Source organism: Equus quagga, chromosome 1, assembly GCF_021613505.1.
Source record: "Equus quagga isolate Etosha38 chromosome 1, UCLA_HA_Equagga_1.0, whole genome shotgun sequence".
NCBI classification, from domain to species: Eukaryota; Metazoa; Chordata; class Mammalia; order Perissodactyla; family Equidae; genus Equus; species Equus quagga.
The window spans coordinates 68,358,357-68,430,445 of NC_060267.1; the positions used below are offsets into that span (position 1 = coordinate 68,358,357).

At 36.0% G+C, this 72,089-nt stretch overlaps 3 protein-coding genes across 3 annotated transcripts; 1 reads left to right on the forward strand and 2 right to left on the reverse strand.

The window, feature by feature from the left end:
* The first annotated feature begins 12,058 nt into the window (after window positions 1-12,058).
* LOC124234882 (olfactory receptor 13F1) lies at window positions 12,059-13,018 on the forward strand. Its single transcript, XM_046652405.1, has one exon. The coding sequence runs from the start codon at window positions 12,059-12,061 to the stop codon at window positions 13,016-13,018; it is 960 nt and encodes a 319-aa protein (XP_046508361.1).
* A 19,809-nt stretch (window positions 13,019-32,827) lies between these two features.
* Window positions 32,828-33,873, reverse strand: LOC124249966 (olfactory receptor 13C4-like). The gene is given in 2 exon segments (XM_046681613.1): window positions 32,828-33,789; window positions 33,792-33,873. Coding segments are annotated over 2 exon segments (1,044 nt in total).
* A 17,899-nt stretch (window positions 33,874-51,772) lies between these two features.
* Window positions 51,773-52,810, reverse strand: LOC124249353 (olfactory receptor 13C3). Its single transcript, XM_046680260.1, has one exon. The coding sequence runs from the start codon at window positions 52,724-52,726 to the stop codon at window positions 51,773-51,775; it is 954 nt and encodes a 317-aa protein (XP_046536216.1). The 5' UTR covers window positions 52,727-52,810.
* Between the last annotated feature and the right edge of the window lie 19,279 nt (window positions 52,811-72,089).

Sequence of the window (72,089 nt, forward strand, 5' to 3'; positions counted from 1 at the left end):
TATTCATCAGGTCACTTCCCTCATAGTTGAACTATGCACATAGATCCTCCTGAGATCACTGAAAGGGACCATCCAGCCCCCTGGTGCCCTTTATCAATACATCTATCATGTGGTCCCCAAGAACTTCTAGAATGTGTCAAAATAAGATATTAGTTAAGCACCTTCAAGGCCACATTATGACCTCAGCAGAGAGCTCATTTTCCTCTTTTCCTAATTTTCTCAAATTATGTTCAACTATGGTGTTCTCTCCAACTCCCTGAATCAAGTTACACTGTCAAGTAAACACCAGATGACCTTATAACCCAAATAATATATAGCCCAGTCTATCTTAATATCTTAGGACTCAAACTCCTCCCATCCATTTTCATTGTCAGAGCTTTCATTTTAGTTTTATTTCTAATCCCTTTTCCTCAATCTCACCAAAGTGACTTTTTAAAAAATTCAAACCATATTCATATTTGTTTTCTCCCGGTAAAAAAAAAATCCTTCTTCAGTACCTAAAATGTGATCTATAAAGGTCCTCAATTGGTATAGACCACCTCATGTGACAATTCCAGCTTTATCACCCTCTACACCCCCTTTCATGTTTAATGATCAGATCACACTGATCTACTTATCTTTCCTTGAATGTAAAATGACATTTTACAACTCCAAGTTTACAAGCTATTCTCCTTGCCTGGAAGGCTTTTCTTTCACATGCTCATTTGACTGCCCTTAATAATCTTCCAAATTCAACTCTGGTATCAGGAAGGTAACCAGGTAAGTCCCTTGTAACCCATTCCCAGACCACAGCAAAGATTACTCACTCACTCCCATGCCTCACAAATAATTCTATCCTTATCCTATACCTCCCTAATTAGACTGAGAAGACGCTAAGGGAAGGATTTATACCTTTGTCATCTTCTGATCACCAGCACCTAACACAGTAATTGAAAATTGGTAGGTGTTAATTAAAAGATTTATTCAAGATCAGAATAGAGGAATAGAAACATGGTGTCTGTTTACTCGCTTTCTTGTTTCAGGGAGTTTGGAGATGGGAGTATCAAAAATGTTGATTTTACAATACCTGGGTTGTCTCAGTTAGAGGAGTCCATCAGTGTAATAGCTCCTGTGCCCAAGCATTGGCAATGATGAAGAGAGATTGGAACCTTTGTGCGCTGTTGATCAGAATGGAAAATGATGCAACCGTTATGGAAAACATTATGGAGATTCCTCAAAAAATTAACAGTAGACCTGCCATACGATCCAGTGATTCCACTTCTGAGTATATATATAAAATAACTCAAAGCAATATTTCAAAGAGATATCTGGACACTCATCTTTAATGAAGTATTATTCACAATAGCTAACAGGAGGAAGAAACACAAATGATCATCAACAACTGAAAGGATAAAGGAAATGTATGTACATATTTATACATACATACATTATATATATATATATACACACACATATATGTATCTACCATAACAGAACATTAAAAAAGAAGGAAATCCTGCCACATGCCACAATATGAATGAAACTCAAGGACATTACTCTAAGTGAAATAAGCCAGTCACAAAAGAACAAATGCTGTATGATTTCCACTGATATGAAATAGTCAAAATCATGGACACAGGAAATAGAAAGTTGCCAATGGGTGGCGATTAGTGTATAGCGGGTATAGAGTTTTATTTTGTCAAGATGAAAAGTTCTAGAGACCTGCTGCATAATAATGTGAATATACATAACACAACTGAACTGTACACTTAAAAATGGTTATGATGGTAAATTTAACTATTTTTTTCATAATTAAAAAACCCCTCCATTTAGAGACAAGAAAAAAAGGGGCTGAATGTGGGAATATGTCCAAGGCAAAACAGCAGGATAAAGTCAGTTAAAAGACTGAATGTTCTCCAAGGATCAAGAACAAGGCAAGAATGCCCACTATTACCACTTCTGTATAACATTGGATTGTATGTCCTAGGCAGTGCAACAAAAGAAGAGAAATAAATAAAAGACATTATAATGGGAAAGAAAGAAGGAAGCTGTCTTTACTCATAAACAGGTGGTGTAGGCAAACAACTACAAAAAAGCCCAAGGAATCCACAAAATAATTAATAAAATAATAAGAGAATTTACCAAGCTATCAGGATGTGTCAGATCACACAAAGCAATTGCATTTCTATTTACCAGCAGCAAATGCTTGGAAAATATATTTTTAAACACCATCTGTAATAGATTAAAATTTTAAAATAACTGAGAGAAAACAGAAGATGTGCAATGCTTTTATACTGAAAGCTAAAAAGCATTGTAGAGTGAAATTAAAGGAGATCTATCACAGAGATACCTTGTCATGGATTGGAAGACTCAATATTATTAAGATATCAATTTTTCCAAAATTGATTTACAGATTAATGCCAACCCATTTAAAATACAGGCAGAGATTTTGGAGAAACTGATAAGATGATTCTAAAACTGATAAGGAAATGGAAAGGACCTAGAATAGCCAAAACAATCTTGAAAAAGAATAAAGTTGGAGCATTTACACTACCTCATTATTAAACTTATTATAAACCATAATAATCAAGTCACTGTGGTACTGACATAAAGACATAAATCAACGGAACAGAATAAAAGTGTACAGAAAGAAATCCATACATATATGATCGATTGATTTTCTACAGAGATATTAAGGTAATTCAATGAGGAAAGGATAGTTTTTCCAATAAATAATGCTGGAACAACTATATATCAATATCTCACATCATATACAACAATCGATTTGAAGTAGATCGTAGACCTAAACAAAAACATTCAGTCTATAAACCTTGTGGCGCTCACAGAAAGTCATTTTTAGCCTCGGGAAGGCAAAGATTTATTAGATAAGATTGAAAAATATCAACATCTATAAGAGAAAAATTCAAATTTTATAATTTTCAAAACTAAAAACGTCAGCACTTCTTTTATTATATTTGATGTTAGCCAAAGTTTCCCACAGATGTCCTTTATCATGCTTTGGAAGTATCCTTCATTTTTGTTGTTGTTGTTAGGTGCTATTTTTTCCCCAGCTTTTTATAGGTATAATTGACAAATAAAAATTTATATATTTACAGAACTATGTGATGTTTTGAAATGGGTTTACATTGTAAAATGATTATCACAATCAAGCTAATTAACATGTCTATCCATCACCTCATATAGTTATCATCTTTTTGTGTGTACAAAATATAGTATTATTAACTATACTTACCATTCTGTACATTAGATCTCCAGAATTATTCATTCTGCATAACTGAAACTTTGTACCATTTAACCAACATCTCCCCATTTCCTCTACTCTTGAGCCCCTGGCACCATTCTACTCTATGATTCTATGAGTTCAACTTTTTCAGATTCCACGTATAAGTGAGATCAAGTAGCATTTGTCTGTCTGTGCCTGGCCTATTTTACTTAGTATAATGTCCTTGAGATTCATGCTTATTGTAGCATGTGACAGAATTTCCTTCTCTTTTAAGGTTGAATAATACTCCATTGTGTGAATACATCACATTTTCATTATCCATTCATCCATCGATAGACACTTAGGTTGATTCAATATCTTGGCTATTCCAAATGATGCTACAATGAACATGAGAGTGAGATATCTCTTTGAGATACTTATTTCATTTCCTTTAGTTCTGTACCCAGAAGTGGGATTGCTGGATCATATGGTAGTACTATTTTTAATTAGTTTCTTTTTTGAGGAAGATTAGCCCTGAGCTAACATCTGCTGCCAATCCTCCTCTTTTTGCTGAGGAAGACTGGCCCTGAGCTAACATCTGTGCCTATCTTCCTCTACTTTATATGTGGTATGCCTACTACACCATGGCTTGCCAAGAGGTACCATGTCCACATCCAGGATCTGAACCGGCAAACCCCAGGCCACTGAAGCCGAAGTGAAAACTTAAGTGCTGTGCCACGGGGCCGGCCCCCTATTTTTAGTTTTGTGAGGAACCTCCATACTATTTTCCATAATGACTGTACTGATTTATATTCCCACCAACAGTATACAAGGGTGCATTTTTTCCACATCCTCACCAATACTTATCTTTTGTCTTTTTGATAATAGCCATTTTAACAGATGTGAGGTAATATCTCCATGTAGTTTTGATACACAAAATGACGTTGAGCATTCTCATATACCTATTGGTTATTTGTATGTCTTCTTTGGAAAAATGTCTAAGTTTCTTTGCCCATTTTTAATTGGGTATTTGTTTCTTGCTATTGAGTTCTTTGAGTTCCTCATATATTTTGGTATTAACCCCTTATTATTTTTATGGTTTACACATATTTTCTCACATTCTGTAGGTTGACTCTTCGCTCTGTGGATTGTTTCTTTGCTATTCAGAAACGTTTTAATTTGATGCAATGACGTTTTCCTTTTTTTTCTTTTTTTTTTTTTATAGGAAGATTAGCCCTGAGCTAACTGATGCAAATCCTCCTCTTTTCGCTGAGGAAGACTGGCCCTGAGCTAACATCCATGCCCATCTTCCTCTACTTTATATGTGGGAAGCCTACCACAGCATGGCGTGCCAAGTGGTGCCATGTCCACACCCGGAATCCGAACTGGTGAACCCCGGGCCGCCAAAGCTGAACGTACACACTTAACCACTTCGCCACCAGGCTGGTCCCTCAGATGACATTTTCTTATGTCTAGCAAAGCCTAAAGACTCCACCAAAAAACTGTTACAACTAATAAACAAATTCAGTCAAGTTGCAGGGCACAAAAATCAACATACAAAAATCAGTTGCACTTCTACACGCTAAGAATGAATTATTGGAAAGAGATATTAAGAAAACAATCTTATTTACAATAGTGTAAATAATTTTACGCTATTGTGTAAATATACAATTTTACTTCTTCCTTTGAAATTTGGATTCCTTTTACTTCACTTCACTTGTCTTTCCCCATGAGGTGGATGTCTCTCTATATGCTGCACTGCTTGAGCTTAGGGGATGGGTGACATGGGTCATGCGAAACTGTTGTTCTTACCCTCTTCAATGTGTCTTTTCTTACTTCTCTGCTGGGTCTCAGTGGAAATCCAGTATTTATTTATTTATTTTATTTATTTTTTAATTGACATTCATAATAGTTTACATCATTGTGAAATTTCAGTTGTACATTATTTCTTGTCTGTCATGACATAGGTGCTCCTCTTCACCCTGTACCCAACCTCCACCCCCTTTCCCCTGGTAACCACGGAACTATTTTCTTTGTCCATGTGTTTGTTTATATTCCACATATAAATGAAATCATATGGTGTTTGTCTTTCTCAGTCTGGCTTATTTCACTAGCATGGTACCTTCCAGCTTCATCCATGTTGTTGCAAATGGGATGATTTTGTCTTTTTTAATGGCTGAGTAGTATTCCATTGTATATATATACACCATACCTTCTTTTTTTAAAGTTTTTATTTTATTGCAGTAACATAGGATTATAACATTATATAGCTTTTCAGATGTACATTGTAATATATTTCAAATTCTGTGTAGATTACATCATGTTCACCACCCAAAAACTAATTATAGTCCATCACCACAATGTGAGCCTAATCACTCCTTTTGCCCTCCCCTCTGCTCCCTCCCCCTATGGTAACCACCAATCCAATCTCAATGCTATGTGTTTTTTTGTCATTGTTTTTATCTTCTACTTATGAGTGAAATCATATGGTATTTGACTTTCTCTCTCTGACTTATTTCACTCAGCAAAATACTCTCAAGGTCCATCCATATTGTCACAAATGGCCAGATTTCATCATTTCTTATGGCTGAGTAGTAGTCCATTGTGTATATATACCACAACTTCTTTATCCATTTGTCCCTTGATGGGCACCTAGGTTGCTTCCAAGTCTTGGCTATTGTGTATAATGCCTCAATGAACATAGGGGTGCATGTATCTTTATGCCTTTGTGTTTGCAAGTTCATTGGATAAATACCCAGCAGTGGGATAGATGGATCATATGGTAGATCTATTCTTAATTTTCTGAGGATACTTTGTACTGCTTTCTATAGTGGCTGCACCAGTGTGCGCTCCCACCAGCAGTGAACAAGGGTTCCCTTCTCTCCACACCCTCTCCAACATTTGTTGTTTCCTGCCTTGTTAATTATAGCCATTCTGACCAGAGTGAGGTGATAGCTCATTGTAGTTTTGATTTGCATTTCCCTGATAGCTAATGATGTTGAGCATCTTTTCATGTGCCTGTTGGCCATCCCTACATCCTCTTTGGAGAAATCTCTGTTCAGATCTTTTGCCCACTTTTTAATTGGATTGTTGGTTTTTTTTGTTGTTGAGCTGTATGAGTGCTTTGTATATTTTGGATATTAACCCTTTTCTGATATATGGTTTGCAAATATCTTCTCCCAATCGTTAGGGTGTCTTTTCGTTTTCTTGATGGCTTCCTTTGCTGTGCAGATTTTTAGTTTGATGTAGTCCTATTTGTTCATTTCTTTCGTCTCCCTTGCCTGGTGAGACATGGTACTTGAAAATATGCTGCTCAGACCGATGTCAAAGAGTGTACTGCCTATATTTTCTCCTTCTAGAATTTTCATGGTTTTGGGTCTTATATTCAAGTCTTTAATCCACTTTGTGTTTATTTTTGTGCATGGTATAAGATAATGGTCTACTTTCATTCTTTTGCTGGGTCTCAAAAGGCGTTACTATAAGGTTGGACACTTTTATTGCTTAAAGGATGCATCCACATTGAAAAGGAACACAAAAGTAACTAGGAAACTCTCTTCTTTCAAACATTCAGTATTTCCCACAGTATAATTCCTTTCTCATTCCCTAAAGATAGATCCAATGCCACCACACTAGGCCTTCAGTAATTTGAAATAGCCATCAGCAAAAAGTGAAAATTGCTTAGCATCACATACAAAGTCATCTCTAGCCATCTATATTTATGAACTCATTTCAAGCTAGCTTTTCTCTTACTTCTTCTGTGTTACTGGACTTTTCTGAACAAACCTTTTGTTTTTTCACTTCTCGGCTTCTTTGTATGTCATTCCTTCTGTCTAGAAGTTTGTTCCTTTCTCCTCGTGATGATCATCAACACTGAACAATGGACACCTCCCTTAACAAACTGTTACCTACCTAGTCACACTTTCTTCTCTAATACCATCATGCTTTGCACTATCTCTATAACTTCTCTTCTCCAATGGAATTGCAGTTATGTGTCTTCAGGCTTGCTCCTGCTAATAACTAGTCATTTTTTTGAAGGCAAGGACAGTGTTAAGTCAGTAAAGTTCTTATGACATTATGTATTTATTTATTAAGCTGAACTATATAAAACAGCTGATATTTAACCATTTTTGACCTACAAAAATGACAATACCTATATTATTTATACTCTACTTCATTCTAAAAATACTTTTCAAAATCCTGTCAAAAATACACTGAGACAGAGATAGTATGCTCATCAAGTAGCCAATTGAAACATTACATTTCCTGACTCCCTCGCTATTGGGTGGGGCCTTGCAGCCAGGTCTGTTCAAAGAAGCAACAAAAAGATGCTTCTCGGCAGCCCAGGGTTTGCCGGTTTGGATCCCGGGTGCAGACCTATGCACTGCTTGGCAAGCCATGCTGTGGTAGGTGTCCCACATGTAAAGTAGAGGAAGACAGGCATGGATGTTAGCTCAGGGCCAGTCTTCCTCAGCAAAAAGAGGAGGATTGGCAGCAGATGTTAGTTTAGGGCTAATCTTCCTCAAAAATAAAAAACCTCCAGATAAGATAAATTTGTCTATTTTCCCTTTAGTTACGTTAAGTTTTGCTTCAAGGATTTGAAGCTATGTTATTAGCTGAATGTACATTTTTTATTTCATGTCTTCTTGATGATTTGACCTTTTTATCATTATCTCTAGTAATACTCTAATTTTTGAAGTTAATTTGCCTGTTATTAATATAGCCAGTACAACTTTCATTTAGTTTTTGATTTTTATAGCTTTCTCCATCCTTTTACTTTCAACCTATCTTTATCTTTGTACAAAGTGTATTTTTTAAAACAACATAAAGTTAGGTTTCCTTTTTTTATTCAGTCTGACACCCTCTGTCTTTCAATTGGAATTTTTAGTCTATTTATATTTAACGTAATGATTAATATGTTTTTGTTGAAATCCATCATGTTACTATTTGGTTTCTATTTGTCCCTTCTATTTTTCTTTTATTTCTGTATTTATTTGATTGATGATGTTTTTGATTATTAGTATTTTTATTCCATTGTATCTCCTCTATTAGCTTTTAAGCTAAATTTATTTTTAGTTTTTATAACGGTTGCTCTTGTGGTTTCAGTATGGTTCCTCAACTTTTTTCATGCTACATCGAATTAATAATAAATCACCTAATGTAAATTGTAAAAACCTTATGGCAGAAAATTTCCATTTGCCCAAGAATGAAGGACTTAAAGCAACTGAACTTTGATCCATTCACTCCCTTTACGAGGGGGAATCTCTCAGGGGAAAGAGAAGAAATAACAGGTTACCCAGTATAGGCTCCTTATCAACTGGATCTCTAAGTGGGAATTAACGATGTTTGCTGGGATGAAGTGGCTTTGTCTGCTCAATGCCTTTTTCAGAGTGTCCCTGGATAAAGAATCACTTATAGTAAATAAATCCTTCTGGCATTACAGATTCTTGTATAACACATGGCTCCCTGAAGAATATTTCATATGCTACACAATGTGCTAGGGTAAAAAATTAGATGCTTCTTAACCTAAATGCTCAGTGTGAGGTAACTGCAAATCTCACTTAAGACCACATCCATTATTCTTGGGCCAGTGTGCCTGTCTGAAGCATGGAGAAACAATCTAGGTTTCAATGTTAATCTAGAAGTATTCACCAAGCCCCTCTCTTTGGTGGGACTTGAATGCCAAACTCTGTCTCCGCTGCCATGAGCTTCTTGTTAAAATCTCTGCTCAACCCTTTCAGTCTCCTAATTGTCACTTTTCCCTGGGTTCCAAGAAGTCTCAATTTCTTCATGCCCAACTCAGTGGTCAGTCAGGATTTGATGGGAGATTTTACATATAGCTTAATTTCCTTCTTTGAGGTTTCCTCTTTTCCAGGATTTCTTCCTAAATTTTCAGCTGTTCTGGAAGCCCCAAATGCTAATCTCTGACTTCTTAGATCAATAAGACTGCTATTTTCTGCATGAGTACCATCTGCTACACAGACTGGGGAATGACATCAAGGGAAAAACAATATAAATGTGGCTCTCACCCAGTATGGTTCATTTCTTTCAGAAGTTGAATCCCTTCCTGTTCTGCCTGCTCTGTGCCACTCTCCAGAGCCTTCAAACAGTTGCTTTTTATACTTGATTCAGGATTTACCATTGTTAGCAGTAGGAAGGTTCATCTGATCCAAACCACTCTGCCACAAGATGCTCCACCGTTAATAGAAGTTGGAAGTCTGAGATATACTTTTTAGAAGAAGCTGACAGATTTCCTTTTGTACTGGATATGGGATAAGAAAGGAAAAAAGGAAGCAAGGGTGACTTCTAGTTTTTTGGTTTAGTATGTGAGTAAATGCTAGTATTATTGATGGAGGTGGGGAAGACTAGAGACTCATAAGCATCAGGAAAATTGCCAAGATTTTGCTATTTCTTTTTCAGACACAAAATTCCATGGAGGTTCGGACTATCTCTTCTTTTCAGTGTGCTTTGAGGAATCTCCAAAGCAGAAGTGTGGTCTGGTGCTTTATTCATTGTGGGGAGACAGGTCTGCAACATTCCTCAGTCTTGGTCGCTGCCTCCGTGAGTCTTTGTGAGGGTAGCATTAATGTAGAGTCCTCTTCTGACTTTTCCCCCTAGGCACAATTAGCTTGGCCCGGATAATTTACTTCCAGCTTCACAAGCCTTGGTCTTTAATAATTGAACAGGTGACTTGAGAATGTACTGGATAAAATATTCAGAGGGAAGTGGGACTCTGGGGCCAGATAGTCACTCTCTTTTCTTTCTTTTGTTTCAACCATTAGTATTAAGGTTGCAGTGAATCTTGTCTAAATGAGGAAAGAAAAGAAAGGTTATTGCTGTAGTCAAATAAGGAGGGAAACAGTGAGAAGGAGAAATAATGACAAAAAGGAAGAAAATTCAAGAAGCAAGCAGAAAACCATAGAAGGGAGAAAAATCTATTATTTATAAGTTCCTACTATATATATCAGGCGATTACTATGTTAATTGCTTTACATAAAATATCCCTATTCCTCACAACAACTCTGATAAGGAAATATTGTCATTGCCCTTTTATAAATAAGCTGAATCTCAATGGGCACCATCAACTTGCTCTAGATGACAAAACTGAAGTGGTGAAGTGGAAAGTGTTTGTAGTACTCAATCTTAGCCTTTCCTGTGCACCAAGCTTTCCTATAGTTAAATATGCGGATCATATTCATCATCCCAGGGCCTCAGAGGATATACCATATGGGAACAAAGTAAATGAAAGACCCCAAGGCTGAATTCCGATTTCAATAAACTAAACAGTGAGGAAGAGATTTCTGGTGGTGTTTTTAAAAAACTTAGTAATAGTTCAAATGTATAACCTTCTCTGAGAATAAGGACACATTTGAGGTGATATAAGTAATTCAGTAATAATCATGATTACAATCTGTTACTGAAAAACGAGGCATCTAATCACAATTGTACAGTGATGAAATCACCAGTATGTTTTCTCCACACCACCATACACCATTCACCACTAGTCCCTCACTTGGAAAACTGTGAACAGAGATTATGAAGGGTCACTCAAATAAATAGAGCACTCAGTGGATATCTGAAGGGTCAAGATGCCTTTAAATGGTGAAGCTAACTTCTCAAAAGGGGTCTACCTTGAAGGAAGTGTTCCTTAAAACAAATATCCCTTCATGTTCCATGAAGAACATTTACTCTTGTAAGTCGTATCTTCAAGCCATAATGAGCAATAGAACAGTTACTTAAGCTCTCCTTACCCCATCTTTGGCTGGTTCCACATCAAGTATAACTTCATGTTATGCATGTTATGAGACCCTCCTTCAATTGAAAGGAGAAACTCAAGATTATTCATTCCCCTTAACTTTGTTTAAATTAGCCAGCTTGACTGATTTCATAACACAAACAGAAGTTCCCCTTCCCAAAGACAGCATAGTCAGAAACATGTTTATTTATTGTTTGAATAACGCTGCAATTAGAACAGACCAGCTACTGGTTATAATTGGATCTATGGGACGTTGTCCCTGGAGTTTCAGAATTTGTAATGCTGCACAAATAAATTTCTAACTTTAATTTGCTGCATGAATCAGAAACATTTCACAAGCAACAAATAACTTAAATTGCCTTACAGTGCAAATGGATGGTCTTTTAAAAAATGTTTCTGGAGCACAGATGTCAGGGCAACTCTGGCTATATGAAAAAATTATCTGCTGTATTTCTCTCACCATGAGAATATCTGTCACCATCGTCTTGGATTTGAGACAGAAACTCTGAGCTTGTATCTAAATGTGCAAAGTTTCCAGTTAACTAATCTGTGCCTGAAGAAATCTATATCTTTTGGTACTCACTGAATCTTCCAAATTATTTTTGGACAGAGTGGCAGAAGAAACTGTGAACTTGGAAAGCAAAACAGTTCCTAAGTAAGAAGATTGTTACTAAACTAGGGGAAGAAAATCGTTCCAATGGTTCAGAGGTAAATGAGTGACTGTCATAGATTAGTCATAAATGTGGCTTTGGAAAATGAAAGAACACATAAGATTGTTTCTTTCCTCTATCTGTTATGCTGTTTATGAAATAAACCTTCCCTCCTCCCCAGCATTGCCGAAAAAGGTCTTGCAGCAAAAATAGCAGCTTGAAGATTTTTTACCCGTTGACTATGTGCTTGAAATTTTCACATTAATGACAAATTTCCTCAAGCATACATTATTAATATTATCACCAAGCTGGAGAAGCATTTAAGCACAGACCACAAGTTTATATGAAGAAAAAAGTAACAGAAAATATGCACAGAGGATATTTTATGTTTCATATATAATATGTGATGTTAATCCTTCTATGCATATATACAAATGAACATGACATAACAAAATGTTCCAGGCAAATTTGACATCTGTAACAATTTTTTTGTTCCTGGGATTTTCCCACTATCCCAAAGTGGACGTCACTGTATTTGTGCTGTGCTTGCTGATGTACTTGACCACCTTGCTGGGTAATATGATTCTGATCTCCATCACCATCCTGGATTCCCGCCTACACACACCCATGTACTTCTTCCTTAGCAACCTCTCCTTTCTGGACATCTGGTACACCTCTTCTGCTCTCGCTCCAATGCTGGCCAACTTTGTTTCAGGGAAAAACACCATCTCATTCTCAGGATGTGCCGCTCAGATGTACTTCTCTCTTGCCATGGGCTCCAGTGAGTGTGTGCTCCTGTCCATGATGGCATATGACCGGTATGTGGCCATCTGCAACCCCCTGAGATACCCCATCATCATGAACAAGAGGGTCTGTGCGCAGATTGCAGCTGTCTCCTGGGTGACAGGCTGCCTCACTGCCTTCGTGGAAACAGTGTCTGTGCTGCAGCTGCCTCTGTGTGGAAATAGCATCATCGATCATTTTGCTTGTGAAATTCTGGCTGTCTTGAAACTAGCTTGTGTGGACACCTCCAAGGTGAAGTTAATCATGCTGGTGATCACCATACTTCTTCTCCCTATGCCAATGCTCCTCATTTGTATCTCTTATGCGCTCATTCTCTCCAACATCCTGAGAATCAGCTCAGCAGATGGTCAAAGCAAAGCCTTTTCAACTTGTGCAGCCCACCTGACTGTGGTAGTTTTATTCTATGGGATGGCTCTTTGTGTATACTTGAAGCCCTCAGGTGTAGATTCAAAAGAAATAGATAAATTTATGACTTTGGTATATGCTGGATTAACCCCCATGTTGAATCCTATCATCTACAGTCTACGAAACAAAGACGTGAAAGCAGCTGTGAAAAAATTGCTGATTAGAAATCCTTTCGGTACTGCTTTAATTTCTGTCCTCAAATAATATTGGAGCAAGCATACTCATCTGGATAATCTCCAACACTATCCAGAAAGCTGAAAAATAGTTGGTTTAAATCAAACCCTGGAAAATACTCATTTTTCAACAGGAGTTCAACATTAAGCCTGATATCTTGATTTTCTTTGTAAATAAAACTTTTTTATTAATGAACCACTTAGGCAGAATGAATTCTATTTCCAGAAAAGTACTTGGCATTTATTCAATATTAACATCAAATTAAAATTAGACAATTGCTTGTTGCTTCATATTTCACTTGCTATATCACATAAGTGTTCAACTCTAGCATCACCATGATAATAACTGATATACCAAGAGTGTAAAATTTAAAACCTTGTAAATTTTGAAATAATTTATCCTTATATGATTCAAAATTATGTCTGAATTAATGGATAAATAAGTATTTTTACATGAATGTGGATATAATTCAAGGTATAAATATATTATAATTTATAAAACCAAGACACAATCAATTTTATAACTTTTCCTAATTTCTAAATGTTAAAATATGAAAAATACGGTTTTAGATTTGATAAACTATACAATAAATGATTTTGATTATTTGGGATATGTATATGGAGGATGAATAAATACCATTTCTGTGCAAAGATATCATGACAAGGATTTGAACAATTGTAATCCTGAATATGAAGCAAAGTAAAGGAACAGCATTCAGGAAGTCTTGAAGTATCTATGATTATAAGGTCAGAATACTCTCATATCGAACTTTGAACGTCTCAGTGAATTCATCAAAACACACACACCAGGTTGCTATTTTTGTTACAGCATAATGAATTGATCAACTATGACTGAGAAAAAGAGATTCTTACCCCATAGAGAATACACTGCAAAAGAAATGATTTATTAATGTATACACATATTGTGGGAAAAGATTCAAGGATATATTTAACATATGTGAGAAAAATTAAATTATAATTTCACAAATAATTGGATTTTGATGAGTCTTTCTTTGTCTTCTCCACCCTCACTGGAGCTGGGGAATAATGAAGCCAATGTGTACCCATTACTTCCTCTTTATGAGAGAGGTATTCTTGGATATATATGGATGATGGCTTTATTCCATGGAGAAGGTGATTGTTGCTGGCATATATATAATCTGTCTGATCCTTAAGTTTAGGGGAGATGAGACAATTGTCAATAACTATCACAGAAGGTCCCAGCCTGAACATGACAGAGCTTGCAAGGAATGATTCAGCTGAAGGCAAATGGATTGATAAAGGAACCATGTAGGCAGAAAGGATTCAGTGAGCAGGAAATGAGCTGGTGTTCTTAATTCAAATACCCTTAGTATGCATGAGAAAACTTTTTTCTTTCTTTATTAGATGCCCAGTTCCATCAATACAGAATCTCTCCAAAGATAGGGACTGGGAATTTGTATCATGAATAAAAGCAACACAGTTATTCTGATTTTCGTCTTTATTTAAACGTTTCACTACCAGACAACAACGACCACTTTGTGACGGTGTTATTTGAAGAAGAAAAGGTAATGTTAAACCTGTTACCCACCCCATCACGGCAGTAATTTACAACAAACACTGATTCCAGGTAATGACAAATATTGACCCTATACATATCCATCTTATTTGTTTATATGGGTGAAAAGAAAATCTGTAAATAAGATGTTGAAATTAAAGTTTCACACCTCATCAGCTCCAGTGGGTGTGATATTTTATTCAATGACTTTGTCTATCAATATTTTAAGGGATGTGCATGAGCTAGTTGCTGCCCGTGGAGCAGGCCAACCAGCCAACCAGAGGCAAAACTCAATAAAATGGGCTTACCCCACCTGCATGGATCACTATACACCTAGGGAGGGTCCTCAGATTTCAGATGTTTCTGTAAGAATCATCTTGTATAAACGACTAGATCCAGGATGGAGCTACCTTCTGCAAGATCCAAATGTGTTTTGTTTGTGGTCTCCCAAGGATTGAATTGTACATGTAATCCTGAATTGTACTTTGATTACTTCTTCATTATTCTACATTCTGTGAAGAGCAGCCTCCATTGTTACAACATTCTTTATCAAGAGAGGAAACAGTTCATTAGAATGCAGCTTACAAAACTGCATCATATTCCAGTCCTGCTTCTCTGAGGTAAATCTCGTTCACAATTTGTAATATTCATATTCAGTGTCCTTGGATGTTTCAGTCACACAGGAGATTAATTTCAATGGATGAGTTACTTCAACTCCTTGTGGAAAATTTACTATTTTGTCTCTCAGAGAGTTAAATATGCTTGGTCTATTTTTTAACAAAATTATCACTACATCTACATCTCCTATCAATAAAAGCCAATCACAGCAGAATGATCCTAGAAGCTTGAGTTGGAAAAGCTGAGTTTGAGAGCCTAAAATGGCATCTATAACTCTCTTCTTTAAGATGTAAATCTTCCTCATATGTCATAGTATTGTTACAAGTTTCAAAAAAATCATCTGCATATTGCGTCAACATCTGTCTGTGGAGGATGATTTTAGAGTTGGGAAGACTTTGGAAAACTATGGTAGTAATTCTGAGAAAAGACATTAGCCCAGGTCAGAGTGATAGTTGTGGAGATGGTGAGAAAAGTCAAATTCTGGGTACACTGATAAGGTAGAGCCAACAGGATTTCCTTAAGGATTAGATATGGGTGATAAAGGAAGAGAGGCACCAAAGATGACTTCAAGGTTTTGGGACTGCAAAGAGGGCAGGTTAGAGTTATAACTCACTGAAATAGGAAAGGCTGTATAGTTGAAATGAATCTGTGGGAGAATATCAGACATTCATTTTAGACATGTAAGGTTCAAATTGTCTATTAAATATGACAACTCTACAGAAGAATAGACAAGTCTTATGTTTATAGAAGAAGTCTGGGCTATGGATATAAATTCAGGAATCGTCAGCATATAAATGGTATTTAAAATCAGGAGACTGGATAAAATGATGAAGGTAGTGAGTATAGACAACAAAAGAAAAGAGGTTGAGCCCTGGGGCTTCATATCAGCAATACTCTGTACTGCAGATCTTTATCTGTCACCATGAAGGGGTGGCAGATGATAGTGTGGCCTTTCCATTCTGTATGCCTAATTACAGATCTGGGCACACAACTGTCCACATAGTTGCCATTCTGTATCTAATTATCATTGTAGTAGCTATGTATTTATTCACACACATTTAAAACACACATTGTAATCGTTCCTCTATTCAAGATTGTTTCTAATCACTGCCTGCTATCACTAATGCTGAAATGAGCACCTGCCTATGTTTTATTTTCTCTTCTTTTTGATCATATCTCAGAATAAATTCCCAGGAGCAGATTTACTTCATCAAAGGCAATGAACAATTTTATGGCTCTCAATAGAAAAGTTTTATAGTTCTTGATACATATCCCCAAAGTACTTTCAAAGGAGGTTACACCAATTTACTTTACGCTACAGTTCTATTAAAATAGGTAATATAACTAAATGAACCTGCAACACTCATTCAACCCAAACCAAATTGTCTAAAACTATTTTTTTCACAATATATTCTATCTACAACTGTTTTGTTTCACTTCTACCATTTAATGTGTATCTTCATTGTTCTTATTAAATGATATCTTGAGTAATGGTCTTAGTAGGCATTCAGATGCAGTGGGGAATTTGAAATGAATTGGGCTCACCTCTAGGACACGAAAATATGTATATAATAAGAAATAGAATAATAGCAAGAACGGTGGTAAATCAAATGTCTGGACTTGAAAGTCACCCTTTGGCTACTTCACAGAGCTGTGTATTGGCATCTATCCATATGGAGTATGTCAGCAGTAGTATTTGAGAAGCTGAGGCCATGGAAGTAGAATGATTCTGGTTAATGATGAAATAATGAGGATTGGCCATGAAAGTCCATTTCTAATATGGATCCAGGGAAAGGTCATCAGAGTTAATAAGACTAAGGCCTATAAACCAATGACAACAAAGGAAGAATATCTAGGTAGATCCCAAACAGCGTGTCTCTGAGCACTCCTGGATTGGATATCTCTACCACCTTAGTTAGTAAGATTGTTAGTGTGCAATATACAGAAAATTGTCTCTTGTGAGTTCAGTTCATCTTTTTTTTATTGTCAACATTAAGTTCTGAGATCCTACAAGGAAAAAATTTCCCTTTTGATCTTAGTGAAAACAAATTTTATCGGCCCTGCAAAACTTATGTTTGAGCTTGTCTGCGTCTCTTAATTTACGTGAAGGATGTTCAGGAAAAGATTGTGACACACTTTCTGAAAATGTGAAAGAATTTGTCATACATGTTTGTTTTCAAACTTTACCCTACTAATTTACTGTTAACTTGATTTTTAAACATTTTTATCTTATTGTACAGTCTGTATTCATGTTATGTACCTTATTTCTTTTATGAATGATATATTTGCATACATTTAAAAATAAAATTAAAACTACTGTTAGTTTCTCTTTTGTCCTCTTTTAGATAGATTTAGATTAGATAGTTCTCATTTGTTGTTTTGTTTTTATTGCTAAGGAGAGCTTGGACCCAAGGATTAAGACTGTCATAAGCTTGTTTCCCAGGAAACAGACTCTGAGAAGGAGATTTGCCACTGGAGTTTTACTGGAGCATATCCTCTGAAACAACACCTGTAAGAAGGTGGGAGAAGAGGACTGTGCAGAAGGGAAGTTAACTGCAATCCAGTATCATCAGCAGCCTCAGCCAATCTCATAGTGATCTCTAAAACTGAAACAGTCCTTTAGAGAAATCCCAAATTGAGGCTAAGGTATAGGGCTTTCATACCCTTATGGAACAGTCATTGGATGTAGTCTCCTTCCAGGAAGGAGTAAAAACCTTGGACAAGGCAGCTTTCTCCAGCAGAGGGAAGTCTCCAAAGAGAGACACAGCTGTAGATCATCAGCTGCCAAAACTCCAAGCAGGTGGGGGAATGAGTGTCTCAAGGATTGAAGGTGAATCTGGGTGATATACCACAACATCCGTTACAAAGAACATTTAGCACAGTGTAGATGAGCACTTTAATTTGGTTCATGATAGGATGGGGAAAAGGTGGAAAGAAGAGAGAAAAGACAAGATCAGAAGAAAGATCTGCTCAATACTTACAAGTGAATCTTGTAAAATCAAAAAACAAATAAATTGAAAAATTAGGTGGCCTCTGGGCCTGGTCCCTTCACACCCTTTTAAGAGAACCTAAGATTTAGTCTGATAAGAAAATCTCCCAAGGTTAATAACCCATAATTAAGGTATAGTCTATGGGCTAATTGGGGAAGAAAGAAAAAAAGTGAAGAGGAGACAAAACTCATATTGTGCAGTATTTTCATTCTATTTTGCCAGGTTCCATGCTTGGTAATTAATAGCTATTATTTCATTGAAGTCTATCAATAAATCTAAGAAGCAGGTATTGTCATTCTCGTTTTATGGAGAAAAAAGCTAAAGTTCATAGATTAAGTAAATAGCAAAGTACATAGAACTTGTGATGAGTGGATCTAGGATCCATACCAAGGTCTACTTGATTCCAAAGTACTTTTCTTTTCCTAGTAAGTGTTTCTTAGTCAAGGAGTACCCTGGTCAAAGTTCGATTGCCTCATACCTAAGAGAGGAATCCAATAAGTGAGGGGAAGAAAAAAATTACAATGTCCTGTCTGGGTTCCTGTTACTGCACTGTCTAATCACGCAGGCAGAATTCAGAGGACTTTATAGAAGAAAGTCATCCTTGAGAGGAGAAGTGAACCTAGAAGGCTTTGCAGTTATGATTAGACTTGTGTTGAACTTCCTCCTATCTACACTCTTAGCATCAGGTTTTTCCAGAATGCTCACCTATGCCCAAGATCCAAACATAATCCCCTGAGGCTCAGTTCCCTGCAGACATGAGCTAGTTCAGATCCCTCCCACCCTCACCTTTGAATCTTCTATCCACAGTCAGGTAAAGGTAGCATACCTGACTTTTCCCAGAGCTGAGTTGGAGAGGAGGGTACGCAAGCAAGGAGTCTGACATGGGAACACAGGATCTAACAGGTCAGCACCACCTGAATGCCATCTTATTGCGCATGCCTGTGACTAAATGCCAATAGGAGACGTGACACGTGAGCAAAACTTGAGAAATACTTAGTGGTCACTGGTGCAAAATAATGCTAATGAAATGCTTATTTTTGGAGTGGTTAGGTCCATCAAAATCATATCTCAAATTTAAAACATTATGAAGAGTATCCAAAAGAAGATAAAATAATCTGATCAACCCTGGTGCCCTTGCTCTCATTAGTAATCACATCTCGTACAAATATATTTTTCTAGGTGGATATCTAATCATGGGACAATGAACTATCATTAATGTAATTTCTGTAATTGTAAGCCAACAAATTTAAAGTGTTACATAGCAGGACTTTCTTTGAAGATATAATCAAAACTATGGTGATTGTGAACCCATGTAATTATGCCAAATAAAATCAGAAACAGAAGAGGAGAAATTATAATGGATACCACAGAAATACAAAGAATTATAAGAGAATATGAAACAAGAGAAAGAAGAGAATATGAAAAGCTATATGCCAACAATTGGATAACCTAGAAGAAATGGATAAATTCTTAGGATCATACAAACTCCCAAAACTGAATCAAGAATAAATGGAGACTCTGAATAGACCAATCACAAGGAGATAAAAACAGTAATCAAAAACTGCCACAATAACAAAAGTCCAGGACCAGATGGCTTCTCTGGTGAATTCGATCGAACATTTAAAGAAGACTTAATACATCTCCTTCTCAAACTCTCCCAAAACATTGAAGAGGACGGGACACTTCCTAACTCATTTTACAAGGCCAACATTAGCGTGATACCAAAACTAGACAAGGACAACACAAAAAAGGAAAATTATAGGCCAATATCACTGATGAACATAGATGCAAAATCCCAAGAAAATATTAGCAAATCAAATAAAATGATACATAAAAGGATCATACACCACAATCAAGTGCGATTTATTTCAGGGATGCAAAGATGGCTCAACATCTGCAAGTCCATCAATGTGATACAACACATTAACACATGAAGAATAAAAATCATATGATCATCTCAATAGACGCAGAGAAAGCATTTCACAACATTCAGTATCCATTTATGATAAAACTCTCAATAAAATGAGTATAGAAGGAAAGTACCTCAACACAATAAAGACTGCAGACAACAAACCCACAGCTAACATCATATTCAATGATGAAAAACTGAAAGCTATCCTCCTAAAAATAGGAACAAGGGAAGAAATCCATTCTTGCCACTCTTATTCAACATAGTATGGGAAGTCCTAGCCAGAGCAATCAGGCAATAAAAAGAAATAAAAGGGATCCAAATTGAAAAGGAAGAAGAAAAACTGTCACCCTTTGCAGATGACATGATTTTATATATAGAAAACCCTAAAGAATCCACCAAAAAACTTAGAAATTATAAACAAATACAGTAAAGTTGCAGGGTACAACATCAACATATATACAAAAATCAGTTGATTTTCAATACACTAACAACAGACTAGCAGGAAGAGAAATTAAGAATACAATCCCATTTACAATCACAACAAAAAGAAAAGAATATGTAGGAATAAATTTAACCAAGGAGGTGAAAGTCCTGTACACTGAAAACTATACGACACTGTTGAAAGAAATTGAAGAAGAAGCCACAAAGAAATGAAAGATATTCCATGCTCATGGATTGGAAGAATTAATATAGTTTAATTGCCCCTATTATCTAAAGCAATCTATAGATTCAATGCAATTCCTATCAAAATCTCCATGACATTTTTCACAGAAAAAGAACAAAAAATCCTAACACTTATATGAAACAACAAAAGACCTGAAATAGGCAAAGCAATCTTGAGAAAAAAGAACAAAGCCAGAGGTATCATCCTTCCTGACTTCAAAGTATGCTACGAAGCTATAATAATCAAAATAGCACAGTACTGGTAGAAAAACAGACACACAGATCAATGGAACAGAATTGAGAGGCCAGAAATAAACCCACACATTTATGGACAGCTAACTTTTGACAAAGCAGCCAAGAACACACAATGGAAAAACGAAACTCTCTTCAATAAGTGGTGTTGGGAAAACTGGACAGCCACTTCAAAACAATGGAAGTAGCCATATCTTACACCATACACAAAAATCAACTCAAAATGGATTAAAGACTTGAATGTAAGACCTGAACCATAAAACTCCTAGAGAAAACATAGGCAGTATGCTCTCTGACATTGGTCTTAGCAAGATATTTTCGCATGTCTCCTCAGGCAAGGGAAACAAAAGAAAAATAAACAAATGGAACTACATCAAGCTAAAAAGCCTCTGCACAGCAAAGGAAACCATCAACAAAACAAAAGGCAACCTACTAATAGGGAGGAAGACTTTTGCAAATCATATATCTGACAAGGGGTTAATATCTAAAATATATAAAGAACTCATACAACTCAACGACAAAAAAAAAAAACCTGATTAAAAAATGTGCAGAGGATCTGAACAGATATTTTTCAAACAAAATATACAGATGGCTAACAGACACACGAAAATATATTCAACATCACTAATTATTAGGGAAATGCAAGTCAAAACCACGATGAGATATCACCTCATGCCTATCAGAATGGCTATTTTTAAAAAGATAAGAAATAACAAGTGTTGGAGAGAATGTGGAGAATACGGAACCCTCATACACTGCTAATGGGAATTAAATTGGTGCAGCCATTATGGAAATGCCTCAAAAAAATAAAAATAGAGGGGCTGGCCCCGTGGCCGAGTGGTTAAGTGCGCGCGCCCCGCTGCAGGCGGCCCAGTGTTTCGTCAGTTCGAATCCTGGGCGCGGACATGGCACTGCTCGTCAGACCACGCTGAGGCAGCGTCCCACATGCCACAACTAGAGGAACCCACAACGAAGAATATACAACTATGTACCGGGGGGCTTTGGGGAGAAAAAGGAAAAAATAAAATCTTAAAAAAAAAAAATAAAAAAATAAAAATAAAAATAAAAATAAAAAATAAAAATAAAAATAGAACTACCATATGATCCAGCTATTCCACTTCTGGGTATTTATCCAAAATAATGAAAACACTTATTCAAACAGATATATGCACCCTATGTTTTGCAGCATTATTTACAACAGCCAAGACTTGAAAACAAAATAAGTGCCCATCAATGAACGAATGAATAAAGAAGATGTTATATATATATATATATATACACACACACACACACACACAATGGAATACTACTCAACCACAAAAAAGATGAAATCTTGCCATTTTGGACAACATGGATGGACCTTGAAGGTATGATGCCCAAATGAAAGAAACCAGACAGAGAGACAAATGCAATATGATTTCATCCATTTATGGAAAAAAAATCCACATAGATATGGAGAACAGATTGGTGGTTAACAGTGTGGAACAGTGTGGAAGGGGTGTGGGGTTGGTGAAAAGTATAAAGGGGGACATTTGTAGGGTGACAAATGGCAACTAGACTTTTGTGGTAAATGCAATGTATGTATGTAGAAATATAACTGTGTATACCTGAAATTTATGTAATGTTATAAGCCAATGTTACCTCAATAAAAGTGAGAGAGAGAAAAGGGGGCAACTAGTGGCAAATTTAAGATTGACTTGAAACCAAGACAGAGCTCTGAATATAGGTGGGACACAAAAGAAGTGACTGTCCTGTAAAGCCATGACTTTTGGGGGTAAACAAGTGAAAAGTGAGGAGAGGCACCTTTGGAGATGTAGAAGTGAAAGAGCAAAGAAGCAAAAATGAAAATTGTGTTATGCCAAAAGAAGGTCTGGAATATCAGAGGACATACAACTCCTTCCTGCTTAGTCAAACAAGATAAAAAAGATAAAAAGAGACAGAGGGTTGGGGAACTCTCAGGACAAAGGGTAAAAGTGGCTTTAACAAGCTAACGCTGTTATAAGTTTCCCTCTATTTCTGCAGCCACAGAAGGGGAGGGGAGGAGGAAGCCAAAACAATCATTTAAGGAAATTCTACTTCACAGCATAAACAGATGAGGGCACTCTTGACCTACAAATCTTGTAAACTAGTCCAAATCATGAAGTCGATGAAAGTAGACTATATGCAAAGCTACTGTAAAATGAAATAGAAAATGAGAATCAAAATGCCTCAGCTGATGGAAACCTCTACCCCTCATCTTCAAGAAAAGAAAAAGAAAGCAAATTAAAACTACAACAACCCTACAAGTTGATGCCAGTATCCTCAAACAAGCATTTGAAGGCGTTAAAAACCACTTTGAATCAGAAATTCAAAAATTAAATAGAAATCGACCAAGTAATATATCAGGAAGGAATGAAAACATAATTTATTGATCTTTGGAAATAATAAGTAAAAGACAAAACCATCATGGAAATGAAGATTAAAATAAAGGTAGCCATGATAAAACAGATTAAAATGAAATTTAATGAGGGAACTGAAGAGAGTCAGGGAAGCAAGCAACAAAATAAAAACAAGATAAAGAAAGAAAACATATCCAAAAGTGGTTGACATGAAACTCAAGCAAGGAAGAACTATTGTTTCTTTTTCAAAAATACCAAATTTGAGTCTCTAAAAAAAGAAACAAAACAATGAATTAGAATTAATATCTAAAACTTAAGTCCAGAAAACCTTTTTGTAAATAAAGAGCTGAAAGTGTTCAGCAGGACTCTGGGAAAATAAGTTCAGCATAATAAACTCTGACAAATGTCTCAGTAAAACTATTGGAGTTTAAAGATAAATACAAAAATCTTTAAAACAAAATGGTTAATATTTTATAAGGGCAAAAGAATTGGTCCAATGCCCTACTTCTGAAAAAGATCATACAGTGAAGTTGCATTTTCAAAACACTCAAGAAAATATGTACCAAGAAATTTATATCTAGTCAAGCTGCCCTTCAAATAGCAATTCAATTAAAAAATATTTTTAAAGGAGAAAGATCCAAGGAATACTTACAATCCCTGTTTAGAGTTGATGAAAGGATAATCTTTATCCTAACAAAAGATGAATGGGAAAATGGGCGAAAGGATAAGTGATGAAGATTTAGTATAATTAATTATAGATCTAAGAGTAAAATATAGGCAGGAACGAGGATGCCAGAATAATATACGAATATCATAGGTTCTGAAAAAGTAAAAATGATAGAACCAGAAAGGCTAAGAGGGAATATCTTCTCTGGCCATAATAAACTAACTAGAACCAGGCTTGCAATCCCACCAGGAACTATTAGAAAAATGGACAAAATCAACGAAATAGAAGTTTTTAGACAGCGAGCAAGCAATGCAAGACTATGATCCCTGGAAGAGGAAACTAGAATTAAAGGAAACATGTTTATGTTTTAGACTCTGGTTCATGGAGGGGAATCTCAAACAGATCACAGTGGTCTCACTGAATTGAGAAGAGTTCAAAGAGCTGGAGCAGCTGATTTATAGGACAGAGCTCTGGAGGTGAAAAATCTAGGCAAAAGAAAAGCTCCAGATGTCATCAGAGAGGTTCCATTAAGTGTGTTGCTGAATACAAAGGCACACACTTAGAATAACGAAACTCCATGAGTCCAGGCAAAGAAGAACAAATGATGGGTTGTAAGTCAATCCATTCTCAAGGCTCAAAAAGGCTTGGGCGACCTTTGAGTTCCAAGCAACCGGAGTGGAAAATCTTTACTGAGTAATGGAGTATTTATTAGAGACTCCTGAATTGTCAGCTAGTAGCAGGCCTAAACTTATTCTAGGACAGGGTTTCTCAACTGCAGCACTATTGACACTTTGGGCTGAATAATTCTTTTTTTGGGGGGGGGGGTATGTCTTGTGCACTGTGGAATCTTTAGCAACATCCCTGGTATCTACCTGTTGAATTTCAGTAGAAGCATACCTCCACACACACCAAGTTATGACAATCAAAACTGTATCCAGACATTGCCTAAAGTCCTCTGAGGGGCAAATCATTCATGGTTCTAAAGTAAATCACAACCACTGATGTAGGGTAAATGCAACTCTGGATCTATCCCCATAAAGCTTAAAACTTGCCTCAAAAGGGTCAAGATAATCTGCAAGTAACTGCCTGCCAGAATAAATACAATACGCTTTAAAGGGAGACCCCCAAATCCAGCACTCAATAACCTAAAGTTCAAAATGACTAGCAGGCAACCCAAAATTACAAAAAACTGCAAAAAGGCAGAATAATATCTTCCATAACCAGGGGAAAAAAGTCATTCCATCAAGAAAAATAGTTTTGGAAATGATACAGAAGATGAAATTACTGAGAAACTGTTATAAATTATCCAGAATTTAGAGAAAAGTAAGAATGCGTTGAACATAAAAGTTACTTAAAAAATAACTTCTGGAAGTGGAATATATAATTTGTAAAATGAAACTTTTACTATATGAGATAAATGGCATATTACAGAGTGCAGATAAAAATATAAAAGAAATTAAAGACACAGCAATAAAACTATTCAAAATGAAGCATAAGGAGAAAAAAGAGAAAAAAATGATGAGTGGAGTTTCAGAGACACATGGGAAATATCCGGCAGTCAAACACGTATACAATTGGTATCTCAGTGGCTCAGAAGAGAGCACAGGAAGACTCAAAAAGTAGGAAAAAGATCATGGCCAAAATTTTTCCTTTAGATAAGACCCTTGTGAGGCTTACCACAACCTCACTCTGGTTTGAGTTACCACTCCAGCTTTAGCCCAGAAACACAAAAGCACTCCACCCATAGACCTTAAGAAAGGCATGTGTCCTGGATCCTCTCTCTCTCTGTCTACACTCTGCCTTGACTTCCCCATGTGGATCCTCAAGGTGCTCTGGATACTTCCTCTAAGACTTGCAAGTAATAAACTCTCTGTTTCTATTTCAATTTCTCTCGTGGTCTGTTGTCAAACCATAGCTCATCATCCATACCCTGTGTCCCACTGATCAAGTGTTTATTTGACAGATTCCAAGCAAAAAGCAATAACAAAGAATTGGGGGTTTAAACATATATAGAAGTAAAACATATGACAAAAGTAATGCCAAAGATGAGAGGGAAAATGAAAGTATACTATGTTAAGTTTCATATGTTATACGTGAAATGGTGAAATAATTACTAGAACATCAAGTGTCATAAATTAGAGAGCAACCAACACAAAATATAAATTGAAAGGCACAGGTAATAAGGCGATAATGAAAATAAAATGGAATTCTACAAAAATGCAAAAATAATCCATAACAATACAAGAAAAGAGTAAAAAAGAAAGAAAGAACATGAGACAAATGAAAAATTTGATTAACTAAATATAAGCATAATTAAATTATAATAAATGATGATTACATTAAATTTAAATGTTCTAAACACAGAAATTAAATGACAGATTGTCTTACTGGAGTAAAAAACTCCCCAAAAGAAACCTACTTTCACGTAGAGATGCAGATAGATTAAGACTATGAAGATGAAACGGATATGCTTATGTATTTCTCTGAAAGTCTTTATTTTACTTTCATTTTGAAAGATACTTTCCCTGGATATTGAATTCTGGTTTATAGATTTTTTTCCTTTCATCAGATATCACTCAGTTGACTTCTGATTTTCCTGAATTCTGACAAGAAGTCTGCATTATTTTCCTATTTTTATTCCTCCGTACTTAACGTGTCTCATTCCCCTCCCCCTTGGCTACTTTACATTTTTTTCGCTACTACTGATTTTCAGCAAAATGATTGCAATTTTTTTTATGTTTTTCTTCACCTTTATCCTGCTTTGTTATACTGAGTTTCTTGGATCTTTGAATTTATAAGATTCCATAAAATTTGGGAAATAGTCATTATTTCTTTGAATATTTTTTCTGTCTTCACCTTTCTTTTCCCTCTGATACTTAAAAATACATATATGTTAGATTGTTGGAAGTTTTCCACAGTTCATAAAATGTCTGCTCACTTGGTATTCAGTTTTTTTGTGGTTCATTTAGGATATTTTCTATTGTTATATCTTCAAGTTCACTGATCATTACTTCTGCAGGTTCTACTTTGATATTAACATCATCCAGTAAAAAGTAAAGGTACTGTATCTTTTATCTCTCCAAATGGTGTTTGGTCTTTTTTCCATTTTCCTCACATTATGTTCTTGTTTTCCTTTAAACGCTTCAGCACATTTGTTTTATTTGTGGCATCTCACTTAAGTTCTTTGTCCTCTAATTTCATCATCTCTGCCATTTCTGAGTCTCTTTCTATTACTGAGTTTTCTCTAGATTATATTAGCTAGCTCCTTGCATAACTTGAAATTTTTTATTGGATGCAAGATATTTTGAAATCTACTTTGCTGAGTGCGGGGTTTGTTTATCTTCCTGTAAAGAACATTGGAATGTTGTGCTTTGTTCTGGCAGGCAGCTAAGTTACTTGCAGATTAGTTTCATCCTTTCTAGACTTTTAAAAATAATTTAAAAGGCAAACCTAAAATGGCCTTTATTATAAAGTTGCTTTAGCTCCACAACTAAGATGTGACTCTTCCGGTTCTATAATGAATATGCCACATCCAAAAACCAAGGTCTTTCTCTGACTGGGAGGAAATCAGGCCAGGTGATCTCGTAATTTATTGGCTTTTACTTACTGGTGATTTTATTTCCTCCGCAATTGCATTTTGCCCTGTAAGTATCTCACTGCTGGAGCTGGAAGGTACAAATATAAAAACGAGAAAGAGTAAAACTTTTAGGGTTGGATTGAATTTGAATGTATCAGTATGAACTAATGGTTTTATATGGCTACAGATATATATAAATAGCTATTAAAATAGGTGTACATGTAAGTATATACATACATGTACTTGATAGCTGTAATTATTGAGAGAGCCTAGAAAGCAATGAGTTTTGGTTTCCAAGTATACTCTCCATTAGAAGAAACCAGGGCTCTTGGAGAAATGACAGTTTCCAAGAAATGTGATTGGAAAGTGCAAGATGAGCTTGAAACATCTTCTTTTGCCAGAAAGTAAGAAAAAGTAAGGAAGTGCTTGAAGAATTGTGGGCGCGTTTTAAAAGAACACAGACGCCAGCTGGAAGGGAAGGCATTGGCAAAATTCAAGCCAAACTGAGCATCAAAATTTATGATAGTAGTAACGGATTGTAACCCACTGAATAAAATAAGTTGGGATTTCAAATGGATTTAAGTAAATTAATGGATAAATACATGAGCTATTAATTTATAAACCTATTCCTCGGAGTAGAATGCCCATGGATAAATGTAGAAGAAATGATAGTGTTATAAAATCACCAGGTGACAACCACAATTGTAAGAATTGATTCAGGTAAGAATCATCAATTGATGCTAAACCTGGTGGTATAAGTTTGTTGAGGTTTAGGAAATTCATGTACTCTCTCAACGTATCTTCTTACAAGGTACTTATCAATGAGAAAGGAGAAAACAGTGAGTCTACAGAGGAAATTTCTGACTCATACCATCTTAACCAGTGATCAATGTTAATATTTCCTATGATGAATCAGATCAATATGATGTGTCTTCTGACATAAGATGCTGAAAAGGACAAAAAATTTTCTATCATATTCTTACCAAAAACGGCATAACCTGAATCTTAGCATGAAGAAACAAAACACAATTTGAAGGAAATTCTAAAAAATAATTTGCCTCTAAATATGTTTATGTCATGAAAAACCAAAATAGGCTAGGCAGCGCTACAGATTAAAGGAGACTAAAGAGACGTCACCACTACCTGCAGCACTTTATTCTAGATTAAATCCTCAACTTGGGGAAAAACATTTCTATAAAGAGCCTGTTTTGGAAGTTGGTGAAACTTGAACAAGTTTATTGCTTAAATCAGCACTCAATAAACCCTTTTTATAAAGATCCAGATAGTAAATATTTTAGGCTTTGCAGGCCACATGGTTTCTGTCATAACTACTCAACTGACATTGTAGCATGAAGGTAGTCATAGACAAGATGTGAATAAATAAACATGCTATGTTCAATTAGGATTTAATTTATGACTATAGAGATGGAGAAGAGAAAATGAGTGTTTACCAGGAGACAAGGTCAAGTGAGGATGCAGATATAAAAGGGTATATATTAGTCAGGTTCTCCAGAGAAACAAAACCAATAGGATGTAGAGAGTGAGAGGGAGAATGAGAAAGAAGAGAGACTGAGCTTTATTTTAAGGAATTGGCTCCTGTGATTGTCAGGGCTTGCAAGTCTGAAACATGCAGGGCAGGCTAGCAGGCTGGAAATTGCAGCAGGAGTCGAAGTTGCAACCTTGAGTTTGAAGGCAGTCTGGAGCAGACTTCTTTCCTTTTCTGAGGACCTCAGTCTTTTCTGTTAAGGCCATCAACTGACTGGGTGAGGTCTACTCACATTAGGGAAGGTAATCTGCTTTTCTCAAAGTCTACTGACTTAAATGTTAATCACATCTAAAAACTGTCTTTGCAGCTTTTAGATTGACGTTTGACCAAACGACAGGATACCATAGCTTATCAAAGTTGACACATAAAATTAAATATCACAGTGTAGCAAACAGAGAGTTTCTTGGTAGTGATGGAACAGGTATATATTTTGATTGTGGTAGTGGTTACAAGAATTTGTACATAGGATAAAATTGCATAGAACTACATACACACAAGAATACATGAAAAAATGGTGAAAACTGAGTAACCTCTGTAGTGTAGTTAATAATATTGATCCAAATGTCATTTTTGTGTTTTTAATGTTGTACTACCATAACATAAGATGTCGTCATTGGGGGAAGCAGGGTACGTGGTACTCTACATACTATTTTTGCAATCTTCTATAAGCCTATAATTATCTCAAAATAAAAAGATTTTAAAAACTTTATGGACACAATTTTAATATTCATGTAATTTACATGTGCCATGAGTTATGTCATCATTTTAATTCTTTCAACAGTTTAAAAATGTAAACATCATTCTTAGCTCGTGGACCACGCAAAAGCACGTGCCAGGCTACAGAGTCATTGTCTGCGGCCCACTAAATTAGATAGTATTATTTCTCTATGTCAATAATGGTATTCTGACTATGGTAACACACTGCATTGTCTCTGGATGATTTTAGGAATGACAGAGTGAAATGCTTAGTGGTAAAGAGACATAATATCTGTAACTTCCTCTCAAACAGTTCTCTCTTTATAAAAATGTATGTACACACACACACGTGTATATATAGAGAGAGAGAAATGATAAAGCAAATGTAGTAAACTTACTACATGAAGATTCTAAGTGAAGGCTTAAAGAAAATTCCTTTTGTGATTCTTGCAACTTTTCCAAAACTCTGAAATTATTAAAAACAAAAATTATTTACATATACACACATATATACATTATTTGCTTAAAAATATGGATAAAGAGGATGAGTTGGTATAGGTAATGATGAACCAATGAGCTGGTAATTATTTACACTGAGTGATTGGTACATGAGGTTTCATTAAATTATTCTTTTTCATTTTATTATTATTTGAAAATTTCCAAAATGAAAGTTTATACATGGACACACACATAGACCAGAGCTGCAAATGTTTGTGGAAACCTTTACAGTGTCATTGACAGCAGATAATATGATTTGGGGGTAATATAAGTTAGGAAGAGAAATAAAATAATCATATCGCCTGACCTGGCCATTTTATTTTCTAGAATTTATCCTGTGAAAGCTAAAGATTTGTATGCACATTAAAAAAAAAAACTTTCATAATAGCAACTACAAGTGAAAATGGTACATTAAAACAAATCAAGAGAAAAATGATTAATTTTATGACTCCAAATTAATTAGACAAATAATAAAATTATTAACACTGGTCACGTGTAGGAGGTAGCAACAGTGATAACTTTTTCTTCTTTATTCTTTTCCACATTTTTTGGAATTTTCTAAAATATTTATTATTTACCACAAAATAACATATTTAACAATCTTTTTGAGATTTCTCAATTTCCTGTGAGGGCAGATTAGTTTTAAAACTGTTAATTCTCTGAGCTTTCATCAACATGAGCAGAACTTGTCTAAATTGAAGCAACATTGCATCAACTTTTTATATACCAATGGAAAGAATAATTTTAATCAATTTTTGTAAGTAAGGTATTCAATCTGGTATAAACTTGCATGTATGATATTAGCACCATTACTAGTGTAGAAGACAAATTAAGTTGCCAAAGAATTGACTAGGACAATAGAAGCAGGAGCTTTTACATACAGACATGTATCTAAAACCTTGATGGCATAAGTCAAAGTTTGAAAAGAACTAAATTTGGGTCCAGTTGAAATGTAGGACTCACCCAATGAGGGTGCACAGAATTTAAAAAGTCTCACACTCAGGGTTTGGTACACTCCTGTCTAAACAGAATCCAAAGCAGCACCCATTGTGATCCAAGCCAGAGGAGAAGGACCAGTAGCTAGAGGCTTGCTGCAGTGACCACACTCCAACCCAGGGGAGACAGTAGATGGGTAGCAAGACTTTAGTGACCAGATCACTTAGGTCAAAATTTGGATTTACCCCCAAGAGTGCAGATTGCAGGAGGTACAGATCTCAAAGAGGAGGTCTGGGATTGTATTATGACTCTAGAACTGATAGGAAAAGGAAAATTTATGTAGGAAAATAAGGCTGAAACCAGCTGTCACAAGGGCTGGTGATGCAGATCAACGATATGCTGTGCTCAGCCATGGCAGAAGAATCTGCAGAAAGGAAAAAAAACAAACAAACCTGTAATAGGTTTACAGAGGAGTTTTAACTGACTGGAGTAAAAGGGGAAGTAGTTTTCTCTTCCCAGTCACTAATTTCAGCCCTCTTTCAGAGCCTGAAAAATATTTCAGGCAAACTAAAAAATTTCTGGTTGTTTTTAGCCCTAAGGTACCCATCGTCCTCCAACCTTCTGCTAGACTAGCTCCTCTGCTTAATCTACAGCCTAGTATAAAAAAGTTCAGCAAGCCTCCACTCATCAAGCCAGACAATCAGTTCCCTTTTGCAAACCTCAAGAGGCTGTTTTGCAGCACCCCCTTACTTGGCTTATTCTTTTACAGGGACAGTAGTGAAAGGCCTCTCACTATTTACTGAGCATTCCTCATGATGTAAAAGTCTCCCTTGATTCAATCTTCCCCTTTCTTGATGTTTTCTTTCTATAGATATGTGGGGAGAAGGGACAAGGAGGAGTGGTGAGTGATATTAATAGTAAGACTTAAGGGAGAGATGGCTAACTCTAATAATTGATGGCTTAAAAAATAAGAGTTGCTAGTTACTGTCTTTTATCTTCAATTTGGAGTCTTCATTTTCTAAATTCTGAGTCAATAGGAGAAGTCAAGCTCAACATCCTTTACAAAGGAAATTACTATGAACTTGGTACTATGCAGGCGCTTTTTTGCAACTTACTGAATCTTTATAATAACACCATGAGTAGTGTTTAATTATTCCCTTTTTGAAAATAAGGAAATGACAGTTTAGAAAGGCTTATTAACTTTCCCAATATTAATTTAACTAGTTTGCAATAGAGCAGCATTTATACTCCTGCCACTCTATTTCCAAAGCTTATGTATGATGTTTTCCACTGTGTTGCCACACAGTACACCAGAAACACTCATTTCAATTCTCTCCCTGCATAAGATTCTAAAGGAATTCATTATCTTTGTGAGCTATCGATCAGAATCTATTAGAATCTAAGTTTATAGCAGACTACTCTTCTCAGTAATTGTAGCTAAGCCATCCTAAGTGAGGGCAAGGTATAAAAATCTCTCTATACAACTTTGCTTTCCCAGAAGGTCTTCAGTGATTGCCAATGATGCCATTTCTATTCTTTACACGCTAAAGACTCACATTTCCCTTTGGTCTTATTGTTTAACAGTTTTCCAACTCAGCAAATATTTCACAGCGGCTTTTACATCCTTATTTCTCAAGCTATAGATTATAGGATTTAGCATAGGGGTTACTACCCCATAAAAGATGGAAATCAGCCCCTCTGTAGCTTGCAAATTGTCTTTCCCAAGGAGGTCTTGAGACTTGGGTTTAGCATACATAAAGAAGATGGTACCAAAAAATATGATCACCACAGTCAGATGTGCTGAGCAGGTGGAAAAGGCCTTGCGTCTCCCTGTGGCTGAGTTCATTCTCAAGATGGTGTAGAGGATGAACATATAGGAGAAAAAAATGACCAACAGTGGAAGAACCAAGAAAGCCATATTTGACACTGCTAGGGTAACAATGTTGAGGGATATGTCAGCACAAGCTAGTTTAAGGACAGCTAATATCTCACATAAGAAATGATTGATAATATTATTCTCACAGAAAGGCAACCGCATGGCAAGAGATGTTTGCACAATTGAGTTGATTCCGCCGGAGAGCCATGACACAGAAGCCATTAGTACATACACCACTTTGCTCATGATAATGGGGTATCTCAGAGGGTTACAGATACCCACAAAGCGATCAAAAGCCATCATGCCAAGGAGGAAACACTCTGTTGACCCCATTGCAAACCCAAAGAACATCTGCACTGCACATCCAGAGAAAGAAATGTTCCTTTTCTTTGAGATTAAGCTCACCAAAGTTGAGGGAACCGAGGAGGATGTATAGCAGATATCCAAGAAAGAGAGGTTGCCCAGGAAAAAGTACATGGGTGTGTGAAGACGGGAATCAAAGATGCTTGCTATGACCAGAACACCGTTGCCAGTTAGAATCAGTAGATACATCACTAGAATTAGAGCAAAGAAAATGATCTCAAGTTTTGGGTAACCAGAGAGTCCTAGAAGAATGAATTCTTTCACGAGTGTCTTGTTTACCATATCCATGTCCCAGCATTCAGGATATCAAAGGAAGAGCTAACATAAAAAATTTTCATCACCATGCAACAAATGTAACAAATGTCTTGAATAAGCATTATTCAAGGGTGAAATAGAGTGTTTTTTTTGAAATTCTGTCATCTGCTTCTGTTATCCTCAAGAATGTTTGTGCATAGAATATAGTGATACTAGGATGTTGAGAGTTTATATGCCCTATGTCTAATGTGTGAAGATTTACCGAGTATCAGAAACAAATTGAGAAGCAACCTTCCCCACTGTTGAAGACACTCTAAGTTGAGTTTTCTAAAAGTCCTAGAATATTTCAGACAACCAACTTGATTTCTTCGTTTAGGCACGTCCTCATGTCCAGTGAGACAGTGGTGGGGAAGGCAAAAGACAACTCAACAAAGACTGGAATTTTGATTCAGTGTTTAACAGAAATGTTCAAAATTTTAAAGAAAGTTTGATTTGCATGCATATTTGTCTGTCTGACATTCTGGATCTCTTTTCAGTTAAATTGCGTGTTTTTATAAAGCAGACGTTTGATCATAGTAAATTGAATCAGGCACACTGTAATTTAACATCTGCTCAAAGATAAAGTTAGTTGTTAATCTCATAGTCACAGCCACTCTTATTATCTTGTTGTTTCCCTTTATCAGGCCAGTGTGTAGATCAGCTCTGCATGTATATGATCTAGAATCTTTGAAGAACAATAGTCTCTGTTTATTTTATTCTGTGGCTTCAGTTATTCTTCATAACTTATTTATTTTGATGAACCTGAAAAAAACAGTAAAATGCTTGAATATACTTGTGTATATGTGTGTGTAGCACTTTATACTTTACAGAAAAACAAATTAATCTTCTTACTATCCCTATTTTTTTTAAATGTGAAAGACAGAATGTGGCCAGTGAAAGGCAGAACTTGAAGCTCAGATCTTTGCCAATGATCTCTAGAGCTCTTTGGGCTATGTCACCTAAAGAGGTTCTACCTTGTTTCCCCACCAACTACTATCCAGCATTTTTGGCCTTAGTGGAATAATGAAGAACCAACTATTTTAGTATTTCAAAATTTTCATCTGTATATAAATTACCCGGAGGTCTTGTTAAAATTCATATTCTCTTTTAGTAGGCCTGGAGGAGGGCCTGTGATTCTGCATTTCTAATAATCTCCCATGGAATGCTGAAGCAGCTGGGATGGGGCCACATTTTGAGTAGCAAGCCTTTAGGCTACCTATAAGGAGTTAGCAGACTATCCAGATGTTTCTGATCCAAATAGAGTTTCTTTTGTTTTATTATATGGACTAGTTTAACAATCTAGAAAATGACCAGGAGCATATTTCTTTTGTGTTTTCCAGCAAACTCCAGGGCCACATCTCACTGTTCGGTACAATTCAGAAACTAACACTATTGAAAGACAAATTTTATAAAAGCAGAATAAACTTTTGCTAGACTTCTATATGAGTAGAATATTACTGATAGCCTAACTTGAGCCCATTTCTGTTCCAAGCCTGGTAAAGAGAGGAAAAGTACAACAAAAATGTCTGTTGTCAAAAATTTCACAGTTCAGTGAGGGAAATAGTAAAACTACACATGGAACAATTTGATATGGAATATAATTACATTGTGAGACCAGAGTGAATATTATACTTATTCCCAGAAGGAGAGGGTCAACGAGAAATAAACAAGTCAAGAGAGAGTTCTAGAAGAATCTCAGACTTAGGCTAGATAGGTGAATTTCTACTTTCTAGGTTCTTAAGCAATTTCCCTATGCAGCATTTTTGGACCCATGTTCAAGAGAATTTTAATATGCCAAAATTGTTCATTTGCAGCAAGATCTGAGTTTAAAAAAATATTTTCAGTCAGTCCTAAGAAGATGCTATCTTATAATATAAATCCACCAGTTTATGCAATGCAAGTACAAAAGATTCACCTAATACTCACTTGAATGGATATAGCATGGGGTTAGCCTAATGAAAAAGAGCTTGAGCCTTAGAATCAAAAGGTCTAGGAATGATGTTCCTTTCTTCTATGTAGTCTCAGTTTTCTCATTTGCAAAGTGGCGATAAAAATACTTGCCTTACTTTTCTCACCTCAGGTTTGTTTTGAGAAAAATTCAGATAGCATATGGAAATTGATTTATGGATTAATGGGCACTATTCAGATAATAACAATGATTATAAATCATAGCTGTTTGGTAATAATAAGAAATTAATAGCTGTATTGTCTCTTGCTGTTCACATTTTAAATTCATATTTAGTAATAGCTTCAATTATCGAATGAAAAGGTACAGTTTCATTGTATTCAAGACTTACCTTCATACTGATAAATTATTTTTGCCTCCTAGAAACACCACTTACTTTCTCCTTATTATTTATGTCAGCATTCTAAATTAAGGTCAGGTTCAGCAAGCTACCCCAGATTCCACAGGTGTGAAAGAGCAAATATTTGTTATGCAACAGTTGTTGTAATTGTCCCCCAATTCCCAAAGCAATCTAAAGTTGGAATGAGAGATCTGTGGAATGGAGAAACTTCTGGTGCATTAGGGACAGTGTTCCACAGACCCAATTAAGATTAGTGTTGAGAACACAGTGTGGTTGAACTAAAGCTCAAAAGTGAAATGACATTCTCCTACTCATGTAACTTTTGGAAATAGAGGTAAACGTTCACCAAACTAACTTTATGAAATGTGAGAGCCTTTTAGTTTAAAATATTTACCAAAGCAAAGTTAATTGAAAGTAAGATCTTAATTCAAGTGATAATTACCAAAATGAAATGGTAGAATTGAAAAATGATCTAGATATATGAATGAAATAAAACAGACATTTGGGGTGAATTAAATGCATTGTCATTTAATTTATCTTTTTTGCTTATTTCATCTTCACTCTTTTAGAAAGGTTAGTTTCATGCAGGATGCCATTGCCAACCTTGTTTGCAATAAAAAGAAACACAGATAAACAATAAAATAAATAAATTTACAAGACAAAAGTCAATTCATATGTTTAAGGCCAAAAAAGTTAAAAAAAGTCCAGAATGGATAGTTCGGGGCATGATTTCAGAAAAGTAGATAGTACATTATTGAATTAAAGTGTTTCAGAAAGTCTATTAAGCTTTATTATAGATAATAGCATTCAAATTCTGACTAACTTTATGATAGATATTACATTTCACTGTAAAATATTTGCATAGTGGAGGGCCAATTGGAGAAGGCAGGCCCATGCCCAAGTAGGAAACTCACCAACTAATCATCTGTAAATAGTCCTGTACCCCTGTGTACTTGGCTACAGCCCTGTTTGGCCTTAATCCTGCCACCAACGCCATCTGCCAAGGGACCTGGCAGGAGTCATGTCACCTCATGCCCAGGCAACAAGCTCACCAACCCCAGTTCCTGCTGTGGACTCTGAAGCAGCTGTGACCCAGCTCCACTTGCTCTTAGCTGATACTCCTGTCTATCTAGGGACCAGGCAGGAGACACACCCTTCTGTGCCCCAAAGCAAGCCCTCTGACCTCTATCTGATTGCAGACTTTGAACCAGTCCTGTAATTCTGTCCAGTACCTTGCAGCTTCAGTCTGGGAACACCATGCTTGCCCAGGAACCTGCCTAGAGACACACTTATCTGAGCCCCTGCAGGTAGACCTGCTGACCTCACTGTGATTATGGATCTTGAAGCAGCCCCACAACCCAGCTCCGGCCCTTCAAAGATACAATCAGAGATTAGTCCTGTTCCACCAGGGACCAAGAGACAAATACTTCTGCTTCTCTGGAGGTAGGCACTTGACCATCTGAATGCAGATCTTGAAAGGGCACCATAAACCAGCTCTGGCTCCTCACAGCCATGGTCTAAGAGTGGTCCTGCCCATGCAAGGACCAGCCCAAGGAACTCTTGGAGCCCTCTCAGGGACACAGAGAGAACTACACACATGTGTGCACCTGATAATAGGCCCACCATCTGCAGACCCTGAAGCAGACCTTTGTCCCAGAACCAGAAATATTGACCAATGTCCTGGAGGCCATCTCATCCACCCAGGGACATGAAAGTGTATGAAATACAAATCCCGTTGCTTAAACATAAATATAAATACAGACTGTCACAATCACTTTTAATACTGGTATATAAATTTTTTAAAAAGCAGTGAGAATAACTTATACCACAGAAATTTATTAATAGAAACACAATATAGAAAGAAGTAAAACCTAACATAAATTAAATAAAGAAGAAAAGTAAAATTTCTGAATTTGATTGTGTTAAGTTAGTCTGAACAGACTAATAATGAGTAAGGATAGGAAAGCAATAATCAAAAACCTCCAAAGTGACATCAGCAACATGGTGGAGTGAGCTATTCCCTTTGTCTCTCCCCCTTTTGAACTACAACTAAATGGACATTCGTTGACCAAGAGAGGAAGACCACACAGCACAACAGGACTCCTGAGAGACATAAGTTTCTATACATCTGAGGGGGGGATTGACTGGCCCTCTGGGAAGTAATGGAGATAGGTGAGCACTCCATGCTCTCTGGTAGCCTTATACACATGCATGAACTCTTTCCAGACTGGTGTGACTACCCAAAAAGGGGGAACATGCATAAAGTGACTGTAGGAAGAGGTGGCAGCAGCCCTTAGCCCACTAGTGATCTCCTTTCTGGTGAGGGGGTAGCTCATCAGGCCCCTGTGGCCCCAAGGAGTGGCCCTAGCTTAGCTAATAAGGAAGCCCTGCCCAACAAGCACAGCAGCCTGTGGGACTACAAGAAGAGATGGCAACAGATCTACATGCTGGGTCAAAAGCACTCTAGACCCAAACAAGCACACACAGTATTGCTGAGACCCAAAAGAGGGAATGTGCCTCAGGGAGACTGTAGGAAGAGCTTGCAGCAGCCCTTAGCCAAATTGTGATTGCTCTCTCTGTGACAGGGACCGCCTCCCCCCATACCCCTGCAGCCTCAAGGAGTGGCCATAGCTTGGCTCCAGAGACAAAGCCCAATTCACCAAGCACAGTCTACACAAGAGCCCAAATGATCCCCAGGCTGGTGCAAATGCCCATAGTACTCCCATAACTTCCAGAAGATGGGATGGGACTGGAAACTCTGCTCCTGCTTCCCTCTTGTGGTAGCAGGTGGAATCTGCAAACTAATACTACCACTAATGCCCCAACAAAAGATTAGTTAATCAAATACAATGAAAAACTGAAGCAATAACTCAGACCAGAAGGAAAATGACAATCCTCCAGAAACAATCCTGAAGGCACAGAAATTTACAACTTAAATGACAGAGAATTCAAAATAGCTATCACAAAGAAATTCAATGATTTACAAGAGAACACAGAAAGATAGTTCGGGGGCCAGCTCCGGGGGCCAAGTGGTTAAGTTTGTGCACTCCACTGTAGTGGCCGAGGGTTCGGATCCTGGGCGTGGACATGGCACTGCTTGTCAGGCCACGTTGATGCGGTGTCCCACATCCCACAACTAGAAGGACCTGCAACTAAGATATACAACTGTGTACAGGGGTTGGGGGTGGGGTGGGGAGATAAAGCAGAAAAAAAAAAAGATTGGCAACAGTTGTTAGCCCAGGTGCCAATCCCTAAAAAAAGAAAGAAAGAAAGAAAGACAGTTTGAGGAGATCAGGAATAAAATGAATCTCTTCACTAAAGAGATTAAAACTATTAAAAAAAATCAAGCAGAAATTCTGGACATGAAAAACACTATTCATGAAATAAAAAATAGTCTAGAATCAGTAAGAAATAGAGATGATGCTATGGAGGAGAGAATTAGTGATTTAGAGGATAAAATATAGAAATTCTATAGGCAAAGGAGGAGACAGAACTAAGATTCTTAAAAAATGAAGGAATTCTTCGAGAAATATCTGACTCAATTAGGAAAAATAACATAAAGATTATAGATTTTCCAGAGGGAGAAGAGAGGGATAAAGGAGCAGAGAGCTTGTTTAAAGAAATAATAGCTGAGAACTTCCAAAACCTGGAGAAAGAATCAGATTAGAACTACATATAGATAATAGAAAGCCTATTTGCTTCAATGCTAAAAGCCCTTCTCCAAGGCATATAATAGTAAAACTGGAAAAAGTCAATGACAAAGAAAATATATTAAGGGCAGCAAGGCAAAAGAAAATAACCTACAAAGGAAATCCTACAAAGCTTTCAGCAGATTTCTTGGCAGAAACCCTACAGGCTAGGAGAAAATGGAACGATATATTCAAAATTCTGAAGGACAAAAATTTTCAGGTAAAAATACTCTATCCAGTGAAACTTTCCTTCAGATAAGATGGAGAAATAAAAGTTTTCCCAGATAAACAAATCTGAGGGAATTAATCACCACAAGACCTCCCTCACAATAATTAAAGATACCCTCACAACAGAAACAAAAAGGCAAAGGTCTACAAAGCTTTGAACAATGAGATAAATAGACAGACATAATCAGAAAACTGCAACTCTCTATTAGAATAGGGAGGCAAAGACTCAATTAGAACTTAAAAGATAAAGACAAAGAAAGCATCAAAAGTAAATATGAATACTTCAACTTAGTCACAAACTCACAACATTAGAAACAGAATAATTTGTTACAGCAATAACTCAGAGGGGGAAGGGAACAGGATGGAACCTTCTTAGGTTAATGGAGATAAGAGGCTATGAGAAAATGGACTATTTCATCTACGATATCTCTTATACAAACCCCATGGTAACCACTAAACGAAAAATCAGAGCAGAGCCACAATTCACAAAAAGAAAGAAAACTGAGAAAACCTCCTCAGAAAACTACCAGAATGAAATGACAGTCAGAAATACAAAGAAAGAAAAACAATGGAAATATAGAAAAACCAGAAAACAAGAGATAAAATGGCAGTATTAAGTCCTAATATATCAATAATCACTCAAAATGTAAGTGGATTGAATTCTCTAATCAAAAGACACAGAGTAGCTGGATAGATTAAAAAACAAGACCCAACAATATGCTGCCTCCAGGGAACACATCTCAGCTCTAAAGACAAATGTAGGCTCAGACTGAAGGGATGAAAGACAATACTCCAAGCTAATGGCAAACAGAAGAAGCATGTGTTGCCATACTTATATCAGACAAAGTAGGCTTCACGTTACAAAAGACAATGAGAAACAAAGAGGGACAGTATATAATGATAAAAGAGACATTCCATCAAGAGACCATAACACTTATCAATATATATGCACCTCACACACGGGCACCTAAGTACATAAAGCAACTATTAACAGAACTAAAGGGAGAAATGAACAGCAACACATTAATAGTAGGGGAGCTCAACACCCCACTTACATCACTGGACAGATCATCTAGATAAAAAATCAACAAGGAAATAGTAGACTTAAATAAAATACTTGATCAGATGGACTTAACAAATGTATAGAGAACATTCGATCCCAAAATAGCAGACACATTCTTCTCAAGTACACATGGATAATTCTCAAAGATAGACCATATGTTCAGAAACAAGGCAAGCCTGAATGCAGTTAATAAGACTGAAATCATCTCAATCACCTTTTGAAACCACAATGCTATGAAACCAGAAATCAACTAAAAGAATAAAGTAGAAAATTCAGAAATATGTGGAGGCTCAACAGTATGCTACTGAACAATCATTGGATCAATGAAGAAATCAAAAAAGAAATTAAAAAATACCTGGAGACAAATGAAAATGAAAATACAGCATACCAACTCTTATGGGATGCAGCAAAAGTGGTCATAACAGGGAAATTCATACCAATACAGGTCCACATCAACAAAGAAGAAAAATCTCAAATAAGTAATCTTAAACTGGACCTAACAGAACTAGAAAAAGAGAAGACATGAAGCCCAAAGTCATTAGGAGAGAAATAATAAAAATTACAGCAGAAATAAATGAAATAGAAACTAAAAAAAGAGTAGAAATGATTAATGAAACTAGTGGCTGGTTCTTTGAGAAGATAAACAAAATTGACAAACTCTTACCCAGACTCAACAAGAAAAAAGCGAGAAAGCTCAAATAAATAAAATCAGAAATGAAAGAGGAGAAATTACAACAGATACTGCAGAAATACAAAGGATTACAAGAGAATACTATGAAAAGTATTCATATGCCCTCAAATTGGATAACCTAGAAGAAATGCATAAATTCTTAGACTCATACAATCTACCAAAACTGAATCAAGAAGAAATAGAGAATCTGAAAAGACCAATCGCAAGTAAAGAAGTTGAAACAGTAATCAGAAACTTTCCAGAAAAGAAGTCCAAGACCAGATGGCTTCTCTGGAGAATACTACCAAACATTCAAAGAAGATTTAACACCTATCCTTCCCAAACTATTAAAAAAAAATGATGAAGACAGAACAATTCTTAACAGATTTTCTGAGGCTAACATCACCCTGATCCCAAAGCCAGACAAAAACAACACAAAGAAGGGAAATTACAGACCAATATCACTGATGAACACAGATGCAAAAATCCTCAACAAAATATTGGCAAACCAAATCAGCAAAACATTAAAAGGATCATACACCATGATCAAGTGGGATTTATTACCGGGATACAGGGATGACTCAACATCTACAAATCAATCAATGTGATACACCACATTAACAAAATGAGGAATAAGAAACACATGATCATCTCAAGAGAAACAGACAAAGGATTTGATAAGATCCAACATCCATTTATGATAAAAACTCTCAATAAAATGGGTATAGAAGGAAAGTATCTCAAAATAATAAAGGCCATATATGACAAACCCACATCCAACATCACTCTTAATGGTGAAGAACTGAAAGCCATCCCTCTGAGAACAGGAAAAAGACAAGTGTGCCCACTCTCATCACTTCTATTCAACACAGTACTGGAGGTTTGGGCCAGAGCAATTAGGGAGGAAAAAGAAATAAAAGCAATCCAAATTTGAAAGGAAGAAGTGAAACTCTTGCTGTTTGCAGATGACATATGATTCTATATATAGAAAACCCTAAAGAATCCATCAGAAAACTATTAGAAATAACCAACAACTCCAGAAAAGTTGCAGGGTACAAAACCAATCTTAAGAAACCACTTCCATTTCTATACATTAATAACGAAGTAGCAGAAAGGGAAATCAAGAACACAATCCCATTTACAATCACAACAAAAAGAATAAAATATCTAGGAATAAACTTAACTCAAGAGGTGAAAGACCTATACACTGAAAAGTATAAGACATTATTGAAAGAAATTGAAGAAGACATAAAGAAATGGAAAGATATTCCATGCTCATGGGTCAGAAGAATAAACATAGCTAAAATGTCCATACTACCTATGGCAATTTACAGATTCAATGCAACCCTAATAAGAATCCCAATGAGATTCTTCATAGAAATAGAACAAAGAATCCTAAAATTTTTATGGAACAACAAAAGATTCCAAATAGCCAAAGCAATTTTGAGAAAAAAGAAGAAAGCTGGAGGCATCACAGTCCCTGACTTCAAAATATGCTACAAAGCTATGGTATTCAAAACAGCATGGTACTGGCACACAAACAGACACACTGATTGATGGAATAGAATTGAAAGCCCAGAAATAAAACCACACATCTGTGGACAGTTAACCTTTGACAAAGCAACCAAGAACATACAATGGAGAAAGGACATTCTCTTCAATAAATGGTGTTGGGAAAACTGCACAGCTACATGCAAAAGAATTAAAGTAGATCATAATCTTGAACCATACACAAAAATTAACTCAAAATGCATTGAAGACTTGAATGTAAGACCTGAAACCATATTTGACATTGATCTTAGCAGCATCTTTTCGACTACAATGTCTATGTCTACTCATGCAAAAGAAACAAAAGAAAAAGTTAACAAATGGGACTACATCAGACTAAAAATCTTCCACAAAGCAAAGAAAGCTAGGAACAAAATGTAAAGATAACCTACCAACTGGGAGAAGATATTTGCAAATCATTTATCTGACAAGGGGTTGATCTCTAAAATATATAAAGAACTCATACAACTCAACAATGAAAAAACAAACAACCCAATCAAAAAATGGGCAGAGGATATGAAGAGACATTTTCCCAAAGAAAATATACTTATGACCAACAGACACATGAAATAATGTTCACATCACTAATTAATAGGGAAATGCACATCAAAACTGCGAGATATCACTTTACACAGGTCAGAATGGTTATAATTACCAGAGGATAAACAACAAATGTTGGAGAGAATGTGAAGAAAAAGGAACCTTCATACACTGTTGTTGGGAATGCAAACTGGTGCAGCCACTATAAAAAACAGTATGGAGATTTCTCAAAAAATTGAAAATAGAAACAACATACAATCCAGCTATCCCGCTACTGGGTATTTATCCAGAGAACTTGAAGTCAATGATCCAAAGAGATTTATGCACCCCTATGCTCACTGCAGCCTTATTCACAGTAGCTAAGACATGGAAGCAACTCAAGTACCCTTGTCCAGTGAATGGATAAAGAAGATATGATATACACATACAATGGAATACTACACAACCATAAAAGAAGACAAAATCATCCCATTTGCAACAACACGGATGGACTTTAAGGGAATGATGTTAAGCGAAATAAGCCAGACAGAGAAAGACAAATACTGCATGTTTTCACTTACACGTGGAAAATAACAAATACATGGATAAAGAGAACAGATTAGTGGTTACCAGAGGGGAAAAGAGTTAGGGATGGGCAAAAGGGGTAAAGGAGCACATATGTGCAGTGATGGAGAAAAATTAGACTACTAGTGGGGAGCACAATGAAGTCCATTAAGAAATTGATAAATAATAATGTACACTCAAAATTACACAATGTTATAAACAATTATGATCTCAATAAAATTCCTGGGGAAAAACAACCCTCCAAACAAAGAAGAGTTCAGGACCAGATGGCTTCAATGGTGAATTTTACCAAATATTTTAAAAAGGATTAATGCCAGTCCTTCTCAAATTCTTCCAAAAAATTTAAGAAAAAGGAACATTTTCAGAGGACAGCATTACCCTGATACCAAAGCCAGATAAGGACACTACAAGAAGCGAAAACTACAGGCTAATATCCCTTCTGAACGTAAATGCAAAAATCCTTAACAAAATACAAGCAAATCAAATTCAACAGCGAATTAAAAGGATCACACACCGTGATCAAGTGGGATTTATGGAGACATCTTTTATCCCTAGGATGCAAGGATGATTCAACATATGCCAATCAATAAACATGAAACACCACATTAACAGAATGAGGATTAAAAACCATATGAGCAACTCAGTAGATGCAGAAAACGCATTTGACAAAATTCAATACCCCTTCATGATAAAAACTCTGAACAAATTAACATAATAAAGGTCATATACTACAAACCCACAGCTAACATTAAACTCAACAGTGAAAAGATAAAAGCTTTTCCTCTAAGATCAGAAACCAGACAAAGGTGCCCACTCTTGCCACTTGTATTCAACATAATACTGGAAGTCCTAGCCAGAGAAATCAGACAAGAAAAAGAAATAAAAGGCATCCAATGGAAAGGAAGAAATTGAATTATTCCTGTTTGCAGAGAAAACCTTAAAGACTCTATCAAAAATCTGTTAAAACTAATAAACTAATTCAGTAAAGTTTCAGGACACCAAGTCAATGTGCAAAAATCAGTTGCATATCTATACACTTAAAGTGAACTATCAGAAAGAGGAATTAAGAAAACAATCTCATTTACAATAACATCAAAAAAAATAAAATACTTAGGAATAAATTTAACCAAGGAGGTGAAAGATCTGTACATTGGAGACTATAAGACACCGATGAATGGAATTGAGGAACATATAAATAAATGGAAAGATATTCCATGTTTATGGATTAGAAGAATTAACGTTGTTAAAATGTCCATAGTACCCAAAGTGATCTACAGATTCAATGCAATCTCTGTAAAACATTCCAATTTTGTTTCACAGCAATAGAAAAGACAATCCAAAATTCATAGGATCCACAAAGGACCCCAAAGAGCCAAAGCAATCTTGAGGAAGAAGAATAAATCTAGAAGTATCACACTTCCTGATTTCAAACTACATTACAAAGTCTTAGTAATCAAAGCAGTACTGTACCAGTACTGTACTGGACTAATAATACGGTCTGAAAATGTAGGGCTTATATGACTGGAAGATAAAAACAGACACATAGACAATAGAGTAGAATAAGTATCCCAGGTATATATATTCAACTAATCTTCGATAAGGTCAATAAGAACATCCAATGGGGAAAGGAGAGTCTCTTCAATAAATGGCGTTGAGAAAACTGGATATCTGCATGCTAAAAAATGAAATTAAACCCTTATCATATGCCACACACAAAAACTAACTTGAAATGGATTAAAGACTTGTATGTAAGACCTGACACCATAAAATTCCTAAAAGAAAACTTAGGGAAAAAGCTTCTTGGTCTTTGCAATGAGTTTTTGTATATGACACCAAAAGCACAAGCAATACAAGCAATAAATAAATAAATAAATAAATAAGTGGGACTACATCAAACTAAAAAGCTTCTGCACAGCTAAAGAAACCATCAACAAAATGAAAAAGCAACCTATGGAAAGGGAGAAAATTTGCAAACCGTATATCTAATAAGGGGTTACTATTCAAAATCTATAAGAAACTCATACAACTCAATAGCAAAAAAAAAAAAAGAACAAAGGAATTGAATAGACATCATGCTAAGAAAGACATACAGATGGCCAATAAGCACATGAAAAGATGTTCAACAACACTAATAATGAGGGAAATGTAAACCAAAACCACAATGAGATAGCTCCCCGTATCTGCTAGGATGACAATAGTTAGATAGATAATAATCAAAAAGACAAGTCATAAAAAGTGGTGGTGAGGATGTAGAGAAAAGGGAACCCTTCTACACTGTTGGTAGGCAAGTAAATTGGTACAGCCATTATGGTAAACAATATGTATGTTCCTCAAAAAACTAAAAATGTAACAACCTTATGATTCAGCAATCTCACTTCTGAATATATATCGGAAGGAAATGAAATCAGTATTTCAAAGAGATATCTGCACTCCCATGTTCATTGCAGCATTATTCAGAATAGGAAAGATATGGAAACAATCGAAGTGTCTCTTTTGGATGAATAGATGAAAAAAATGTGATATATATACACATATATATAATGGAATGTGATATATATATATAATGATATATATAATGGAATAATATTCAGTCATAGAAGTGAAGGAAATCTTGTTATTTGTTACGATAAAGATAAACCCAGAGGATGTTATGCTAAGTGAAATAAGTCAGACACAGAGAGATAAATACTGTATGATCTCATTTATCTGTGGAATCTAAAAATAAATTCTAACAGATATGACCAGGGAATAGAATTGCCAGGGTCGGACAGTAGGGGAAATGGAGAGATATTAGTCAAAGGGTGCAAACTTTCAGTTAAGTTCTAGGGATCTAATGTACAACATGACAATTGTAGTTAGTAATACTCTATTGCATTCTTGAAATTTGTTGCAAGAGTAGATCTTAATTGTTCTCACCACACATACAAAGGTAGCTATGTCAGGTGATGGATGTGTAAATTAACTTGACTATGGTAATCATTTCACAATATATATATATTAAATCATCATATTGCACACCAGAAAAAATCATGTTTTACAAGCTAAATTATACAGTTTTTATTTGTAAATCTTACCATAATAAAGCTGAAAAAAACATTTGGATTTTGAGTAATAAAAATTTACTTAAGAAAGAGCAGTATTTATGCATGCACATAGACACAAACGCAGACTTGCACACACACACACCACAAACTATACCATGTGTACATTAAAATTCAAATGGAAATATATCAAAGTTGTTTATATATTGTAAGATCATAGAAGTTTAGAGCTGGAAATCTCTGTAAAAATCATTTATTAAGACTTCCCTTTCTTTAGATGAGTAAACTGAGGTAAAAGTGATAAATAATATTCCAAAGTCACTGTGAGTATTTAATTAGGACGAATTTAAAAATTATCGTCCTTACTCACCAGAAGAACCAGATAATGACAATAATGATATGGTATGAATTTTTACCAAAACACAGACAGTAGTTAATGGACTAATAATACGGTCTGAAAATGTAGGGCTTATATGACTGGAAGATAAAGGACGCCTATATGGGGAAGTATGTTATGGAGCACTTTACGGACTTCAAGAACGATGGTCAAAGTGGGGGATCTATGTCTATCATAAAATTTTCTTTATGAATTCATAAAAGGACTGGAAACAACACATGGGAGCCTTTATTCTATTTGTGGAAGTGGTCTCTTGGGGACATGAGATAGAGGGCATGGAGGTACTCAAGCAATGCAATGTGTGCAAAATATATGCATTCCACTGTTTCTCTCAGGAGCTGGAAATGTACCTAGCAATTGTTATGCTGTCAGCAGAAAAGTCTGAGACTAAACGCAGTTCTGAGCCAGCTACCGAAAGGATCCAGGAGGAGCCATAGATGGCAACTGGATTCAATTGGCCTAACCCTTATTTCTGGATGAATAACAATGAGTCTTGACTGAGAGAGACACTCATTTTGGATTTGGATTTATATACCTAGCAAATGAAGCAAATACCTCCCGCCTTAAGGCCTAGAGCAATAGCATTATTTTAATTTGGATGTTGGTCATCTAATTAAGGAAGTCCAAGGGTAATTCAATGAGTTACAAGCATTAGACATCATAAACATTCCCATCCACAAAATGTGGACTAATAAAAATTGCAACTGACAATTGAAATCCCTGCTTACAAACTTAGAGGGTAATAAGAGACTAAAAGGATGGTTTGACAACTGAAAGAATGTGTATTTAATGCGTATTAAAATCTTAATATATGTGGAATTAAAGACAGATAACTACTGGATATATTGTTGAGATATTTAGGGGGAAGATATAGAGAAGATTGTGGGAATGATACAGGCACTCATTGAAACTTCTTCCACATTTCTAAAAGTTTTTCTTTTTCTTTGCCTGCTCCTGTATTGGTGGGACATGGATTGCATTTATGAGCTCTGGAGAAAGGATCAGTTGCTGAACATGACACCATGACAACATGTCTAAATATTATTGCCCACATTTCTAAAAGGATACTATAGATCATCCCTTCCTTTACATTTTGAAAATGGGATTAATGATTTCTGTCTCTCTTACCTGGTCGATGAGGTAAACCTATATGCTTGTAATTATCCAAACTTAGTCTATATAACAGACTAGATAACAGGGGAATTGTTGACCATATTTAAATCGCTGTTAGCTTTATGGGTCAGTGTTCTAGATGAACCTATCTGTCCTACCCCAAAGAGGATAATCTGGGTAAAAATTAATGAAAAATGGAAGGAAAGGAAAGTGATGGCTGATATAAAGGGAGCCTATGGGAAGCTCTTTGGCATACCCTAACGAAAGCGATTTTAGAGGCTACCACTATCACTATCATGCTATCATGGGGGAAATCAACATTTTGGGCCTAAAATATTACTCAAACTCAATAAGCAGCTAATGGCAACATGTTAAGTATATAAACCAACATGGACTGAAATGTTCTAAGAGACAGTTGCTCAATCTGGAGGAAGAAGATAGACAATGATGAAAGAAAGTTGATCATGTGTTAAGCTATGTGATTCGCACATAGGATTTTATCCGATTACTCTCACTCTTTTGTTAAATGTTTGCAAATGAAAATTTCCAAAAGTTTGCTTTAAAGAAAAAATATATTTATAAATGTGTGTGAATGCACATAGAGAGAGATAAATGTATGTGTATGTATGTATGTAAGCAGAACTGTAAACATATTTGGGGAAACTTATAGGGGTATTTAAGATGGGTCATATGACCTTTCTCAGGATAGCTTAGCTAGAAATTGAAGAAGTTCATATCACTTGCTCTATGAACTTCAATTCTTAAAATTTATCCTGTGAAACCACAGATGTTGTACAACAAAAAAACAAAACAAAACAAAACAAAAACTTTAATCTCAAGTGATCATAGTACATTGTGACAAGTCAAAATAGTAACATGAATGTATGACTCCTAGTTACTTGAAGAAATATTTAAAATGATATCTTCCGGAGGTGGCCATAGTGACAACTTTGTTTTATACTTTTTATATTGTTTTGAATTTTAAAAAATATTTATTTGTTTATCAGAAAATAATACACCTAACGATATTTTTGAAATTTCCTGATTTTCCAGGGAGGGCATTTTACTATCGAATTTGTTGATTTTTGAACATTGATTAACAAAAGCATGCTCGTTTATATCAACACCCTACTGAACTCATTTTGTATACCTGTGGAATATGCTGGCAGATGAAGAGTTCAACTTGGTATAAGCCTGCATATAAGATGCTGACGCTCTTAGTATTGTTGAGGAAAAATTAAAAATTAAGGTGCTAAGGAGTTGTTTAAGACAATATAAAAAACATTTTTTACATGCCTAAAACTTTGTTGTCATAGATCAAAAGTTAAAAAGGATTAAACAAGGATCATCTAAAAATGCAGGCCCTCTGGTGAGGAAGGAGGAAGAGAAGTGTTAGAAGTTCAAAAGCATCACCTACAGGATGTGTCTGGTACACAACTTTCTGAATAGAATCAAAAGCAATGCCACTGCGATCCAACCCAGAGGAGAGAGAGCAGCAGCTGGAAGTTTTCTGCAGTAACAAGACTCCAACTCTGGTGGAACAATGGCAGGACAGCATTTAGTGACCAGATTATTTAAGTTGAAATCTGAGTCAACCTGAAGGAAGTGGATTGGTAAAGAGTGAAGCCTCTGGGTAGGAGATATGGGGTCACGTTGTAACTCTAAAATAAACAGGAAAGAGGAAACTTGACTAGGAAAATAAAATCAAAGCCCAGCTACCATAATGGGCTAAGAGAGTATGAGAAAGCTGGATGGCATGGCCCAAAGATATCCTGTGCTCAGCATTGGCCTTCTACCCAGGGAATCTACAGAAAAAGATAAAAACTGTAATAGATTTACTGAGGAGTTTCAATTCATTGAAGAATGACAAGAACTGATTTTATTTCCAAAATCACTGTTTCTATCATTTTTTCTGAGTCTGTAAGAACATCTCAGGTGGATTTGAAACATTTTCAGTTATGTTTGGCAGAGAATAGTCACCTTCCTCCCTCTTCTAGACTAGCTCCAGTGCTAGTCTGCAGCCTTGGGAGCACACCAGTCCTCCTCTCATCAAACCAAAAGCCAGACTCTCTTTCTTTGCAGGCACTCAAAACCTTAAGAGGCTCTTTTGCAGCATCCTCTCACTTGGCTTGGATTGGAATAAACAACTTTCCGATTCTTCCACAGAAACCACCTCCCATCACTCATTGTGCACTCTCCGTAGGTAGGACACTCCCTTAATTATTTATTTCCTGACCTGAACTTCTCTTTATATAGATGTGAGGGGAGGGGTAAAGAGGGTGTGATTTCTATTAACAGAGTGACTTTAGGGGGAGAGATCTAGCTCTGTGAAGCTGGTGCTATGCTAGGTGCTTTATCTGACTTATTGAAACTTTAAATGATACTGAGACCTGTTTTTTTCATTTCTTCATTACAAGGTAAGGTAACTATGGTTTACAAAGTATAGTCTATCCAATGTCATTTAGGTAGTTTGTGGAATTGCAGATTTTATGCTCTTGCCTCTCTATTTCCAAAGCTATATGTGATTGTTTTCTACTACGTTTCCACATAGTACACAAGAAACAATCATTTCAGATACCACCGGGAGTGAGATTCTAATGGAATTCATTGTGTTTGTGAGATCTAGATTCACGATATGTTGAAAGCTGAGTTTACAGTGAACTATAGTTCTCAGTAATTCTAGCTGAGTAGGGCTACTGAAAGGGAAGGATAAAATATCTGCCCTTAAACATGGTTTCCCCAAAGAAGGTTCTTACTGATTCATCTATGAGTCCATATTTGTGCCTGTTACACAAAGACCTATATTTTCTGGATAGGAAATCCTTACTGAATAGGTTTTCGGTTCAGCAGATATTTTACAGCAGCTTTTACATCCTTATTCCTCAAGCTATAGATTATAGGATTTAACATGGGCGTCACTACCCCATAAAACAGAGAAATGAGCTTGTCTGAAGTTTGCAACTTGTCTTCTCCATGCAGTTCTTGAGACCTAGGTTTAGCATACATAAAGAAGATGGTACCATAAAATATGATCACCACAGTGAGATGTGCTGAGCAGGTGGAAAAGGCCTTGTGTCTCCCTGTGGCTGAATTCATTTTCATGATGGTGTACAGGATGAACATATAGGAGAAAAAAATGACCAGCAGTGGAAGAACCAGGAAGGCCATATTTGATATCACCATGGTGATAATATTGAGGGATATATTGGCACAAGCTAGCTTGAGGACAGCTAATATTTCACATGTGAAATGATTGATAATATTATTCTCACAGAAAGGCAATCTCATGGCAAGAGATGTTTGCACAATTGAGTTGATTCCACCAGAGAGCCATGACACAGAAGCCATCAGTACATATACCACTTTGTTCATGATGATGGGGTATTTCAGGGGGTTACAGATGGCCGCATAGCGGTCAAAGGCCATCATGCCAAGGAGTAGACACTCTGTTGACCCCATTGCAAACCCAAAGAACATCTGCACTGCACATCCAGAGAAGGAAATGTTCCTTTTCTTTGAGATTAAGCTCACCAAAGTTGAGGGAACCGAGGAGGATGTATAGCAGATATCCAGGAAAGATAGGTTGCCCAGGAAAAAGTACATGGGTGTGTGAAGACGGGAATCAAAGATGCTTGCTATGATCAGAACACCATTGCCAGTAAGAATCACTAGATACATAACTAAAATTAGAACAAAGTAAAGGATCTCAATCTTTGGGTATCCTGAAAGACCCAGAAGAAGAAATTCTAACACAAATGTTTGGTTAATTTTATCCATGGAATCTGCTTTCGGGATGTCAAAGGAAGATCTAATATAAAATATACTCACTGCCAAGAAACAAATGTTACAAATTACCTAAACAACTAATTTTTTTAGAATGTAACATAAGGAGTGTTTGCTTGAAGCTCTGACATCCAGTTATCTTCAACAATGTGTGTGACTAGAATTCAGTGAAAATGGGAATGACCAAAGTACCTATGGACATTGCTAACATATGAAGATCTACCTATGATCAGACAGAAGAAACCTTCCCTGCTGTTGAGGACATGTTCCTGAGTTGAGGTTTCTAAAACTCCTAATTACCACCTGTAAGACTGACTTCTTCATCTGCCCCAGAAAGCAAGCAGTGGAGATGGCAAAAGACTACTCAACAAGGCCTGAAAATTTGATTCAGTGGTTAACAATTATGGTCAAAATTTCACAGCAACTTTGATATTTTTGGTGCATATTTATTTCTATGCCTGACACTGCATACTCTATATCAGTCAGTTTAATTGTGTATTTCATAGACATTTACTAGTAGTAAATTGAATAGCATAAACTGAAATTATCTGTTTAAACATAGTTAGTTCTCGATATCATATTCCAACCACTCGTAACATTTTGTGTGACTGTTCCTATGACAAGACCATTGCACAGATCAGCTCCACATGAATGTTCCAAACAACCTTTGGAGAACATTATATAGACTCTGCTGTTATTTTATTCTGTGGCTTCAGAGTGTACCTTGATAATTTACTTATCTACGTCAACCTAAGAAAATAATAATAAGGTTTAAATATCTTACATAACTGTGTATATATGTGTGTACATGCACCACTTTATATTTTACAAAATATAATCATTCTTTATATTACCCTCATTTTTTTTCAAATATAAAACATGGAACTTGTCCAAGGTTAAGTAAATAATAAAGTGGAGCTCAAAGCTCAGATCAAGTCTAATTCACAGCTTCACTAATTTTCATGTACATGTGAATCATCTGGGTATCCTGAAAAACCTTAGATTCTGTTTCAGTGTTCAGGGCAGCTTCTGAGATTCTGCAATTCTCATATGTTCCCAGGTGATACTCATGCAACAGCTCTTGAAAGCAGTTGAGTAGGAAGGGTTTAATGTACACTGAATTGGTAGACTATCCAGATTTTTCTGATCCAAATGGATTTTCTTTTGCCTTATTATGGATTGACATGCCAACCTGGAAATGACAAGAACATACTTTTGCATTTTACAGAAAGCTCCAAATTCATTTCATAATGTTAAATACTCTTAAGAAAAAAAATTATTGAAAGATACATTTTTTTAAAAAGCAGGTTAAACTTATGCCAGACTACTACAATAGTTTTGTATTATTACTGATAGCCTACTTTGAAGCCAGTCAAGTTCCAAGTACAGTAAGGATAAATAAAAGAATAATGTAAAGTGCCTGACATTACAAAGCTCACAATTCAGTTAGGGATATAGGAAAAGTACATATGAAAATATATTATAATATATAAATATAATTATAATTACATTATGTAGCTTGGGAGAAAATTATCGATTTTCCCAGAAGGAAGAAGGATATGAGAAATAAACCAGGAAAGGGAGAATTCAGGAAGAGTTTCAGACTTAGGCCAGATCTGGAAGTGTGGAGAGAATTACACAGGTTTGGAAAAGATGGAAAGTGGAGCATCCCAAAAGTGAGAAGCTGAGCCAAAGTCAGGAGTAAACAGATTGTGAACACATCCTTTTGGGACAAGGGATTTTCTCTGGAGGAGCAATGGCAAACGCATCTGTGAAGGAAAGTATGGCAGGTGAATGGAAAGGCTCTAAATTCAGGCAGAGAAACTGACACTTCTTATGGTGGGAAGGATCTGTCATTAGAAAGCACAGAGTAGGGGCTGGCCGTGTGGCCGAGTGGTTAAGTTTGCACACTCCGCTTTGGCGGCCCAGGGTTTCGCCGGTTTGGACCCTGGGCACAGATATGGCACTGTTCATTAGGCCATGCTGAGGCTGCATCCCACATGCCACAACTAGAAGGACCCACAACTAAAATATACAACTACGTATTGTGGGTATTTGGGGAGAAAAAAGCAGAAAAAAAAGAAGATTGGCAACAGTTGTTAGCTCAGTTGCCAATCTTTTTTTTAAAAAAAGAAAGTAGGGAGTAGGGGTGAGTGTTTAGACTCTACGATGTTAGTACCCTCCAAACTCAACATCATACTATACGATTTTATGAGATTTTGGAGCAGAAATATAACACAAGGAATTAAAGCTATTTAGATTAATGAGGTGGTCACTAATTACTGAGTAGACGTGAAAACTGATCTTTCCATAATCACCACCAGATTTGACATCGACCAAAATCACAAGTTTAGGCTTCATGGGGGCCAATAATTTTGAGAATTTCAGCACAGCCACTCTGACACTTAGTTTGTCATTTGATAGTAGTTGGGAAAATTAAGGTAGAGCAAATATTACTTGGATTCAGAACTCTAACTCGACAGAGCAATTCTCACTAGAGAAAAAATTTAACTAAGAATACACAATAGAAATATTTTAACTTTGAAGAGAAAGACAAACAATGGAATATAAAATCTAAATCTTACAGATGAAAAAAATTAGCCCCAAAGAGATCATTAATTTTTATTTATTCAGCTCAAGGCCAGAACTTCCTTTAAAGAAGAAAGAGAGAGAGAGAGAGAGATCATCATTTAATTTATGTAGCCAACTCTTATTTCAGAATCTTATGTGCCATATTTTGGGCTTGAAATTAGTTCACTTGGCTGAGGTCACATGGCTAATAACGGTTAGAGGAAAGATCCAAAGCCCATTCTCTTTACAAAACTGCCATACCCAACTAGTAGCATTAAAATTTGCATAGAAATCATCTGTCCATAACAGGGAATGGTCAGCGAGAACCATAGAAAAATTAGGGTCACAAAGATAAATTGACTATGTTTGTTCAACAGCGCTCAGGAGAAAGGGGCAATGATTCTACACTTATTCTATACTACTTATGAAAAATAAAAATTCTTCCCAAACACGGCTCAGCAATTGGTCAGAGATGCATTGGATAAGGGACACGAGCACTCTGACCAGCTCAATTACTAATGCAAAAGGGAGAAGACAGCAAGACATTACTCAGCAGGATACATGGAGATGTTCTATGTTCTAGGCCAGACCCTCTGGGTCCAGTCTTGGAGAGCCTGTTGGCTTCCTTTTCCAGACAACTGTAATGACAATGCGTCTGAGACTACCTAAACTGCTTCTCCATGACACCTGCTCCAAGTCTTTCCTTAGATTAGGCAGGAATCCCCTTACTAACTCAAACCCCCCTTGAGCCAAGGTTGTCTTGCTATCTTTCATTTACTTCTGCTCCTAGCGCTTTAAACTGTTTATCTTGTTATATTGTGACATAACAAGAGACAGAGGGGAAGGAGCTTGTCTGTCTTGCTCATTGCTCTAACACGTAAGCCTATATAGTGGCTGCACATAATAGATGGTTTTTGATTGAATAGGTGAAGGGTTACTTTCTAACCTCTTAGGCAATTTCCCTGTGCAGTATTTGTGGATTAATGATCAGGAAAACTTTAATATATCACATTTGTTATTTTGCAGCAGGCTTTAATTTTGTTAAAGTATCTTTTAGTCAGTGCTAATAAGCTGCCATTTTATGCAAATAATAACCAGTTTATGCACTGTAAGTGTAGAGGCTCACCTAATACTCAATAAAAAATATATGACATGGGTTTAGCATGATGGAAAAATGCCTCAGATTAACATTCAAGTCTTTGAACTGAGGTTCTATGCTGCTAATTTATAACCTCAGTTGTCTCATTTGCAAAATAGTGATAAAAATACCTCCTTTACTTTTCCTGCAGGGATATTGTCAGAAATAATGAGAGAGTATATGGAAATTGCTTTAAGGCTTAACAGAAATTATACAAATAATAATGAAATAATAGTAATAATGATTCACAGCTGTATTTTGGTGATAATAAATTGGTACCTGTATTGCATCAGGTTATTCATATCACAAATTCACATTGAATAATAGCTTCAACTATAGATTGAAATTGCACAGTTTCATGATATTCAGGACTTGCCTTCATACTGATAAATTGTTTCCACCTCTTAGAAGAAGCAGTTGCTTTCTCCTTAGTATTCATGTCAGCATTCTGCATTAAAGTCAGGTTCAACACCAATGCCAGATTCCACAGATGTGAAAGAGTAAATATTTGTTATGCAACAGTTGTTGTAATTGTCTCCCAATTCCCAAAGCAATTTAAAGTCAGAATGAGAGATCTGCAGAATGGAGAAACTTCTGGTGCATTAAGGACAGTGTCCCATAGACCCAATTAGGATTGGTGTTGGGAATACATTGTGGCTGAACTAAAGCTCAAAAATGAAATGACATTCTCCTATGCATGTAACTTTTGGAAATAGTGGCAAATGTTCACCAAATAAACTTTATGAAACGCGAGAGCTTTTTAAGTTCAAAATATGTTTACCAAAGTAAAGTTAATTCAAAGTAAGAAATTACTAATAGAAATGATATTTACCAAAATTAAATGCTAGAATTGAAAAATGATCTAGACATTATAAAATAAATAAAATGGATATTTGCTATAAATTAAATACATTGTCATTTGACATTTTTGCTTACTTTAAATTCATTTTTAGATAAGTTAATTTCATGCAGGATGCCATTGTCAACCTTTTTTGGAATGAAAATAAATACAGATAGCAATAAAATAAATACATTTACAGGACAAAAAGTGAATTCATATGTTTAAGACCACAAAAGTAAACAAACAAACAAAAAGCCTGGAATAGATAGTTTGAGGAATGAATTCACATAGGTAGATACATTAATGAATCAAAATGTTTTAGGCAAATCTACTGAGCAATATTGTAGATATCAACATTGAGGTTCAGCAGAGCTATCCCTCAGAAATAAAAGAGAAATAAAGACTTTCCCAGGCAAGCAAAAGCTAAGTGTGTTCATCAACGCTAGACCTGCCTTATAGAAAATGCTGAAAGGAGTTCAAGCTGAAATAAAAGGATGCTAATTAGTAACATAAAAATATACAAAAATATACAATACACTGGCAAAGGTAAATATATAGTCTGATTCTTAAAATTCTAATTATTTATTAGGATGGTATGTTAACCATTTAAAAGGTTAAAGGAAAAGAGTATTAAAAATAACTATAGTTATTATAATTTGTTAATGAATACAGAATATAAATAGAAGTAAATTGTTGCTTTAAAAAGATAAAAGAGAGGGAGCCAGCCCTGACTGCCTAGTGGTTAAAGTTAGCACTCTCACCACTTCAGTGGTGCAGGTTCACTTCTGGGTCATGGAACCATACCACTTGTCTGTCAGTTGCCATGCTGTGATGGCACCTCACACAGAAAAACTAGAAGGACTTACAACTAGAATATGAAATCATGCACTGGGGCTTTGGGGAGGAAAAATAAGAGGAAGATTGGCAACACATGCTAGCTCAGGGAAAATCTTTACCAAAAAAAAAAAAAAACATAAAAAGGAGGGAGGAAAAGGATATAGTTTTTATATGCAATTGAAGTTTAATTGCTATCAGCTTAAAATAAACTATTATATCTATAAGAATTTTTATGTATACTGAATGGTAACCATAAAGCAAAAGCCTATAGTAGATTGTCAAAAGATAAAGAGAAGAAAATCAGAGCATACCACCAGGAAAAAACATCAATCCACAAAGGTAGACAGCAAGAAAAGAAAAAGGAAACAATGGAACTATAAAACAGCCATAAAGTAATTTATAAGAAGGCTTTAGTAAGTCTTTACATATCATTAATTATTCTAAATATAAATGGATTAAATTCTCCAATCAAAAGGTGCAGAGTGGGTGGATAAAAAAACAAGATTCAACTATGTGCTGCCTAAAAGAGACTCACTTCAGCTTTAAAGACACACATAGGCTGAAAGTACAGGGATGGAAAAAGATATTCCATACAAGTGTAAACCAAAGAACAGTGGGGGTAGCCATACTTATATCAGACAAAATAGACTTTAAGGCAAAAACTGTCAAGGGAGACAAAGAAGTTTGCTAGATAATAATGAAAGGGTCAACAGATCAAAATATATAACAATTGTAAATGTAAATGCATCCAACATCAAAGCATCTAAATATATTATGTAAATACTAGTGAATCTGAAGGAAGAAATGCACAATAGCACAATAATAATAGATTACTTTAATATCCCACTTTCAGCAATCGATAGATCATCTAGGCAGAAAATCAGTAAGGGAACATTGGACTTGAACCATACTTTCAACTAAATGGACCTAACAGACGTATATAGAACATTCCGTCCAGGAGCATTGGAATACACATTCTTTTCAAGTGCACACAGTACATTCTCCAAGATAGGTCATATGATAGGCCACAAAACTAGTCTTAGCACATTTAAGAGGATTGAAGTCATACTAAGTATTTTTTCTGACCACAATGGTATGAAACCAGAAGTCAACAACAAGAGGAAAGCTGGATAATTTACAAACATGGAAACTAAACAACACACTCATAAACAACCAAAAGGTCAAAGAAAAAGTCAAAATGGAAATTAAAAAAATCTTGAAACAAATGAAAATGGAAACACAAGATACCAAAATATATGGAATGCTAAAAAGTAGTTCTTAGAGGCAAGTTTATTGGGATAAGTGTATATATTAAGAAAAAAGAAAGATCTCAAATAGCCTAACTTTACACCTTAAGAAATAAGAAAAAGAAGGTAAAACAAAGCCCAAAGTTAACAGTAGGAAGGAAATAACAAAGATCAGAGTGGAAATTAATGAAACAGAGAGTGATGTCAGCCTCGTGGCAGAATGATTTGCCCCCTTTGTCCCTCTCCCCTGAGTTACAACCAGTAGGACATCCATAGACCAACAAAGGATGCTCTGTACAGCATACCTGAATGCCTGAGAAATCCATATATCTATATATCTGAAGGTGGAGTGATTGGACCTTGGAAAGACAGTGAACCAGGGGGAGAAGTGGTGGTGGCTTCTGAGACTAGAGACTCCAGGAACTCCAGAAACAACCATGCACAAAGACACCCCAAACCAAGAGAACGCACATGACCTGAGGCTCCATGAACCACTGTGGCACCCACTACTGAAGGCTCCAGGAACCATGGGGTATCCATGACCCAGCCCCTCCTCCTACCTTGGTGGTGGTGACCTAGTCCTCCAGCAGCAGCCACTGCATCCAAGACCCCAGTGTCCCTAGCAGTGGCAGCAGTGCCATAACCTGAGCTTCCATAAACCACAGCAACACCTAAGACCAGAGGCTCCAAGATGTATGGCAGTGGCTGAGGCTGCAGGCTCCAGGAACAGTTACAATGTCTTCAACCAGAAGCTCTAGAAATCATGGCAGCAGCCACAACTCAGGTACCCTGCCCCCTGTGGAGGTGGCAGTGGTGCCCATGACCCTGACTTGCCTGATAGCAGTGGTGACACCTGTGAACCCAGTGACCCACCAGCAGTGGTGCCAGCAGCCCCAGAAAACCTGGGAGCAGCAGTGGAGGTAGCACATGCAGCAGTGGCCCCCCAGCTTTAAAGACACCCAAGCTTGTGGAAAGCATGGTACAGTGACAGCAGACCCATGATTCTGGTCCCCCACCCCACCCCCGAGCTGCACTACTGCCTGCAACCACAGCTCACTGACCCATGACAGCAGTGCCTGTAGATCCAACAACTGTGGATGTGGCAGAGGCACCTATGACACTGGATCCTGTCCCACCCACCTCCTCTTCCCAATGCTATTGAAGAATCTGTGACCCAAGCAATCCTGGAAGCAGCATAAGTGGTCATCAGCCTGGTGACCCCAGTGGTGATGCCTGCAACTGCAGTGGTAGCAAAGCAGCAAAACACCAGCCTCAGAGGCCAAGCAGCACAACAAGGGCACTGATAATATCTCTGGCAGAAGCACTGGAGGGTGGAAAGCACAGGCTCTCACATACAACCAGAAGCAACTCAGAATCAAAGTAAACAAGGCCTTACTCAAATAAGAAAGATGTTTGATACTACAAATGCACTGGCAGAGGGACAATTCCTCAAGCACAATGAAAAATTATGGTAAGATGATATCACAAAAAGAAAATGACAATTCTCCAGAAACCAAACTTGAAGTCATGGAATATTGTGATCTAACTGACAGAGAATTCAAAATAGCTGTCATGAGGAAACTCAATGAGCTACAAGGAAACATAGAAAGACAGTTCAATGAGCTAATGAATAAAATTAATGAACAGAAGGAGTACTTCACAAAGAGACTGAAACTCTAAAAAAGAACCAAACAGAAATTCTGGGGCTGAAGAACTCAATAAATGAGATGAAGAATAAAGTAGAAAGCATTAGATATAGAGAAGACTAAATGAAAGAGAGAATTAGTGAGCTTGAAGATAGAAATCTAGAAATGAATTAGATGGAAAAGGAGACAGCACTAAGATTTTTAAAAACTGAAGAAATTCTATGAGAAATATCCAACTCAATTAGGAAAAGCAAAATAAGGATAATAGGTATCCCAGAAGGACAAGAGAGGGAGAAAGGAGAAGAGAGCTTATTTAAAGAAATAATAGCTGAGAACTTCCCACACCTGGGGAAAGAACCAGATATGCAAGTACATGAAGTTAATAGAACATCTAACTATGTCAATGCAAAAAGGCCTTCTCCAAGACACATGATAAGGACATTTTCAAAAGTCAATGACAAAGAAAGAATATTCAAGACAGCCAGGGAGAAAAAACAATAACCTACAAGGGAACCTCCATTAGGCTATTAGCTGATTTCTCAGCAGAAACTCTACAGGCTAGGAGAAAGTGGAATGATATATTCAAAATATTGAAAGAGATAAAAACTGTCAGCCAAGAGTACTCTATCCAACAAATTATTCTTCAAATATGAAGGAGATATAAAGGCTTTTTCACACAAACAGAAGCTAAAGTGGTTTATTGCCACTAGACCTACCTTAAAAGAAGTCTTGAAAAGAGCTCTCCTACCTGAAACAAAAAGGCAAAGGTATACAAAGCTTTGAGCAAGGTGACAAATAGACAGCATCCTGAAAGTGCAATTTGATATCAGAATAGATTAGTAAACACTTAATTATAGCATAAATGTTAAAGGGAAAAAAGCATTAAAAGTAATTATAACCTCTTCAATTTGGTAATGAATTCACAAAACAAAAAGGGATAATTTGTGACAACAAAAACATAGAAGGGGAAGAGGAAAAGGACAAAACATACACAGATTAATGAAAATAAGATGCTGTAAGCAGAAAAAGGACTATTTCATCTATTCACAAACCAAAAGGGAGAAATTGACAGCAACACAATAATAGTAGGGGACCTTAATATCACAATTACATCAATGGATAGATCATCTAGACAGAAAGTCAACAAGGAAACATTGGCCTTAAATGAAACACTAGACCAGGTGGACTTAATAGATATAAATAAAACATTCCATCAAAAGCAGAAGAATATACATTCTCTTAAGCGCACATGGAACATTCTCAAAGATAGACCATATGTTGTGAAACAAAACAAATCTCCATAAACTTAAGATTGAAATCACATCAAGCATATTTTCTGTCCACAATGTTATAAAACTAGAGATCAACTACAAGAAGAAAGCTGGAAAAGTCACAAATAGGTGGAGACTGAACAACATGTTACAGAACAAGTAGCGAATCAATGAATAAATTAAATGAGAAAACAAATTTACCTGGGGACAAACAAAAATGAAAACACAACATGCCAAAATCTATGGGATGCAGCAAAAGTGGTACTAAGAGGGAAGCTTATGGCAATAAGGGCCTATCCCAAAAAACAAGAAAAACCTTAAGTAAACAATCTAACACTACACCTAAAAGAACTATAGGAAATACAATTGAAGCCCAAAGTCAGTAGAAGGAAGGAAATAATAAAAATCAGAGTGGAAATAAATGAAATAGAGACTAAAAAGACAATAGAAAAGATCAACAAAATTAAGAGCTAGTTATTTGAAAAGATGAATAAAACTGACAAACTCTCAGCTAGGCTCATTAAGAAAAAAGAGAGGAGGCTCAAATAAATAAAATCAGAAACAAAAGAGGAGAAATTATAATGGATACCACAGAAACACAAAAAATTATAAGAGAATACTATGAAAAGCTATACTCCAACAAATTGGATAACCTATAAGAGATGGATAAATTCTTAGAAACATGCAATCTCCCAAAACTGAATCAAGAAAAAAAATAGAGAATCTGAATAAAACAGTCACTAGTAAGGAGATAAAACAGTAATAAAAAGTCGCCTTAAAAGTAAAATTTCAGGACCACGTTGCTTCCCTGGTGAATTCTACCAAACATTCAAAGAAAATTTAAAACCTTTCCTTCTCAAACTGTTGCAAAAATTTGAAGAGTAGAGGACACTTCACAACTTATTTTATGAGGCCAACATTGCCCTGACACCAAAACCAGAGAAGGGCAATACAAAAAAAGAAAATTATAGGCCAATATCACTGATGAACATACATGCAAAAATCCTCAAGAAAATATTAGCAAATCAAATACAACAATACATTAAAAAAGATCGTACACCACAACCAAGTGGGATTTATTCTAGGGATGCAAGGATGGTTCAGCATTCACAAATCAATCAATGCGATATACTGCATTAACAAAATCAAGAATAAAAATCACATGATAATCTCAGATGCAGAGAAAGAAACTGACAAGATTCAGCATCCATATTTGATTAAAAATTTCAATAAAATAGGTATAGAAGGAAAGTACCTCAACATAATAAAGGCCATATATGACAAACCCACAGCTAACATCATACTCAACAGTGAAAAACTGAAACATCTCTCTTTAAGAACAGAAATAAGACAAGGATGCCCACTCTCACTACTCTTATTCAACACAGTGTTGCTAGTATTGCTTCTAGCCAGAGCAATTGGGCAAGAAAAAGAAATAAAAAGGATCAAGATTGGAAAGGAAGAAATAAAACTGTCACTATTTGCAGATGGCATGATGATATATATAGAAAACCCTAAAGAATCCACCAAAATTATTAGAAATAATAAACAAATACATTAAATTTGCAGGTTATAAATCAACATACAAAAATCAGTTGCATTTTATAAAGTAACTAAAAACTACCAGAAAGAGAATTCAAGAATACCAACACATTTAAAATTGCAACAAAAAAAAGAAAATACCTAGGAAGAAATTTAAGCAAGGACATGAAAGACCTGTCCTCTGAAAAGTATAAGACATTGTAAAAGAAACTGAAAAAGACAGAAAGAAATGGAAAGATATTCAAGGCTCATGGATTAAAGAAATAACATAGTTAAAAAGCCCTTATTATCCAAAGCAATCTACAAATTCAATGCAATCCTTATCAAAATCCCAAAGACATTTTTCACAGAAATAGAACAAAGAATCCTAACATTTATATGGAACAACAAAAGACCCCAAATAGCCAAAGCAACCTTGAGAAAAATTAGCAAACCTGGATATATCATGCTCCTTGAATTCAAAGTATACTACAAAGCTATCAAAACAGCATGGTACTGGCAGAAATACAGACACATAGATCAATGGAAGAAAGTTGAGAGCCCAGAAATAAACCCACACATTTATAGACAGCTAATTTTTGACAAAGGAGCCAAAAACATACAATGGAGAAAGGAAAGTCTCTCAATAAACGGTGTTGGAAAAGCAAGACAGTCTCATGCAAAAGAATGAAAGTAGACCACTATCTTACACCATACACAAAAATTAACTTAAAATGGGTTAAAGCATTGAAAGTAAGACTTGAAACCATAAAATTCCTACAAGAAAACGTGGGAAGTATGCTCTTTGACATCAGTCTTAACAATAACTTTTTGAATATGTATATTCACTTAAGGGAAACAAAAGAAAAAATAAACAAATGGAAAAACATAAAACTGAAAAGCTTCTGCATAGCAAAGAAAACCACAAACAAAATGAAAAGATGACCTACCAATTGGGAGAAGATATTTGCAAATCATGTATCCGATAAGGGGTTAATATCCGAAATATATAAAAACTTATACAACTCAACAACAGAAAAACAATCCAATTAAAAAAATGGACAGAGAATATGAACAGACATTTTCCCAAAAATATATAAAGATGGCCAACAAGCACATGAAAAAATTCTCATCCTTAAACATCAGGGAAATGCCAAATCAAAACCATGGTGAGATAACACCTCATATCTGTTAGAACTGCAATCATGAAAAAGACTAGAGATAAGTATTGGTGAGGATGTGGAGAAAAGGGACCACTTGTGCACTGTTGGTGGAAATGTAAATTGCTTCAGCCACCAGGAAAACAGATTAGAGGTTCCTAAAAAAATTAAACATAGAACTACCATATGATCCAGCAATCCCACTGCTGGGTATATATCCAAAGGAAATGAAAACTGGATATTGAAAAGATATCTGCATTCCCAAGCTCATTAGAACATTATTCGCAATAGTCAAGATATGGAAACAACCTAAGTGTCTGTCAATGGGTGAATGGATAAAGAAGATGTGATATATGGAATATTATTCAACCATGAGCAAGAAGGAAATCCTGCCATTTGGGACAACGTGGATGGACTTTGAGGGCCTTATGGTAAGCGAGATATATCAGAGAAAGGCAAATATACTGTATGATATCACTTATAAGTAGAATCTAAAAAGACCAAACTCATAGAAACAGAGAGTAGAATGGTGCTTACGAGGGGCTAGTGGGTAGGGGAAATGGGGAGATATTAGTTAAAGGGTACACACTTGCAGTCAGAAGTTCTGGGGATCTAATGCACAATATTGTGATTATAGTTCACAATACTGTATTATATACTTGAAAGTTGCTAAGAGACTAGACCTTAAATGTTCTCACCACAAAAAAGAAATGATAATTATGTGATGTGATGGAGGTGTTAGCTCATGATCTGCTGGCATTCATATTGTAATGTTAAGTGTATCAAATCTACACAGTATCCACCATAAGTTTTCACAATGTTAAAAGTCAATTATACATCAATAAAAAATGCAGGATAGCACATAAAACATATAGGTTCCATGTTTTTCAGGTTGAAGGGACAGAGAAAGAGGTTAGGGAAAAGGACTCAAGCTCTGCCTCCTTTCAGGATCCTTTATTTCTTCAGTCGTCGTTCAGTGAAAAGCAACGCTGCAAATAAGTATAAATATTAAAGCATCTTATAATTTCATAGTATATAAGATATAGTGCATCCTTTGAGGAACTAAATGTATATGGTAAAATTGTCCATCTCCCCACAAGTACATATACTGAGTGTCCTCCATGCTCAAGGTACATCTCGAGAAGATGCTGTGACACAGAAAAGTGAAGCATAAAGTTTTATGCCATTAAATAGTTTTCAGTCCCTCTGGGGAAATTGTTGCATGTACATATCACAGAAAACGAATAATATCTTTTGTTCTTCAGTTACTTAGTCTTTAAAATGAAGATAATAGTAGCACATATGTCAAAAGACTGTACTCAAGATTATATAAATTAAATACATGTAAATTGCATAGATAAATACCCCCTCCTCCAACTCAGTTAGTATTATCTATTATTGCCTGGCATTAAATATCAGATGCCCAAACAGCATAATTTACAACATTTAGAGTGAATTATAGAATAAATATGTAAAAGGTTGCAGAGAAATTAATGATTTCAAAAAGTAGACTTGTCTGAAAAAGCTTTAACAGAAAAATATTGAGAAAGGTAGATTCATTTCTGGGACAAGAGTTGAGTTTGATTGCAGACCCTTGTAATTAAAGTCAAAGAAGAATTATTTTTGATAAAAGGTTACATTCTGTTTTACCTGCTTCAACTCTGACTTGGATCTATAGAGAAAATAAAGCTCAGTTTAATTTTTTCTTGGCATTTAATTGCCAGTTTAAATTGTTTACAATCTTCTAACTTTCCTGCACTCATTGTAAAGTGGGGATGCAATACTCTAAAAGTTACGTGTGTCAGATGAGGTAGTGCTGCAAATAGATGGCAGGAGCTGGAGTCACAAAAGCTGGATTTGAGATCTCTTTTACCCTCTCACATGCTGGCTGGACAACCTTTAGCAAAATAGTGCAACTTTAGAGTCTCAGGCTATATATCTGAAAATAGGAATAACTGTACTCACTCATGGTAGAATCCTGAGAACCAAATTAGATATTTGAAAATACTTCTGAAAGGTAGGCAATTTCTGCTGTTAATCATGGGATGTTTTCAAGGGAAAAAAAGCAATTCTTATTAAAAACATTTTTCTGTTTATTGAAATCTTACCTCCAAATATTGTGGTAACGTAGACTGTGATAAATATTTGTTATTTGAGGTGAATTACAAGAATATGCCAGTTATATGATATAACTGGATCTAACTATATTCTCCCTGGAGATTTGGAAACTTTTTAATCCTCCATGTTTGCATTCCTAACTCTAGTTATTGGATCCCTCCCTGGCTTTCCCCAAAAGGAATTTAAATCACCTTGCTGTGGTAATGGATCATCTTTTGTAGGATGTTTCTGAAGCTCAAAATTAGAGAAACCCTTAGATAACACAAAGGTCTCAAGATTCTATGGGTCATCTTACATCTTACATCTGGAAGCTTCTTGGGCCAGGATCACTGTAATCAGTACCTCTTTATCCTACTGTCCCTGAGTTCCAGAGTGAGTTTTGACTCTGGAGAGTAAGTGTGTGCAAGCAGAAATCCACCACAGACCCCTTATTTCTGTCTTGTTTGTGTTACTATCAACATGGATTAATCTTGGGTAACAGAAATATTCCAGGAAAAAAAATCTGGGCATCTATTCCTACATTGTGCTAAGTGCTTTCACTTGTAGCAGAAACTCGGGTCAGTGGATCAAATCTGTGGAAGTGACATTGTCAATGTGTCTGTCATTCTGCTTGGATTCCAAGTTTGCTTAATTGAGTCTCCCTCCAATTGTCCCTGAAACCAATAAGATTTACAGAGCACACATTTCCCTGCCTTAGATAATACAGTGTTTGGAAAAGAGTGTTAGCTTTAGAGCCAGTCAGCACTTGCATGCTACACACAATTAATTATGAACAGAACACTGAGTAAGTCATTGACCTTCTCTCAGCATTGCCTTCCTTGTTTCTAAAATGAAAATGCAGTAGCTTAGGACGATTCCTTTTCAACCTCAAAATTATGAAATCATATGGAGGGAAAACATTAAGTTGTTTAACAAATACTTAAATATTGTGTAAACAATTACTCTTTGGCCTTGAGAAAAATAGACATTATAATAACTTTATTTCCTCGTTGCCATCCCCTCACCACCAATCCTAGTTATATTTCCTAACATACACTAGGATACTGCTACATACGTGTTGAATGAATGAACAAGCATTTGGATGTTAGATTTAGTTGGCAAAGTGCTTTCATTGGATCATATCATTGCATTCTCTCATCAAATCTATGAAGAATCCACTGGTAACTTTATAGACAAGGAAACCTAGAATATGAAAAGTAGTGCCTGAGGTCACTTACCCAGCGTGTGTAAGATATAGCACTTGGACTTGGGTTTCCCTAGGAATGTAATTTTGGATCTAATAAGATTTTAACTGAAACTAATTATGACCCGAGGAAGAATAAAATATGTTTTAAGGTCCTACTCTACATTAGAAACTTAGCATATGTGATAATGTTGAAATCCGACCAGGCTGCCCCAATACACAGGTGAGCACACAGTTGCTGAGAGAAGCTAGAATGAGCATAATGTCACAGAGCTCATAAGAGATGCAGCCAAGAACTTTTTCAGCTCATCTACATTTGACTACTATTGCTTACAACGTCCAGCACACCATCGGACATGTAGAGGAAAACCGAGGACAAAGACAAATGAATGTGTCCTTTTTCATCCAGGGAAAAATGTCTTAATAAACTCATTACTCCTGGAAGAGAAGTTTTCTGGGGATTTGAGGTGAAAATTCTCTTAAAAAAAAAAAAGTCTGGCTGGCCTCTGGCCCAGTGGTTAAGTTCATGCGATCAGCTTTGATGGCCTGGGATTTCACTCATTCAGATCCTGGACACAGACCTAGCGCTGCTCATCTAGCCATGCTGAGGCAGCATCCCACAAAGCACAACCAGAAGGACCTACAACTAGAATGACAACTATGTATGGGGGGCTTTGGGAGAAGAGGAAAGAAAAAAAAGAAGATTGGCAACAGGTGTTAGCTCATGTGCCAATCTTTTAAAAAAAAAAAAGTGTCATGAATAGCAAAGGATTAGGTTCCTATGACCCCCAGGGCATCAATATTTTAACATATTAACTGGGATATTTTTCTTTTCCTCTGGGTATCTGTTGAAGGGCCTTTCATATTCAGAAGTAAAAGAAAGTGAAACCCAGGCAAAATGAGGGAGTTATTACTTTAGTTAGTTAATAACTACAGTAATCAGTTAAGACCTTGCTGTGGACCCAGCCGAGCTATGGTCTTCACTTCAAACTGAAGGCAGATACATTGGAGTTTTCATAGACTCTTGCAGGACTGAGCTGAGAACCCAGAGGAACTGGGAGGATTGTGCTTTTGTCAAGGGAAATAAAACTTTGTAATACTAATTTCATCTATAATGAACTATCATGTATCTAATTCCAAAAGAAGATGAATTTTGAGTCAGGTTCTCGGCAAGCTAGAGGAGGAGTCAATGATTGCCCTGAAAAACAATGATTAAGACCTACCAAGAGTGGGTCACAGGTCCACACTAGTGAGAAGAGTACATTATTCTGAAGAACGCCTCTATATCAATCTTTTTTCTGTGTCTTTATCCTTAATATCCCTGCTCAAAGCTCCAAACGTTCCCAATTGCCTACAGAATAAATTATAATTCTTTAATACTACGTGTAATATACCTCACAAACTGGCAAATATTTGTGCTTCGTTTTTTTCTTTTTCTGACTATTGCACCCCTACACATTGTTTTCTTGTCTAGAAGCCCCACTGATGCACTTTCGCCTCAGCCAGTTACCTAAGACCATTCCCCTTCAGCTCATCATGGCCAGATTCAATTGACGCTATGATATCTCGTCGTAGCCCTCTCTCAGATCATCTCCCCTTCTTTGAAGTCTGTTTGAACTTACTCTTGGAGTTTGAAAAAGCATGTGTAATGATTCAAAGGCTTCCCTCAAGGGAAGTCACTGATTTCCTGCCAACAGACCTCATCACACAGCAATATTAGAATAATAGGAATGCCAAATTTATCTGTCTCTACATTAAAGATAACCTTTCCAATGGGACCACAAGACTTGAAATCTGTTGGATGAGAACTGCCTCTCATTGACCCTGGGAACTTCTTTTCATTCTCCATTGCCGACTAACCATTTTATGACTAACTGGTTTTTTTCTTTAAATAGATTTAAAACTGTATTTTCTAAAATATCTGGTCTAACTAAGCTTCAACCCATTTTTTTCTTTTAAGTGCCTTAATTGTCTTTTCCAATCCATTATGTGGTGTCTTTGTGGTGTCAGAAGAAAATTTCCCTCTTGTCTTTTCATTTACGATAGTCCCACCTATTAAACTACATTTCTGATCAGAGCGCCTTTAGTGGCATATGCCTTATAATCTCTATGATTTTTATATACGTTTTTGCTTGTCTCTTAAACTTAGGCTTTAGTTAATCATGCTCCTCTGTATTTTATTTTATATTCCTTTGTACATTATTACCCCCAGTTCCTAAAGAGTCACCTATATTCTCCCATAATCACTGATTCTAACAAAATTCCGTCCTCGACCCACAATTATGTGTCTGATTTGTCCCTAAATATGCATAGACTCTTGTAAAATATGTATTTTAATTATATATATAAATTTTATTGTGCTATAAACCACAATATTGTTTACTTTTTTCAACACTTTTTCAGAGATCTGTTTAGGCTGTTGTATGGACATCTGTTCATTTGCTTCTCACTTCTGCAACCTGTTCCATAATGCATGTTCACATGTGGTAGAACCATTCTCCTGATGATGGACATTCAGGTTGCCTCCAACCTCCTTTTGCCACAAACAATGCAATGATGACCATCCTGAAGCTTGTCCCTTATAGTCCTGAGCAAGAACTTATCTACAACATATTCCCAGAACTGGAATCACTGTGTCCTACAAAATATTAATACAGCCAGAGAGTTTTCCAGTATACCAGTGCACACTTCCACCATAACTCTGCCTCCCCACATGCTTGCCAACATTTGGTATCATCTACTTTTCTAATGAAGATGAATGATATCTCATGGCTATTTTAATCAGCATTTTTCTGATTTAAAACAAATTAATGAGCATTTTTCAGATTTTCTAATTTTGAGAATTTCTCCATATAGTTGTCAGCCATTTAGGAAAACTCTTCTATGAATCACTGATTCATGTCCTTTGAGCAAATTTCTGTTTGCTTAAAGCTTTATGTTTTAAAGTTTTTTTTCATTGACTATACATTCACAAGGTTTTCTGTATTGTCTTTTAGTAGCATGTTTCACATATGGGTGCTCCCCTTATTTTTCTGTTATAAAATTAACTGTACAAGTTGTGTGCTTTCATTCTTCCATATAAATTTTAGAATGAGTATTCATATTCATTTTAAAAATCCAGCTAAAATTTTGAATGTATTCAAGTGAACATTTAGACTTATTTGGGGGAAAAATGGTAACCTTATATTTTTATCCCATCTATTAACATGCTGTACCTTTTCAGTTATTCGTATTCTGTTACACAGTTTATTATACTTTTTGAATAATTTCTGTAAAGGTCTTGTGCATGCTTTGTTAGGATAAAACCAAGATACTTTATATTTTTGTTATTTTCATCATATTTGTTTCTGTTATGTTTGCTAATCATTCAAGAACTATTGATTTTTCCATTGATCTTACAGCCCGAAGTCTTACCGATTATTCTTATTAGGGCTTGTAAACTTTTTAGTCTCTTTTTATTGATGCTTCCACCATTTTCTTGTCTTATGATTTTGACCAGGACAAGTAAGTCTATGTTAAATAATAGCTGTAAGAGTGGGCATCTTTATTTATTCCAGATCTTAATGAGAATGAATAAACTGCCTCTGTCAAGTATTAATGGGTAGTATTCTGCTATAGGTTTTTGGCATATAGTTTCCTTTCAAGATTAGAAAATTATCTTTTGTTTGTGGACTTCAAATAGTTTATCTGAAAATTATGAATTAACCTTCACCAAATTTATTTCCTACATCTCTTAAAAGAATTACTTTTTATTTTATTCATTCACTGGTGATGTTTACCACATGTTTAAGGAAGGATAGTCCATATGTCATACAACAACAGTT

Excerpts from the sequence above, each read along its gene's own strand:
- LOC124249353 (XM_046680260.1), bottom strand. The coding sequence starts at position 52,726 with ATGGATAAAATTAACCAAACATTTGTGTTAGAATTTCTTCTTCTGGGT.
- LOC124234882 (XM_046652405.1), top strand. The coding sequence starts at position 12,059 with ATGTTCCAGGCAAATTTGACATCTGTAACAATTTTTTTGTTCCTGGGA.